This window comes from Globicephala melas, chromosome 16 (assembly GCF_963455315.2).
Source record: "Globicephala melas chromosome 16, mGloMel1.2, whole genome shotgun sequence".
Taxonomy (NCBI): domain Eukaryota; kingdom Metazoa; phylum Chordata; class Mammalia; order Artiodactyla; family Delphinidae; genus Globicephala; species Globicephala melas.
In genome coordinates this window covers 45,809,848-45,872,319 of record NC_083329.1, presented here as the reverse complement: position 1 = coordinate 45,872,319, position 62,472 = coordinate 45,809,848, and the positions used below count along the sequence as shown (strand labels likewise).

Here is a 62,472-nt window from a genome sequence, read left to right as displayed (position 1 = left end):
CTGCACCCCCCCTCCCAGTATTGGAATCCAGAGAGGCTCATGAGCCTCATTGGAACGAAGCCGGCACTCAAGTGCTTTCTGGGAGACAAAGAAATAATAAATCAAGAGCAGGTGCCCTGCCCACACACTGCCACTACCACCAACAACCTGCTTCTCCACAGAAACATGGCCATTTCCCGTCTCTGGGACCAGATGTCTCAGTGAAGCAACAAACGGCAAGGCCCTGGAATTGACCCAGTCCATGACCTTCTCAGAAAAGAGGCCATGATGGACTGATGCCTCCCTCCAAAGCAGCCCCCCTCCATACACAACTCCCCCAGGACCCCCCCAAATACACACACACACACACACACACCAGACCTCACCCAGGCACAGGTGCAAGATGGCTATCCTTCCACCCCCTCCCTCCCTAAGCTGCCACATACCGGGACTCCCCGAGTCCCCAGCAAGCTCCACTATGGCACTAGTCCGGTGTAGAAAAATTTTTTGTTTTTCTAGCAGACTAAGGTCACAACTGTAGGCAATGGATAAAATGAGAAGGAAGATTGTCAGCCAGAAATCATCAACCTGTCTCTATTCATACAAAGCAATAATAATTAAGCTCCCACTAAGTGTCAGGCATTGAGCTAGATACTTTCAAGTAAGTCATCTCATAATCTTCATTCGTCCTGGAGCAGGATAGCACGGTGGCTGAGAGCTGGATGCTGGGGCTAGCCTGCATATGAAGTCTGTCTCCACCACTTGAGAGCTCTCTGACTGTGGATGAATTTCTATACCTTGGCGTCCTTACCTGCAAAAAGGTAGTATGAAGGTTGATAAAGGATAAGTGAATTAATGTTTATAAAATGCTTAGAACGGTGCCTGGCACTTTATAAACACATCTATGTGTCTTATAAATAAGTTCCTTGCTTTACTCATTCCACTTACTAGATATGTACTCTCTAGTAATAGTTACTACATCTGGTTGAGAAAAGAGAGAAAAAATTGCTTTCATTTTCTCCAGCAGAATTGGATGGGAAGTTCCCTTTTGCCTGCGAGTTATGCTCAGATAGAGGACTCTCTGGGAAGGAATTTACCAAGAGTTCTGGTGAAGAGGAAGCCACAGGTGCAGGAAGATGGAGGGTCAGGGCCCTGGAGGGAGGCTGGTTGGCAAGTTGCAGAGCCTGTACCAGCACCCTGGACAGCTCCCTGCAGGCCAGGGCCAGAATAGAGGTTGCTCCCCTCCTGCCAAGGCTCAGCTTTTTGCTGAGGCAAGGCGTCCTGGCCTGCTGCCAACTCCTCCACCCTAGTCCTTGGGGCTGCTGATGCACAGGTGGGGGGTTGCCTTCTAAGCTGGAAGTGGGAGGGTGAGAGAATTTAGTGTCCCTGGAGCTTCCTTAAGGAGCTGGTCCTGGACCATCTTCCTTCCTCCCTTCCTTCCTTCCTGCCTGCCTGCCTGCCTGCCTGGGTGAAGTCGGGTGTGTGTGTGTGTGTGTGTGTGTGTGTGTGTGTGTGTGTGTGTGTGTGTGTGTGTGTGTGTGTGTGTGTTTTGGGGGGGATGTCCTGGTGAGTTTTGTGTGGAGGGCTGCTGCTTTGGAGGGAGGCATCCGTCCATCCTGGCCTCTTTTCCTTCCATGGATCTTCATCTGCCCCTCTCCTTGGCACTGACAGGGAGGGTGTGGTCACTTTGCACAAAGAGCAGCAGAGGCATGGTGAGGCACAAGGAATAGGGAAGCAGCATGAGGACAACAAGACTGGTCCCCATGGCCTGGGTTTAAATTTAGGCTCTACTGCTGGAATCTCAGGCAAGTGACCCAGCTTCTCCATGCCCAACTTCCTCATCAATAAGACAGGGGAAATAGCACCTACACTGAACCAGGATTCAGTGAGAATTAAATAAAGCAGCACACACAACACCTCTGGAACAGAGATGTGCTTAATAAATGAACCTGTTTCCTGCCATAGGGGAACAGAGAACTGGAGAATTAGGCATGAGCCCAGAGATAACTTGCCTTCATGCTCAGGAACAGCCATGAATTCTGTGGGCCAGAGAGCTGGAAGAAGGGATCTGCATCTTGAAGGCCCTGGGAAAGTTTCTCTTCTCTAAGATTCCACTGTTCTTTAGCCACGAGACAGAAAACTTCTGCCTTAAATTCCAACCCCCCTCTTTCAAATCAGATAAGGCAAACAACATATGCATACATGATAATTGCTCAGTAGGTGGGAAGACTGTCCCTTTAAAAGCCTCTTAATGGGAGAGTCCGAAGGGACCAGAGGTCTCTAACTCAAAAGACCAGAGAGCGAGGCAGGTGATGTAAATTTGTGCAGCCAGCTGGAGAAAGACTGCAATGAGCTGGAGAGGGTGTGTACTGACTAACGGCCTTCAAATAAAATTTAAAATCATTATCTCGCCCAACGGAGCCCTTCTACAGCACCCATTTCCTGCTGAGAGCTGCAGCGAGTTAGGAGTCCCCTAATCCCTTACTTAACAGAGACCAAGGCTGTGACTTGCCCAAGGTCACCCAGAGCCAGGCCTGTCCCCATACTGGAACTTTTTCCCTCCCTCAGACAGAGGACAGTTTGGCCACTTCAGGGCAGGTGTTGGCAACTCCTCAAGTGGAAGTTTCTTCTCCTTCCCTGAGTGGGTGGAGAGATTGGGTAATGGGTGGCAAGGCTGCTGCCTCTCACCCTGGCGTGCTGGTCTCCATCACCTCATCCGACAGCGATCTCAGGGACAGAAGCCAACTTTCCAATGCCTTCCGGGCGTCTCACCAGCCAAGACACAGCCTGGAATGATAACGCCTGCTTAACCAGCGGGGCAAGCCAGGAAGCCAGGGCACCCCTGAAACTTTTATCTGCTGTTTACCAGACCCACAGCTGTAAAATGAAGATAAAACGACACATCTTACAGATGATAATAATAACCACAGCTGCCATTTACATTGCTCTTACTGTGTGCCAGGCACCCTAAGCAGTGGGTACTATTATCCATTTTACAGATAAAGAAACTGAGGGATAGAGAGGTGAAGTGATTCCCCCCCTTCCTCCCAGGCGCCCTAACTAGTAGGTGGCAGAGCCAGGAGCCATCTCAGTCCTCTGCCTCTGAAGCCCAAGTTCTTTCCACTGTATCAGGATGCCTCCTTCGGGGTGGGGAGCACCGTAAGGTAAGAAGCGGTGTCTAATGGTAGTTTGCTTTTGAGGCCAGAAGGATGGGAAGAATCCTCTCTGACTCTGGAAGAAAGGGACAAACTGTAATCTCAACAGCACAAATCTCCCAGCCTCCACTGCCTCAGAGCCTCTCTCCGGCCAGTCCGCAGACCAGAACATGGACTCGATGTGCCATCCATGGTCAACGCTGGGGACGCATTAGGCCCAGCGCAAAGCCAGGGCGGCTCACCTTGTCTTCTGAGAACGGGGCGTCTCAGCGGGTGTGGCCCTCTTAAGGTGAGCCCCCCTTGAGCCTCTGCTGAGAGCAAAGCTGCTGGATCCTGCCCAGGAAATGGTTTCGGCGCCCACGCGGGGTCTCTTACGGCTCCAGGCGTAGACCCCGCCACATCACTCCCTGAGCCCACCCGGGACTTGGAGGCAGCTCTGGAGATTGGAGGTGGGGGTGGGGTTGGGAAGGGGGCGGGACCTCGCAGGAGCGGAGGGAGGGCTTGGTGTAGTGCGAAGACAAGACTGCCTGGGAGGAGTTAGAACGGGGAGGGCGTGAGGAGGCGGGAAGGGAGAAGAGGCGGAGCTGCCGGACCCGGACAGTTAAAACGGAAAGGGGGCGCACTGGTTAGGAGAAGGAGGTGGGGAAAGCGGTAGGGTGGGCGGGGCAGAGCTGATATTGGGGGCCCCGGGTGGGGACGAAGCGACTTCTCCCCTCAATCCCCAGATGCTCTTACTCTGGAGTTCTCTGCTGTGACATTCTCCCGAAGGGCCGGTCGGTCGGAACCCAGTCCAGCAGTATGCGCCTCCCCTCCCCGGCGTGGAAGGGGCCAGGGGGCGGGGCCAGAGAAAGGGTTGAGGGATCTGTAGTTGGCGCCCCTCCAGTCACTGCCCCACATTCCAGCTGCGAGAACAGATGGACGTAGCCGCGGCTCACCTCGGGGACGCCTTACCCGCTGCGCGCTGAGATCCAGGCTAAGGCGGAGATCTGGAGCCCCTAGCGCCCCCCTCTCCCGCGGGGCCGGGGGAAAGCGGCCGCTGTGTGCCCCTCTCCGTGGGGAGAAGAGCGGGCGCGGACCCCACGAGTCCTAGAACTGCTGGGGCGGAGAACCCGCTTGTCGCGCGGCGCACCCATCCTCAGGGGCTTGGCCAGGACTCTTTCCGCACCGAGACCCCTTTCTGGGGCTTCCAGCCTTGGCGCATCTGGGGAGAGGACCCCCTCCCGGCAGCGCCCCGCCCCCAGCCCCCGCCCCGCCGACGTCGCATTAGCATGAGCGACGCAAGTGGCCCGGGCACCACTCGGGGGCCGAGACTCGCCGCGTCACAGCCCCGAGTGTAAAAGAAAAAAAGAGTAGGCGGCGGCGGAGGAGGCAAGAGCCGACGCGAGGGGAGGGGAGAGCGGCGGGGCGAGCGAGCCGGCGGGCGGGCGGCAGCAGCATGCCCCTCGGCCTGCTCAGGCGGCCTCTCAGCGCTGCGGGGGTGGCTCCCTGCGCGCCCGAGCCTCAGAGCGCTCAGTCTCCGGCTCCGGCGCCTTGGCACGGCCGCCTTTCCTGACCGCCCCGGAGCCCAGCGGCGGCGGGTCCCGAGCTCGGTTCCGGACAGCGGCGGCGCCTCGCCGGACAGGGTCCTTGCCTTTCCCGGCGAGCAGGGTTCCCCGAAGTTCCGCGCCCTGGTCTCTGCACTGCAGGGCGCGCGCGCCCGGCCCCGGCCGAAGCGTCCTCGGAAGAGCGGCGGGGTGCGGGTGATGGAACCCGAGGCGCCGGCGGGTCAGGCCCCGGCGGCAGCCAGCAAGCTGTCGGAGGCGGTGGGCGCGGCGCTGCAAGATCCCCGGCGGCAGCGGCGCCTGGTGCTGGTCATCGTGTGCGTGGCGCTGTTGCTGGACAACATGCTGTACATGGTCATCGTGCCCATCGTGCCCTACTACGTGCACTCGGCCAGCGAGAAGCCCACCCTGACTTCCAAAGTGTGTGTGACCACCCTGCCGCCGCCCACTCCGGCCAATGCCAGTGCAGACACGGTCAACACCTCGGAGTCCTCGACGGCCGCGATGCCGGCCAGGTCTACCGCGCAGCCCCAATACCCCACCGACAACGAGGACGTGAAGATCGGGGTGCTGTTTGCCTCCAAGGCCATCCTGCAGCTGCTGGTGAACCCCCTGAGCGGGACCTTCATCGACCGCATGAGCTATGACTTGCCGCTGCTTATGGGCCTGGGCGTACTGTTCGCCTCTACAGTGATGTTTGCCTTTGCGGAGGACTACGCGACGCTCTTCGCCGCGCGCAGCCTGCAGGGTCTCGGCTCGGCCTTCGCGGACACGTCTGGCATTGCCATGATCGCCGACAAGTATCCTGAGGAGCCGGAGCGCAGTCGTGCCCTGGGCTTGGCGTTGGCCTTCATCAGCTTCGGCAGCCTAGTGGCGCCGCCCTTCGGGGGGTTCCTCCACAAGTTCGTGGGCAAGACCGCGCCCTTTCTGGTGCTCGCCATGGTTTCGCTGCTCGACGCCCTGTTGCTGCTGGTCGTGGCCAAGCCCTTCTCCGCCGCGGCGCGGGCGCGGGCCAACCTGCCAGTGGGCACGCCTATCCACCGCCTCATGCTGGACCCCTACATCGCCGTGGTGGCAGGGGCGCTCACCACCTGCAACATCCCCCTCGCCTTTCTCGAGCCTACCATCGCCACGTGGATGGAGCACACGATGGCGGCGTCCGAGTGGGACGCAGGCATAGCCTGGCTGCCGGCCTTCGTGCCGCACGTGCTAGGCGTGTACCTCACAGTGCGACTGGCAGCGCGCTACCCCCACCTGCAGTGGCTGTACGGCGCCTTCGGGCTGGCAGTGATAGGCGCCAGCTCGTGCTTGGTGCCCGCCTGCCGCTCCTTTGCACCACTAGTGGTCTCGCTCTGCGGCCTCTGCTTCGGCATTGCGCTGGTGGACACGGCGCTGCTGCCCACGCTCGCCTTTCTTGTGGACGTGCGCCACGTCTCGGTCTATGGCAGCGTCTACGCCATTGCCGACATATCCTATTGCGTGGCCTATGCGCTCGGGCCCATAGTGGCGGGCCACATCGTGCACTCGCTTGGCTTTGAGCAGCTTAGCCTTGTTATGGGCCTGGCCAACCTGCTGTATGCGCCCGTCCTGCTGCTTCTGCGCAACGTGGGCCGCCTGAAGCGCTCCCGCTCCGAGCGCGATGTGCTGCTGGACGAGCCACCGCAGGGTCTATACGATGCTGTGCGCCTGCGGGAGCGCCCTCTGTCCGACCGGGAAGGCGCGCCTCGCAGCCCGCCAGGCCCCTTTGACGCATGTGAGGACGACTACGACTACTACACCCGCAGCTAGCAGCCCCGCTTCTCCTCCAGGCCACCCGCCCACTCCCCACCCCCGGGTCAAGGTGGCTGCTCTGTGAGCACACTGGCCAGCTCAGGCTCAGGTCCCGCCTCCTGCAGCGAGTACCCCAGCCCCTCCTCTGTCTTGATTTCCCCTGCCCGAGTCCCCTCTTTATGACCCTTTCTGTGTCCTCCTCCCTTTCCTCCAATGGGGCATGGAGCACCGAGGCACATGAACTTATGTGCTCCTGGCAAAGACGAAGAGGCGCGCGGGTCGCCACCTCGGGGCTCCCCGATGTAGAGCCGTGCCTCTGTTTGTCCTTCCTTCCGTTCCTCCCAGTGCCAACTTGGCCCGCTGTGCTGCGGTGCCTCCGGGCCGAATCAATAAACTATATCTGTACGAGACCGAGTCTCTTTACTGATGGGGTGGGCGGCCGGGCAAGGGGCCAGGGCAGAATGGGAGGGTGAGCTGGGTCTAACCCAAATCCGGGTCTCAGTCCAGCGGGCATGCAGGAAGCCTGTTGCTCTTTTGCTACCTGGAAAAAGAGATACGAAAGAAGCAAACTCAACAAGGGCTCCCACCCACAAACACCCTGGTGCCTAGGCCGGCCTCAGCCCGCGACAGCCCCTCCCTCACGCAGGCCTAGCGCAGCGCCCCAGGGCGCCGCCCGGGGGAGCCTGAGGACCCTCTCCCTCCGGGTGCGCTGGTCCCGCCCCTTGAGGACACACCCTGAGTCTAAGACAGAGCTCTTAGGCGCCCAAGCTTCCCTTCCCTTCGAGCCTGGCAACCTGTCCCGTCCAGTCTCCGAAAGGGAATAGGGGTGGAACTGTTATGGGCAGCTGAAAAAAAACCGGCCGCATTCTTAAGGGCTTGATTTCTCGAGAAGCGTGTGTGTGATTGTGTGTTCGTTAGACCACTGGACTCTATCCTACGAGGAGTGGAGGAACAGTTGTCGATGTGTCCGCTGTGTTCCAGCTATACGGGCTTGAGTCAGGGCTGGAGAGAATGATAGTGTGAGAGCTGATACCAACCCCACCCTACCCGGTCCTGAGTGCAAGCAAGCGCCCAGGGCTGCCAGAGAAGTCTCCCCACCTTGAGTGGGGGTCCCCAGAGTCCCAGACCAGCGTGTGTGCACCACTCCCAGTCCTGCAACCTGCGGCCTCCTGAAGGCTGCAGAGTCCTCGGATTCCGGCATGGAGAGGTCGCCGTGTTGGGGTACGCCTGTGTATTAGACAACGTCTGTGGGGGTCTGTACTGCTGGTGTGTGCACGTCTGTTCTGACTCTGTGTGTCTGGCTGTGTGTGTGTCTGTCTGAGCAGGGTCTCTCTTTGTGAGTCTGTCTGTGTGTGCTCGTGTGTAAGGATCTATATGGGGTGGGGGGGCGGAATGCATTGTCTGGGAGGAATGTCTGCCTCTGGCTGCGTGTCTCTAAGCATCCCCAGGTCTGTATCCTGCATATTCCCTGTAGTGCCAGCCGGGATGAGTGGGAATAGAAAAGGACCTGCAGTGATCGATAAACAGGTTGTTTTATTTATTATTATTATTATTATATTGTAAGAGGAGTTGTAATAAGGTTTGAGCCTGCCCTGGACAGTGGGGAGGGCACAGATTTACCCAGACCCAACCCTCCCCCGGGTTCTGCAGAGGCAGCCACGGCTAGGATAAAGGGGTTAGGGGAGCGCAGGGACTGGGGAAGGCTGAGCTGAGGGCGATGGGCACGGGCGGGGCCACGTTCTGCACCCCCCATCTCGGGCCTGGATTCCGCTGCCTTTGCTAGAGATCGTCCGGGAAGCCGTCAGAGCACGGGATGGGGACCGGGAGGTGGGATCCCGGAAGGCAGCGGAGTGGTGAGGCGGGGTGGGGTGGGGGACAAAGGATGGAGAGGGTGAGAGGTAGGGGTGGGGCTGGGGGGAGGGAGGAAAAGGGAGAAAGGGGAGGGAGGAGGAACAGGAGGAAAGAGGGGAGGCGACTGGCGCGGCCGGCTCGCTCGCAGCCAGTCGCGAGGCCTGGGGACCCGGCGACGTCGGAGGCTCTGCCACCGACTGAGGCGGTGGCCCCCACCCCCGCACTGCTGACGCGCCCCCGAATCCCTTCCGGCTCACATTCTAGCCCCTAGTTCTGCTGGGTGCGGTGCAGCGGCGGCCGAGGCAGCAGAGACGAGGAGAGCAGGTGAGTAGGGCTGGACTGGCGGAGCACAGCGCGGGGAGCCGGGAGCGCAGGGAGGCTCCGTCCAGGGACCGCGCCGGGGCCGGGAGGCCCCAGAACCCGCGGAGTCCTCCGAGTCCCGAAGGGCAGCGGCCGTCGGGGGACGGCCAGGAGACTGCGGGATTCTGTGGCTCTGGTGTTTCTCCACCGAGGGTGGGGGCAGGGGACGGGGAGCTGGATGGTGCGAAGTTGGGGGAAAGGGCTTGGACAGGCTTGACTGTCAGCTTCGCGGCTTCACGTGTGTGTCCACACTTCTGAACCCCCATCTGCTAAGTGCCAAGGTCTGCACTTTCCGTGCCCAGTTGGAGGGTCTGCAGGTCTCACTCCAACCCCCTGAAGTGCTGGCATGCACCTGCCTCTCTCCGACTCTCTCGCGGAGGCGGGAGATGGGGTGCAGGCGTGGGCGCAAGTGGCAAGTATAAGCCGGGTGACAGGTAGCCCCTGGAGCACGCGGGCAGCCTGTGGTGCCCGGGCTGAGCTGGGCTTCGGCTTCCAGGGCAAAGCAGAGCCCCCTCCAGGCAGGCTTCAGAAGCCAGGCTGGTGGGAGTGTGGAGTGGAGGGCACCAAACTGACAAAGAAAGATAGCGACACAAATACACCCTTTAGGCGCCAGCCCAAGGGCCAGTGAGGAAGAGCAGCTGGCCGACAGGAACAAAGCCCTCCCATGTGGCACCCATGAAACCATCCTACTTCAATCTCCTGTGCCTCTCTGAGACGTGGGGTCTCTGAGGCTTGACTAGTATCTTCCCGCTATGGGCTGGCTGGGGGCCAGAGCAAGAGCAGGTATTGGCTGCATTGTCTATAGGGCCCTTACCACCTTGCCCTTGCCCTACTCACCCCCTCAAAACTCCCGTGGCTCTGGGGTCGACTCTCATCTGGACGCCGTTGCTTCTGCTTTGCAGTGGGTAGTGGCAGCCCCTGTGCTACACGGCGCTCGCCGGTCTGGGGACCACCTAGTCCCGAGTGCTGGGGGCACAGTGCCCGCAAGGACTCTCCCTTCTCTGCCCAGCGCTACCAGGCAACCCCAGGCCCCTCCACCCCTGGACCGGGATTACCTATCTTTCTGGATGCTGTGTCTTAGGGTCAGCCGTGCCTTGCACCCAGCCCCCCTCTCCCACTGTGTCTGCCTGGGGGTAGAAGGGGCTAAGTCTTAGCTTTAGGCTCTTGGGAGAGAATAGGGGATGGATGAGTGGAAAGCATGGGTGGGTGCTCATCCTTATGCAGGCTTAGGGTTAGAGGTTGGGCCCTGAGGGTAGAGGTTGGGCCCCAGTAACCTTAAAAACTGGCTTTTGCCCCTCTTGGCCTGGCTCACTTCTACTGTACCTTCAGAATTAATCCACCTCCTTACAGGCCTATTCAGGGGACCCCTAGGGGCCTGGGCTGCCTAACTTCCCTGTACCATCTCCCTCCGCATTCTCATGCCACCTACACTGGCAGCCAGCCGACCAGAGACTGCCTAAGTCACAGCGCATCCAGCAGGGTCCTCCCTGCCTTGGCCACAGGCCAGTCTCTGATAAGCCTCGAGCGTCTCCTGGAGCCCAGAGCCTTAGAGGAGCTTGTATTCATTCGTGTGCGCGTGCATTCCTTGTGCTCAGCTACCCAACACTGATTTTACTCCATGCCAGGCACAGGGCTACGGCTCAGAGGTGAAGCACTGAACACGGCAGCTGTAGTCTTGCCCTGGAGAAGCTCACAGTCTAGTGGGAAAGAGAGGTTTTAATCTGCAAAGCACATATCTATCGGGTCCCAGGCAGGAACAACGCAAGTGCTCTGCCAGTGACCCCTCATGGATCTGGAATGAGAGGACACTGTGATCAGTGTGTGGACTGGTCTGGAGGTCAGGAGTTTGGGACCAGGCCCACAAGGAGGGCTGTGAACACTACTGCCCAGCTCTGGCCTCCTCACAGGGCAGAGGCAGGGTACCAGGCTATGGGAAGTGAAGGGTCCGGTCTAGGCGGCTCTTGTATTGATGCCTCTCTGCTTCTCGGTCCCCAGGTCCACACCTCTGCTTCCCCAATCAGGAGTCACCAAGATGCCCATCCTCGAAAAAACACCCCCTAAGATGGCAGCAAAAAGTCCCAGCAGTGAGGAGGAGCCTGTAAGTGACGTTTGGATCCCTCTCTCCCCACTCACAAATTCTTGCTTCCAGAACAGTCCTGAGAGGGACTGACCCCCAACTTTTGCCTGGCCCCTAGCCCTGTGCTCTCCTGGGCAGGAGGCCCAGGCTGCAGCCCTGCCCCAAGTTTGCTGAGGAGCCCGGGGAGGCCTGGACGGGCTGGGAGTGGCGTCAGGGAATACTGAGGGAATGCTGACAGCCACACTTCCTAACCTCCAAGGCCAGGGAGAGCCCTTGACCTGAGCCGGGCACTCTTTTTTCTCTCAGGGCCTCCCCTCTCTCCAAGTTCCACCTCCAACGGCTGTGAGCCCAGTGGAACTGCCTTAGGATGAGGCCGAATTCCCTACTCTAAGCCTTGTCACATCCCAGCCCCAGGTGCTGTCAGCCCTGGAGCCTTAAACGCCGTCTTCCCCACTGGTTTGAGACAATGCCACCCTTCCCTGGGCAGGCATCCTCCTTCCCCACCACACTCAACCCACCTTCCAGAGTGATAGAGCGACACATCTGATCTTCAGGCTGTTGCACATGGCGGTTCCTGTCTTCTTGACACCTCTTTACCCCAACCCTAACCCCAGGGCTTCATTTGAAAACCTGATCAGAACTTTCTGGCTTCTCCTCATGAAGTTGCTCACCACATTGTCCAGACAAACAGCCTGACAAACACCTCTGTTGTTGCCTCTGGTCCGTGGCACGTCCCTCCCTTTGGACTGTGGCTGCCTTGAGAGCAGGCTCTGTATCTCCATTGTCCCTGAGACCAGCCCAGAAATGTGAGCCCTGGCTCACATAAATTGCCCAGACATGTTTATTGATCTAAGACCCCAGGGCCCAAAGACCCTCATTTGTACAAGTTCCTGCCTCTGTACCCAGGCAAGGCCAGAAGCCCACGAGAGTCTGGGAAGAGCCCCAAGGGGCTGAGACATCTGTGCAGAGATTTCCTGCTTCACTCCTTCTTACCCATCACTGATCCCCCATGACCCAGGCTGAGTCACTGTCAGAGCTCCAAAGAAGGGTAGCCTGTTTCTAGCAGGGGCTCTAGCCAGATCTGCTGGCACTCTTGGCCAAGCCACCAGCTGCACTGCGCTTTCTGTAGATGCTTCCCCACTCACCCACCACACAGACCCCCAAGACCCCAAGAGAAGGAAGAGGGAACTAGAGCAGCTTGGTGGGGAGGCTGGACCTGGCTCTCTGGGAGTGCGCGGAGCAACCTGGAATGCTGCGCGGACCCATCCTCAAGGGTTACCCAGGGCAGGAGCAGCCCGTAGTTGGCACTGACACCGTCCTCCCTCCCCCTAGGGCAGTGAACTCTAGAGACAGGTAGAGCCCCTTCCCTCATCAGCGCACGCGCTCCGGTTCACTCACACTTGGGGTCCTCACACTTGGGGTCTGCCTGCCCAGAGCTCCCGGGGATGCGGGTGGGGGTCCGCTTCAGTCCCTGCAGCAGCAGGAGCGGAGCACAGGTAAGCATTCAATGGACCCCCTTCACTCCACAGCCTGGCCGGGGTGGAAATTCACTGACCCCACCACCCCACAGAGGAGAGACCCCTGAAAAGAAGGCAGCCCACCATGGGCCAGCTTTGTAAAGTTTAAGTAGTAGCAAGAAGAGTCCTGGTTTCCGATTGTGACCAGCTAAGTGAGGAAGAGGGAAAAGGATGGATGGAAAAGGGAGCAAGGGAGAGAACGCCCAAGGAAGAAGGAGCAGAAGGGCTGTCGGTGGGGGTGGGTGTGGTGATGGCGGGGACTGATTTCAGGTCCTGGCTCTGCCACAGAATGGCTGGATGACTTTGGACTAGCCTCTTCACCCTCTGGTCCTCAGTTTCCTCATCTGAAAATGGGACAAAAATTCCTTCCCAGGCTAAGCCATAACACTGTTGAACGCACACAAGATCCCAGGGTGACAGAGCTCGTAAACTGAGAAGCCCAGATCAGGAGGACATGGGTGGCGAGTTCTACTTAGATTCTTGAGACACTTTGGGGGCCCCCAGGTATTACGGGTTTTCTCTTAGGAATCCATCTGGAGGGATAAGGATAGTAATATCATAACGTTTTATGATGTGCCTAATTGGGGCCAGTTGCTTCTCTTATTTAATTCTCTCTGTGCCCCTCTCACATAGGAATTGTTATTTATGTCCTAGGAATGAGGAAGCTGAGGTTTGGAGAGATTAAGAGTGGAAAAACTTCCAGTGCATTTCCCCCCTACCTGCGCCCCATACCCACAAGGAGCTAAATGCCCCTCCCTGTGCTTCATAACTGGGAGGGATTTAATAAGGAGACCAGTGCATGAGTCACCTTCCCAGGAAATATCATGCAGAATTCTGGTCATTAGGGCAAGCAGCGAACTATACCTCACACCACCTTTCAACTGTCCAGATCTCTCCATTAAAGTCACACCCTTTGGGTCCGGAGATCAACTGGATTGTGGAGCCCCAGCTGGGAACAAGTCCTAAATTAAGAGTGGCCAGCAGTCAATATCAATAACAGGACCGTTTCATCTTACACTCATTCTTTATGGTTTGTAGGCACTTTCATATTCGTGATCTCTTTGATCTTATGAGAGATAGAGGTTATTACTTCTGTTTTACAGGGTAGGAAACTGAGGCACAGAGGTAGGGGCGATTTGCTCAAGATCACACAGGTGGTCAGCAGCAGGGTTGGGGCATGAACCCATGTCTGTCTGGTGTCAGCCTCAAGGTCTTTTCCTCTGCACTTTATCCCCTCCTAGAGACCAGGATGGGGCGTGGGAGAAAGCTAACAGGAGCTTCCTAAGTTCACAATTCTGCTGAGCTGAGCCCTGGAAACAGATGAGTCCCAGGATAGGGAACAAAGATGGGGCAGATTGAAATAGACACAGGGGATCAATTTGGGGACAGGCATGGGCCACACATGAGAAGAGGAACCAAAGCCTGTGATCCTTCTCTTCCAGGGGCTGCCCAAACTCCCCGTGCCCCCGCTGCAGCAGACCCTGGCCACCTACCTGCGGTGCATGCAGCATCTGGTGCCTGAGGAGCAATTCAGGAGGAGCCAGGCCATTGTGCAGCGGTTTGGGGCTCCTGGTGGCCTCGGTGAGACCCTGCAGCAGAAGCTTCTGGAACGGCGGGAGAAGACAGCCAACTGGGTAAGAGCTGCTGGGAGGGGGCAAACAAGGAACCCATGGGTCAGGGGGCAGAAAGCAGTCATGGAGACAGAGGGATCTGGATGAGGGGCAGGTAGGTGACAAAGATGGGGCAGATGGAGGGACAGGCATGGGGGAGACAACAGAGCGATAGTGAGGAGCAAGGGTGAAGGACAGACAAGATGGGGTTGGGGACAGAGAGGGGACAGATGGGGATAAGGATGGGGGACAGACAGGGACAGAGATGGGGGCAGTTGGGGGACAGAAATGGGGGGCAGATGAGTAACAGGGATGGGAGCAGTAGAGGATAGCGTGAGGTCAGGGGAGCAGAGAGGGGTGAAAGGCAGGAATGAGACACTCATAAGAAAGGACAGGGGGCATGGATGAAGCAGTAAACAACCAGGATGAACACTGGGATGGAAGAAAGGAGATAGTGTGGGACAAAGCTGAAGGACAGGCCTGGTAGACGGGGAGCACACAGGCCCTAGCCCGTAAATGGGGCTCAGCGAATGTTTGTGGAATGAATGAATGAATGAAAAAAGTACATGATCTACTGAAGGGTCCCCATTTTCCCCTGGGGCTGCCAGGATGGGACTGGTGCGCTCCACAGGCGAGATGTGTGTGGCCATTGGGGGTAATGGCACCCTTCCCCACCCTCCCTGGCAGGTGTCTGAGTACTGGCTGAATGACATGTATCTCAATAACCGACTGGCCCTGCCTGTCAACTCCAGCCCAGCTGTGATCTTTGCCCGGCAGCACTTCCAAGATACCAGTGACCAGCTAAGGTGAGGCCCCCGTGACCCTGGGCTCACAGCTTGGCAGTCTGCCTGGAGGAGGGGGCCTGGCACCAGCACCAGGAAGGAGAGGTTGAAACTCGTGCCTCGGCTGAGCTTTCTGAGGCCGAATGGCCCTGAGACAGTGGCATCCAGGCCATGGTGTCAGAAGGGGGTTAGGCAAGTGGCACGTGGGTAACAAACACAGGGTCTTCCTCAGAATGTATCTATTTGGGGTGGGGTGGGGAGGTCACGGGCCCCCAGGTGTTCCCATGGCAGTCTGGGCCTGGTTGAGGCCCTGGGAGGAAGCCTGTAGCCTCTGATCCTGCCAGCACTTGAGGCTGGGGCTTCTTACTGGGACCCACGGCCCCAGGCTATCTCAGAGGGCCTCTGCAGCCCTGCAGCCCCCAGCTCTGGACAGAGGCTCTGAGGGAGTGGAAATGTTTCTTCCCGCCAGCCACTGCCAGAGTCTCTGCCATCTGCTGCAATTTCAGAGCTCACTGAGCCCCTGGAACAGCCTCTGGGCCCACTGATGACAACGGAGGGGCCGTTTACGCAAGGGTCGGGTCGGGAGGAAGGGTCTCTCTGCCAGAGTCTCTCAGAGCCAAACCCAGGTCTCTGGCCTCAAGACCCAAAAGTGGCACAGCATGGGGACAGTTCAGAGGGAGGAAAAAAAAAACAAGAGGCAGGGCCCACCTTGGCCTCTGAGCAGGGCTCAACTATGCTGGAAGACCCCTGCCCCCCTCCTTCTTCACCAAGACCAGCTCGGCCAACCTGCTGGCCGGGGGCCGTCTTCCCCCTTTCCCTGCAGCCAGGCCTTCCCTGGGCAGAAGGAAGTGTGTGGATGGATGAACAGCTTCCGGAAACAGTTCTCAAAATTGCATCGAAGGGGGCGTTTTCCTCCTGATGCAATTAAGCCAGGCTCATCATCCATGGGCCGTTAAGATGACAGAGTCCTTTAAGGAACCTCCATACTGTTCTCCATAGTGGCTGCACCAATTCACATTCCCACCAGCAGTGCAAGAGGGTTCCCTTAAAAAACTACAAATAGAACTACCATACGACCCAGCAATCCCACTACTGGGCATATACCCTGAGAAAACCATCATTCAAAAAGAGTCATGTACCAAGATGTTCATTGCAGCTCTATTTACAATAGCCAGGACATGGAAACAACCTAAGTGTCCATCATCAGATGAATGGATAAAGAAGATGTGGCACATATATACAATGGAATATTACTCAGCCGTAAAAAGAAACAAAATTGAGCTATTTGTAATGAGGTGGATAGACCTAGAGTCTGTCATACAGAGTGAAGTTAGAATGAGAAAGACAAATACCGTATGCTAACACATATATATGGGATTTAAGGGAAAAAAAAGTCATGAAGAACCTAGGGGTAAGACAGGAATAAAGACACAGACCTACTGGAGAATGGACTTGAGGATATGGAGAGGGGGAAGGGTGAGCTGTGACAAAGTGAGAGAGTGGCATGGACATATATACACTACCAAACGTAAAATAGATAGCTAGTGGGAAGTAGCTGCATAGCACAGGGAGATCAGCTCGGTGCTTTGTGTCCACCTAGAGGGGTGGGATAGGGACGGTGGGAGGGAGGGAGACGTAAGAGGGAAGAGATATGGGAACATATGTATATGTATAACTGATTCACTTTGTTATAAAGCAGAAACTAACACACCATTGTAAAGCAATTATACTCTAATAAAGATTAAAAAAAAAAAAGATGACAGGGGCCCGTGGTAAGGTTGTCTGGTGCCTTTTTTCCCCACGCCAGCACCCACTTTCCTTTTCATTAGCATTAAGGGGACCAAATGACTGACTTTCCCCAGGAGATTGGATTTCCCAGAACCCCAGGGTTTTGGCCCAGTCCAGCCCCAGCACAGGCCTTCACCTGGAAGAACCCCATCCCTCACCGTCCAACCCCCTCTTGCCTGCTCTGTGGCCTCTCCTGGCTTCCTCTCCCTCCTCCTCCTCCTCTTCAGTCACCTTCCAGTTTCCTCTCCTCCCCCCCAGTTCTCTTCTCAGGACCATTTTTAATCCAAAGGTTTGTGAAGGACCAACAGCATGGGGGTAGGGGCGGGGCAGCAGGAACCCCACCTGATTAGTGTACCATCAAGGCCAGACATCTGGTGGGTGGTCCATGAGTTTGGGAGAGACTGAGTGGAGGTGGGAGGGAGGGGCAGAGGGAGGTGGAGAGAGAAGTAAGAAGGAATGAAGGAAGAAGGGAGGGAGGGAGGAAGGGAGCTGAAGGATGGAGGGAGGGAGGGAGCTGAAGGATGGAGCGAGGGAGGGAGCCTGGGCCCTGGAGAGGAAATACTAAGGCCTCATCTCTCTCTGCAGGTTTGCAGCCAACCTCATCTCCGGTGTGCTCAGCTACAAGGCCCTGCTGGACAGGTAGGACAGAGCCCAGCCTGAGAAGGGTAGTACCCTGTTCTGGCACAGTCTGTTGACCCATCTGTCTCCCTACCACACTAGCCAAGGAGCTCCCAGAGGGCAGAGAACTTGCCTTTTTCCAGCTCTGTGTTCTGGGCTCCCATCACAGAGCAAACAGCCCCCTTGAACTTCCTGAGCATCAGAATGACCTTTACCCCAGCTGGCCTAGCCATTCATGGTTACTGTGCCCGGGGTAAGCACGATCCCTCCTTGATCTCTTTAAAATGCCCCCCTCCCTCCATACGTCTTATATATACACATGCCATGATTCAGCGTGTCAGGAATATAGAGAGCATATCAAAAGGTGGGGAAGGAAAAGTTGTTGGAGCGCGGTGATGGTGAGTTCAGCCTTGTTACTCACTACGTGAAAGGAATGGGCTCCCCACTCTGAGCCTGTTTCCTCAACCCTATCAAACTTGAGAAATGGGTGAGCTGACTCAGTGGACCCAAAGGTGTCCTGACAGATGGAGAGAGCTGCATAAGCACAGTGGATCATCACTGATTTTAGGAGGAAAGTCCCTTTTCCAGCCAAGCACCAGGTGCCCAGGAGCAGCAGAGGGAGTGAGAGGGCGTGGGGGACCCCATGAGAGGGTCTCAGAGTCCCCAGAGGCAGGAAATATAAGGGCATCAGATGCTGGAAAGAAAGAAGGGTCCAAAGCAATGTCCGTTGCACAGACGGGGAAGCTGAGGCTCAGAGAGGTTAAGGGTCTTGTCCGTGGTCACACAACCAGGAGGTGGCAGAGTGAGGAAGGCACAGGGGCAAACTTCACTTTCTCTTTAACTTGATCCAACTGAGTCTTACCCAGAATTGTGGGAGAGGCTTAGACCTACAGCCCCTCCAGGGTAGGGCTGTTTCCTCTGGAGAGGAGGGGGCAGGCCCCCAGACCCAAAGTGCAGAGTAGCTCAGGGCTTGGGCCTTGGGGTCAGCAGACCTGAGTCTGAATTCTGACACCCACAACACAGGACGTGTCGATCTTGGGTGAGTAATCACTCCTAGCTATATACCCCTGTCTGTCAAATGGAAATAATAATAGTAGCAGCCTCTTGGGGCTGCTGCAACTGTCCTATGAGATGATGCCTTCAAAGCTTTCAGCCCTAAGTTAGGCACACAGCAGGCTCTTCATGCATTTCTGAACCAAACGCTCCTAGACTTCTGTCTGCTCACTCCTCTCCGTACCATTCCCTCGCTGGGTCACCAGACCTTCCTGCTACTGTTACTCGTGGTGTTTTTTTGGTGTCTCTCTTCCTCGCTGGGAGAGCTCTGCCATCCCCCAGAACTCAGTGCTACTGACACTCAACTCTCTGATTTCAGAGAGCTTCATCCCTTACCTTGTCCAGCTGGACAGCAGAGGAGGAAGGGCACCACCCACGACCTTGTACCCTTCCATCGCTGACAGTCTAGACCCCAGACTCCCACGTGTGTGTGCGTGCGCTTGTGCGCATGCATGTGGGCACACTCACACAGACATGCATACCTGTACATATCCAAGTGAAGATTCCCACATCTGATCACCGTAAATGTCATAAGGCTGGAAATTTATGCCATTGCCCAAGCGCCTGTTTTAGACGCTCCATTTACTCATTTATTCATTTGCTCACTTTGCAAATTGATGTTGGGAAGGTGAAGGGAAATAAGGCCCCATTCCTGTCTTCGAAATGTTCTCAGACCGTTTGGCAAGACAGACACCTCAACAGCACAGAATACAGCTGTGTCGGTCCCCATGAGCCCCACACTCCAATATCTGACCCCCTGACATCCCCACCAGGGCACCTCCCGGTCATTGCAAGCTGAGTCATCCCCAGTGGGCCCTTGGGGTCCCTCCCCACACCCCAGCTGGACCCTTACCTTGTCCTGCCATCTCAGTAAATGCACCACACACCCCTAGTGGTGAATCCAGGACCCTAGAAATCACCTGAGGTGTCTTTCTCCCTCGCCTGCTCATCTAGTCCAAGTGCAGGTGCATCACTCTCCCTCCAGAACCCATTCCCATGCCTCCCTTCCCCTCCTCCCACCACCCTCCCCAGGCCCATCACCTTCCCAGCAGCCCACAGCCTCCTTCCTGGTTCTTCCTTTGACCCACTTCCACCCATTCTCCACACAGAACCAGGGCCATTACAGAAGCAAAACAGATCAAATCCTGCCCCTGAAAGCTCTCACCTTCTGGGGCTTTCACTGCCCCAAGAATGAAACGGTACCACCTTTCCACTGCCAAGGAGACTCACAAGTCTCCCCACCTCTTTACTCAGTTTCAATGCACTGGCTTCCTTTCACCTTGGACGAGTGTTCCTCAAATGATCTATGGTGAAGGACCAATATATTCTTTTAATTTAGTAAAGTGTTTGTAAAACACCGCAGAAATGAATTAGCAGAAAAATGGCCCAAAGGTACAAAATACGACACCATTTGTTTTATCGTTAGATTCAACACACACAAACGTCCTCTGTCAGCCTGTTACAAGTTTCTGAAAGCTTCTGGAGTCCCACACTCACCCTGTCGTGAGCTGGTTGTTACAGTTCAGTTCGACACCCACAGTCGGAGCAGCAGGGCCGTGGGACACTCCACCCAGCACACCTCCTGCCTGCTTCTTACCCTCAGGGCTCAGCTCACAGGTCTGGTCCACAGTGAGGCTGTCCCTGGTCGCTCCTTCTGCCCCAGCAGTCACTGTCTCATCACCCTGTCTCACTACCTGCTTGCTGTCTTTGCCCCACTACGTACCCCAGACCTGCGCCCCATTAGAACAGGAAACTCAGGTCTTGTTTGCAGCTATATGCCCAGATGCTGGTGCCTGGCCCCGGCGAGTGCTCAGTCACATTTGTTGGCTGAAGGGGTGGAAGGAAGGAAGGAGGAAGGAGGGAAGGAAGAAAGGAAAGAAGGAAGGAAGGGAAGGAGGGAGGAGAGAAAGAGACAGAAAGAGAGAGAAGAAAAAGGAGGAAGAGGAAGAGGAAAAGGAAGGGAAGGCAGAAGGGGGAGAGGAGGAGGAGACAGAAGGAGGGAAGACAGGGCAAGAGAGAAAGTGAGAGGGAAGGAGGAGGAGAAAAAAGGAGGGAAGAAAGTACACGAGACACGCTGAGACCACAGGAGAAAGAGAACTTTCCACCTTGAACTCAGAGGAGGTTTCTAGAAGAGGTGATGAAGGAGTAGGCTCTAAAAAGAGTAGAGGGGGGCTTCCCAGGTGGCGCAGCGGTTGAGAGTCCGCCTGCCGATGCAGGGGACGCGGGTTCGTGCCCCGGTCCGGGAAGATCCCACATGCCGCGGAGCGGCTGGGCCCGTGAGCCATGGCCACTGAGCCTGCGCGTCCGGAGCCTGTGCTCCGCAACGGGAGAGGCCACAACAGTGAGAGGCCCGTGTACCGCAAAAAAAAAAAAAAAAAAAAAGAGTAGAGGAAGTTTTCTAAATACATTAGTTGAGAGCAGGAGTGAGGGTGAAAGTGTGCCAAGCAGAGCAGCAGAAGCAAAGGCCCAGAGGGCTGAGATGGCCAGATCCGCACCTGTGCATATGCAGCATGAGGCCGGGGCAAGGCAGACTAATGGAGGCCGGAGAACACCCCGAGGGGCTCCACGGGGCACTCCACTGCTTTAGAAAGTGGCAAATCGAGCTCTTTGACAGCCATCGTCATGCAGTTCTGGTGTTTCTGCTCCACTTTGCCTAATCAGGTTAGAGTAGAATCAACTCTGATTCCCTGCCTCCCTCCCCTCCCTCCCCTCCAGCCACTCCATCCCCACTGACTGTGCCAAGGGCCAGCTGTCAGGGCAGCAGCTCTGTATGAAGCAGTACTACGGGCTCTTCTCCTCCTACCGGCTCCCTGGCCACACCCAGGACACGCTGGTGGCCCAGAAGAGCAGTGTCATGCCAGAGCCTGAGCACGTCATCGTGGCCTGCTGCGACCAGGTAGGCGGCCCCTTGCTGCTGCAGCCTCTCAGGCTTGGGGAGGGGTGCACGTGTGTTCATCCATTCCTGCTTCTCCAAGGGTGTTCCACCCCCTCCCGGAGTCACACGGTGAGCTGGGGCAGGGTGGCCCCAAAGTGGGGTGTCTTGAGTCCTGGTCAGTCCCATTTCTCTCCGCTGGTTGGATTTTAAGAACGAGGAGAGTCATCAATTGAGAATGCCTTCAGTGGGTTCCCATTTCAGTCCTGACCAGCCAGGTCAGGTTCAAAGAACCGCCTGGACGGACTGAGAGTCGTTAATGAGACCCAGCATGTCCTTAGCCCTTCCACATGCAGTCACCCAGGCTGTGGCCTTCCTGGAGACCACATACAGACAGACAGACAGCTTACAGACTGACTGTCAGGACTTCCATGTCCAGACCATAGGCTTGGCACTTCCGTTCATCCCATCTGATACTATGATGGCCCTGCAGAGGGGACCTTGGAATCTCCATTTGACAGATGAGGAAACGAGACTTAGGTTAAGTGGCTTGTCCAAGGGTGAGAAGTCCTCCTAGGTCTGCCAGTGTCACAAGCCCACAAGGTCCTCAGACTGGGTTCCAGGGAACAAAAAAGAGTCCATGGGGGCCCAGGGGACAGGGCGAGCACGAGGACTTCTGACAACAGACAGTATATTCTATATATTGAGGCTCCACATAAATATTCCATCTGACTAAAAGCTGTTTTGTTTTCTGTCAAAACCCAAGTGTGACACCCACCCTGGGGACTCCCCTGGTATGTTCTACAGTGTTTTCTTCTTGGGCTTATCTGACATTTTCAGTCTAAGCCGGGAGCCCTAAAGTCTGCCATCGGAGGATGGCCGTTCCCAGGTTCGAAGCCCACCTGACGCCTGGCCGGCCACAAAACGAGGACCTTTCTCCATCTTCGTTCAAAAGTCAAACCCAGAATTTCCCAGCGCCCACGCACCCTAGCGTCCACCCCTTCCAGAAACGCTCTCAGGCTCCCACCCTGAGCCAGGCCACCTGTATGCTGTCCAGCGTGTGGGACCAGGCACTCACGTCAACCAGCTAACAAGCGTTCTTGACCTGGGGCTGGGAATAAAACCCTTTACAATGCCCGAGGCTCTAGCTTCAAAACTGCTGAACCACAGCTCACAAGACTTACACACAGAGCACACGCAGGTGCACATGTATCTGTGTACACGTACGCGTAGAGCATTTTGTGTGTTGTGTCTCCATTTTAACCTTCCTCTGCATATTATTCGCTGACTTGCTTTTTTCTCCACTCACCAGTGTGTTTGAGATCTATCCCCGTAGCTGTACCTAGAGCTAGTTCGTTCCCTTTAACTGCTGGATAGTCATGCACTGGATGAGTACACCACAATTTACTTAACCATTCCCCTGCTGGAGGACATTTGGGCTCTCTGTACCGCTTTCCTGTTGCAAACAGGCTGATATGCACATTCCTTTATATGTCTTTCCGGGCACAAGAGTATACGTTTCTCTAAGCCTTAGGCTAGAGTATGTATTTATAAGAACAACTGCTGGATTATAGGGCATGCACATTTTCAGTTTTGATTGACACAGCCCTCCAACAGCAGTTGTATCCGTTTCTACTCAATTCCCCACAAACATAATGGTTTTATGTAATCTAGGAACTACAGAAACAAGCTTTCTTCAGTAAGTTTAATCTGACCTTCTTTGATTTGGGGCAGTTTGGAGTCCAGCACAGTCAGCAGTGTTGGGCTGGTCCCCACATTATGACTCTTCAGAACCATCACATACCTTGGGAACCAGGGGCCCGAGCATCCCCGCCCTGCCCCCACGCGGAGGCTCAGGGAGGGCCCGACGCCTTGGGCTGACCGCCCTGAGTGACGTCTTTGACCTGTTTCCCCCACAGTTCTTTGTCTTGGATGTTGTGATTAATTTCCGCCGTCTCAGTGAGGGGGATCTGTTCACTCAGTTGAGAAAGATAGTCAGAATGGCTTCCAACGAGGATGAACGCTTACCTCCAATCGGCCTGCTGACGTCAGACGGGAGGAGCGAGTGGGCTGAGGCCAGGACGGTCCTCGTGAAAGGTTAGCAGCAGTGCCCAGTGCGTCTCCACGCTCATCTCATCCTCACACCCATCGGCTCCCCTCCCTCCAGGGTCGGGCGCCATGCCTCATCCTCATTTACCATAGCACGGGGAGCTCAGGCCTCCCTCCAGCCCAGGACCGATGGCATGTCCTACTGCCAGCCGAGGTGCCTTGAAACTGAAGGCACATTTTGTGCCCTTGTGATTCATCTGACAGCGTGCTAGCTTTCTGGGTGAGGCTGACTAGCCCTGGAATCTGAGGATGTCCAGGAATATTGAGGGAGGGAAGGTTATGAGCTGGATGAAGGCCAGCTGCAATGAAGCAGTTGTGTTTTACTGGTGGGCAGGGATGGTACTCATTTCAAGAGTCTGAGTCACTGGGAGAGCTGTCAGGTGGGGATCTGGGATGGAGCCCACCTCTGGGAGGGTGGTTGGCTGCCTCCTTCCTGTGATTTCACGGTCCCGGAACTCTTCACCTTCAAGCTGACCTTATCCTTCAGGCTGCTGCTCTTATGAAAGTTTCTGAGCGTTCCCATCAGAAATCCAGGAAGAGCCTTAAAATTTTCAGATCATCCTTCTGGAAACGACTTTTCAAACCCAAAGCGAGCCCTATTCCCAGAAACCGGATGGAGAGCCTTCCTTTCTTGTCTACGTTAGAGAGTCCCAGATGAGGGGTGACGCTTCTGTGAGCCTCTGTCTGCCCCTCAGGTTTTGATGCGGCCAGGTGACCATTCGGACTCCCTGAGTGTCTGTAAGCTGAGGACCTGGGATAGGCCTAGGGAGTGCAAGGGACAGAAAGGATGAACCCCTGGCCCTGAGCAGCCCCTTCGAGAGGAATCGGGGAAGGGATGACAGATGAGGGAGCAGATATAAGTACATAGTAACGCAGTGTCTACCCATGTAAGGCAGTAGAGCCAGCAGGTGCCCAGTAAATGCTCCAGGACCTCAGAGAGGGGAGGGAGCCCTTCTAATTGGGAGGCTTTTGAAGGACTTTGTAGGAAGAGGTGGGAATTGAGCAAAGCCCTTGACATGAGTGAGAGGGGCAGGAGGAAGGGACAGTGTCCAGGCAAGTACACCAACTGCAGGCAAAGTCGACCGCCCAGCAGGGCCATGTCTGACCTGCCAGTACCATGAGGAGAGCAGTCTGGCTGGCAAAGGTGGCCATGCTAAATGTACTGAGAGAATGAGAAAGTGGTGGGGCTTGGATGTATGGCCACAGGCACCTCCCTCTCCCTAGAAAGTTCTTCCCCCAGGGCTGGCTGGCTCCTTGCACCATCCCAAACTCAGCTCAGGTGCCCCACCCTAGCTCCTCCTTGAGTATCCCCCAGCTCTCCCCAGCTCACTCTGTCCCCTTGTCCTGTTTTCTCATCTTGATTGCATTTCTCACCCTCTGAAGTCAGCTTTTCATTTGTTTGATTCGTGCTGATTATCTGTCCTGCCCCACCCCCCAAGTCTATAAGGTCCAGGAGAACAGGGGCCTTACCTGGTTTAACTGCTGAATCTGCTGTCCCAAACACAGCTGGTCCCCAGTTATATTTGTTAAATAAAAGAATGAAGGACTGGGCTTCCATGGTGGCGCAGTGGTTGAGAGTCGCCTGCCGATGCAGGGGACATGGGTTTGTGCCCCTCTCCGGGAGGATCCCACATGCCGCGGAGCGGCTGGGCCCGTGAGCCATGGCCGTTGCGCCTGCGCATCCGGAGCCTGTGCTCCGCAACGGGAGAGGCCACAGTAGTGAGAGGCCCGCGTACCGCAAAATAACAAAAACAAAAACAAAAAGAATGAAGGACTACTAAGGATACTGGGCCCCAGACTTATTTCCCACTTACCAATGAATTTTTCTTTCATTCGATTCTTGGGCACTTTAAAGTGTTTGGTCTTAGATCGGAGGCTGCATGGGTCACAGGGAGGTGTAAGAGTTGACCCTGTTCTCACCGAACTCACTGCCAAGTGGGGGAATTAATAACTTATGATTTGAAAGTGAGTTGATTCCCTCAGCAGACCATGGTGTAATCAAATCCCACTCTTCTCCCCTCCAGGGAAAGAGACAGGCATCAAAAGAATCGCCTCTGCTTCCAGTACGGTTCCCACTTTATTAGCAGGCCAGGCCCAAGCCATCTCTCTGCAGAACTGCCCGGGACTGCCTTGGGCTTTGAGTGCTTGGGTGCGCTAATCGGAATTAATTTGTTAATGGCACTTGATCTGGCTTTCTGGATGGAAGTGCTGTTTCTAAAGGAAGCACCGCAGAAAGGAGGGGGCGCAAACACGCCTTCCCTTTGGAAATCTAATTAATCCAGTTAGCACTGACTGTGTCATCTGCACAGCGGGAGGCCAATCTTTCACAGAACTCTCCTCTCTGGAGCGCCCCTTCCCATGGAAGGAAAACAGGGAAACCACTTGGATACAATTTTGGTGTAAAAATGAAAGATTAAGGCAGCTTGGGCTTGAGTGGAGAGTGAAGATGGAAAGACACAGATGGGGTCTAGATATGTTTCAAACTAGAAGTGACAATAAGGAAAAGAGGAATGAGCAAGTGTCCTAGGTTTTTGATGTGAGCAACTGAGTAGATGGTGGTACCATTCACTGAGATGAGAACCAGGTGAGGGAAGTGGCAACAGAATGGAGAAGTCCTTTCCAAGTATGTTTGGGCTGAGACGCCTTGAGTCAAGTTGGATCTATGTGTCTGGTGCTCAAGGGAGAGGTCGGTACAGAGATATAAATTTGAGAGCCATCAGCACAGAAGTGATATTTAAAGTCACGGACTTGGATGAGATCATCTGGAAACAGAAGAATGGGGCCTTGGAGGTCAGGTAGAGAAAGATGCAAAGGGGATTGCAAAAGAGCAGCCTGTGAAGTCAAGAGGAAACCAGGAGATGAGTCACGAAAATCCAAGAGGGAAGGAGAGAGCCGCTGACCACGTGGGATGCTGCTGAGAGCTCACGGAAGAGCAAGACAGAGAGGAAACCCTGGGCTTAGCAACCCTAAGTCATCCGTGACCTTCACCAAAGTCAGACTAGAGTGCTAGGAAGGGTGAATTGTTGTATGCTGATGGAAGCCATCCAATAGCAGGAGGGAATTGTTGATGAGACGGTCACTGAGTAGTATCTTGAAGGGTGGGTGGTTCTTTTCAGACACTTTGGTACTAGAAGGAGCAGGAAAATGGGAGTGGTGAGAAGAGGATGGGGCTCAAGGGCAGTGTTTTTAGTAGGAGAGGCAAGTGCATGGAAGTAATCCAGGAAGTGAAATTGTTAATGAGGAGAGAGGAGACAAACAGAGGGGTGGAATTCTTGCAAAGGCAAAAGGAAATGGAACCCAGAGAATCAGAGGCCTTTGATTGGTACAGGGAAAACAGGAGCTGGGTCCGAGGTCCATGGGGATGTGGCTGTGGTGGCAGGAATAAGAGGAGGTTCCTCACTAGAGGCGTCTGGCTTCAGATCCGCAGAGCCACGGCTATGCACCAAGAGAGGCGAGGGTGGGACCCTGGAGGCAGAAGAGAATACATGGAATAGCCTCTTGCAAAGTGGAAAAGACAGCCTACTCAGGAAACTTGCTAAGATTCATGGACTATGTCGAGCTGTATTTGAGGGCTTGGGGTCATACATTTTAGAAGAAATTAATTAGCATTGTTTTGCATTCCCCCCCCATAGTGCTCAGGTCCTGAGGTTCAGGAGAGGAGAAAGTGGGTTGCTGGGTTCATCCAAGGTTGGTGAGCATAACGGAGGGAGTGGGGGGCAGGTGTGGCAGGGGAATGACTATAATGTTGGAATCTGAACTGAGTAAGGAGATTCGTTAGTCTGCTCAGGCTGCCATAACAGCGTACGACACACTGGGGGGCTTAGACAACAGCCATTTATCTTCCCCCACTTCAGGAGGCTAGAAGTCCAAGATCAAGATGTCAACAGAGTTGGTTTCTTCTGAGGCCTCTCTCCTTGGCTCATGGATGGCCATCTTCTCCCTGTGTCTTCACATCGTCTTCCCTCTGTGTGTGTGGATGTCTGTGTTCTCATCTCCTCTTCTTATAAGGACACCAGTCATGTTGGACTAGGGCCCCACCCCGGTGACCTCATTTTAATTTAATTACCTCTGTAAAGATCCCCATCTCCAAATACGGTCCCATTCTGAGGTAGAGGGGGTTAGGACTTCAACTTGGGAATTTTGGGGGGACATAGTTCAGCCCATCACAGGATGGAAGTGAAAGACAGGGGTGGGTGGTGGATTGAAATAGACAGTGGGGCCCAAGAGTTTTGGGGGTGTCAGAGAGGTGAGACATGTTTCAGTGGGAGGTAAGAGAGTGTGAAGCAGGAGTCAAGAGTGTAGTCAGGGTGCGGCATGCTTGAACTAGGCTTCAGAGGGGGTTGGCTCCTGGTAGAGGTACATCCCCAGATGTGATGGTGGGAGTGGGTACTGAGGTTAGACTGTCAAAAGTGAGAAGTCAAGGGGCTGAGAGAGGAGTATGCCAGCCAGGTCACACACACGGGGACGTCCAAGCTACCGGAAGGACAGCCAGAGTGCTGATGGGGAGGAAGAAGCTGAGCCAGGAGCCCAGGTCATCATGGCCGGGCACTGTGAAGAAGTCAGTGGAGCCCAGCAGCAAGGAGGAGGGTGTGATGGGAGGGGTGAACGCCCAACAGCTGCAGCTCCAAAGGGAAAGGGAGGAGGAGTCATTTAGGAGCAGGAACAGAGAAGGGGAAGCCCCCTACCAACCTGGCCCCCTGATGAGTGTGAGGGGACACAACAGTCTCTTAGGAGGGGGTTCAGGGAGGTGGGCCCTCGGGGGGCCACCCTCCAGTTGAGGCAGAAGGTGAATAGAACACTTTCAGAAGAGGTTAACAACACAGGGAATAGCCAATCAGTCACCGTGAAGAGTCCAGGAAGGAGGAGAGGGGGAGGGGGGAGGGCTGTGTCCACACAGGGGACACTGGAACAGCAGGGGATGGTGGTCATTGTTGCAAATGATGCTCCCAAAACCCTAACCTCGGGGAAGCCTCTCTCCTGGTTCCAGGAGCAGCTGCTGGCTGTGGTTGTGAGGCTTGGGGGTCTTTCTGGCTCACAGTAAAACCACAGTTAATTCTGTGAAATGGGTTGAGCTTTCCGGGGTATCTCAGCTGAAGTCCCAAGGGCTCCACCTCCCTTCCTGGGACCCAGGCAGAGACCCAGTCCGTGGGCACTGGGCCCAGGCTGGCACTGTCCAGCAGGAGGCTTTAGCCATGCTGAGCTCCGCTCGTCCTGATGGAGGCCTGGACCAAGGAGCCTGAACTCAGACAAAATCCACCCCTGAATTCTCACAGGGTCCGCTGAGACCCAGAGGGGCAGTTGATTTCATCAACCCACTCTCTTTCCAGAGATGGTTCCTTGATCCCCCAACCAGGATGGCTGCCTCTGTGAACCCGCAGGCTGCCCAGCCCCTGACCCTCTGCCATGACATCAAGAGGGTGGAGCTCATGGAGGTCCAGTAACTGCCAGTGGGGCACAGCCCACATGGAGTGCCCTCCGGGGAGGCCAAGGGCTACAAGACCTGCTGGTACCGTTACTGCCCCTGAGGCCTACCAACTTGCTGGGGAGACCAGAATAAGCAGAATCGTGGGGGCAAGAGTGGACAGGATAAAACCAAATGAGGGTCTCCATCAGGAGTCCTGCGGGCGTCTGGAGGCCTCACCCCTCTGCATGTCAGAGCCCAGGAGGCTTTCCTGTGTCAAGTGGGACTAGAGGTAAACCCAGGTGGGTTGAGGTGGGTGGGACTGGGGCTAGCTGACAGTATCAGGATCATCTAGAGAGCTCCTAAAAAGAACCCCGAAAACCCAGATTCCTGGGTGCTGGTGATTTTCCAGTGGGACTGGAGTGAGGCCAAGGGATTTGTACTCTTAAAGCACCCTCAGGTGTAGCGCAGGTTGGGACCCACTTATTCGGATATCAGCGGCTACTGTGCATGGAGGTTCCCCTTGGTGCTGAGCCCTGTCCTGGGCGCTTTCTGTCCCTTGTTGCCATCAGTCTTCATAATAGCCTATGAGGCGAGAGTTTCATCCCCACAGAGTAGAGGAGGCTGTCTCCCACAGTTTGAGGGAGTCCCCACCCTTACAGGTGGTGGGCGGTGGAGCCAGGACTGAATAAGGAACATCTGTCTCCCCAGCACATTCTCTCAGTACCTCCCACCCCGCCCAACGCGAAGCTATGGCCTTCCCGAAGCCAGGAGGAGCCAACACCGTTATCCTGGTCTGGAAATTTAATTAGACATCCAGCCCTGAGTCTGCAAGACTACAGTGCTTGTCAATTTGTAGGAAAAGGATAGCCAGCTGGAGACACCTCCACCCCACTCACCCACCGCAGCCCGCTGGCTTGCCTGGGTGCTGCCGTGGAGAACCTGCAAGCAGACTCCGGAGGCATATGCCGCCATTTACGCAGTCCCGTAAATATTTATCCCCAGCAGCCAATTAGAGCTGAGCCACTGCTTTCAAGGAGGGAGCTGACAGAAGGTAGCTGTGTCTGCAGAAGGCCTCCTCGGTCGTGGTTTACAAGAACCGCTCAGGATGGGGCATTTCGCTCTTTAAATATTGTCATCCAGAGATAGGCAAGTCTGCTGATTTGAAAAACAATTGCACATTAGCAATCACAGCATGTCTGATTTAACTGGCCCAGAAATACCTCCTGGTCTCTTGAGGCTGAATGCTGTTTCTTGGGGCCAACCCCTCCCTCCCACAGTGGAAGCATGAAGGCTTTTATGGATGAGAGCATCCAGGCAAGAGGCCTGAGCTTGACCTGTGCCTCACTGCTGTCCCCTGGAGCCTGGCTTCCTAGGCCAGGATGCGGAAATAGCAACCCCACCCGTGGATAGGACCAAGGGGATGCAAAGCTGGTGGCCTGGTGCCTGGCACACAGGGTGATCGCTAAGGGATAACTCTTATTAGATTGGGGGAAACACTCTGGGGATGTTTTACCCAAGCCCACAGCCTCTCCGGAAAAATCCGGTGAACTGAAAATGGACACCTGTTGATGGGCACTGCCCTTGCAGTCAGTGACAGTGGCCCACGGCCTCAGACTGAATGGCCTATAGGCCTTGTGTGGAGCCCTAACCCTTATTGACTCTGGGGTGCTCTTTTGCCTCCCCCAGGCTCCCCACATACCACATGCTCTGTGTGCACACACTCCAGACACCTGTCCTCTTTCATTTCTCGCTGGGCGCCATCTCTCTGGCCCTCACCGTCCATTTCATGACCAGCACTATGATATTTGGTTACAAAGCAGCTAAGAGGTTTTGGGGGCTTTTTGTATCTCCTGACCTTCTCCACTCACCACCTCTCCCCTATATTCTGGAAGTATGATAGCTCTTTAAATCTGCCTTTGTGGGAAAGGTGGCTAGAACCCAGAGGAAAGAAATTCTTGGCTCCTGACTTTAAAAAAAAAATTAAATTAAACTTATTTGGAGATAATTGCACATGCAGTTGTAAGAAATAAACTCGCCTGTACCATTTTCCCCCCGAATGGTAACATCTTGCAAATCTTACAATATCACAACCAGGACATTGACATTGATACAGTCAAGATACAGAACATGTCCATCCCCACAAGGATCCCTCTGTTCCCTTTATAGCCATACCCACCTCCCTTCCAGCCCCATCCCTCCTTAACCCCTAGCAACCACTAATCTATCCTTCATTTCTATGATGTTGTTTCAAGAATGTCATATAAATGGAGTCATGCAGTATGTAACCTTCGGAGATTGGCTTTTTCACTCAGTATAATTCTCTGGAGATTCATCCAAGTTATTGCATGTGTGAATAGTTCATATTGCATTCCACAGTATGGATATATCACAATGGGTGATATAACCATTGAAGGATATCTGAGTTGTTTCTACTTTTTGGCTATTACAAATAAAGCTACTGTGAACATATATGTATAGGTTTTTGTGTGATCATAAGTTTTCATTTCAGAAAAAAATGTTCAGGAATGAAATTGCTAGGTCATATGATATTTGCATGCTTAATTTTTCAAGAAACTGCTAAAATGTTCTTCAGCATGACTGTACCATTTTACATTCCCATCAGCAACGTATAAGTGATCCAGTTTCTCTGCATCCTTACCAGCATTTGGGATTGTCACTATTTTTTTTTTTAACCCTTCTGATAGGTGTAGTGATCTTACTATAGTTATAATTTACATTTTTCTTATGACTAATGATGTTGAATGTCTTTTCATGGCTAATTTCCCTCTAGAGCTCATCTTTTGGGAAATATCATTTCATGTCTTCTGCTCATTTTCTAATTGGATTGTTTGGGGTTCAGGTTTGGGGTTTGGGGGTTTTCTTTTTACTGTGAGTTCTAAGAATTGTTTCTATATTCTTTGCTAGCCTTTTATTGGATATGTGGCTTTATATTTTCTCCCAATATGTAGCTTATCTTTTCATCTTCTTAACAGGGTGTTTCACTAAGGAAATGTTTTTAGTTTTGATGAAATCCAATTTATCAATTTTTTCTTTTATGGATCATACATTTGACATCAACTCTAAGAATTCTTTGCCTAGCCTGAAATCCCAAAGATGAATTTCTCCTATTTTTTTCTAAAAGTTTTATAATATTACATTTAAGTTGACTATCCATTTTGTATTAATTTTTTTATAAGATATGAGATTAAAAAATATTTTTTTTATTTGGGTATAGTTATTTTACAGTGCTGTGCTAGTTTCTCCTATACAGCGAAGTAGAGTTCCCTGTGCTGTACAGCAGGTTCTTATTAGTTATCTATTTCATACATATTAGTGTATGTATGTCAATCCCAATCTCCCAGTTTATCCCCCCCGCCCTGCTTTCCCCCCTTGGTGTCCACACGTTTGTTCACTACATCTGTGTCTCTATGTCTGCCTTGCAAACCAGTTCATCTGTACCATTTTTCTAGATTCCACACATATGCATTAATATATGAGATTTTTATCCAAGCTTTTTTGAGGAGGGGTGCCTATGAGTGTCCAATTACTCCAATAATATTTGTTGAAAAGGCCATTCTTCCTACACTGAATTACTTTTGCACCTTGGTCAAAATCAAATGGACATATTTGTGTTAGTCTATTTTGGGGTTTTCTGTTTGCTTCCATTGATCTATGTGTTCATCTCTCTGCCAATACCGCACATTCTTGGCTATGTAACTATGTGGTAAGTCTTTAAATTGGATACACTGACTCCTCCAACTTTATTGTTTTTTAAAATTGTTTTAGCTATTCTAGTTCCTTTGCCTTTTCACATAGATTTTAGAATAATCTTGTCTATATCTACAAAAAGTCTTCTGAGATTTTGATGGGAGCTGTGTTAAGCTTGTATATCAATTTGGGAGAATTGGCATCTTCACCCTGTTGAGTGTTCCAATGTGTGAATACGGTATGTCTCTCCATTTACTTAGATCTTTGAAGTTTTGCATTAGTGTTTTGTAGTTTCAGTATACAAGTCCTGTATGGTTTTGTTAGATTTACACTGGAGTACTTCATTTGTTTTGCATGATTTAAATCACATTGTATTTTTAATTTTGGTGTTCCTGCCTTGTCACTGGTATGCAGAAATACAATTGATTTTTGTATGTTTATCTTGTTCCTTGTGAACTTCTAACTCACTTATTAGTTCTACGTGGGTTTTTTTTTTGTAGATTCCTTATAATTTTCTACATAGACAAATCATGTAGTATGAAAATAGGCAGTTGTTTTTTCTTTCTTGTATGTTTCTTTTTTATTCCCTTTTCTTGCCTTTTTGTGCTGGCCAGAACTTCCAGTACTATGTTGAATAGCAGTGGTAAGAATGGGTATTCTTTCTTGTTCCTCATCGTAGGGGCAAAGCATGCAGTCTTTTCACCCTTAAGTATGATGTTAGCTATAGGCTTTTTTTGTAGATGCTGTTTATGAAGTTAAGGAAATTACCTTCTATTCCTAGTTTTCTGAGATTTTATCATGACAAGATGTTGAATTTTGTCACTTACACTTCATCAATTGATATGATCATGTGATTTTTCTGTAGTCTGTTAATAAAGTGGATTACATCAATTGATTTTCAAATATTGAACCAGGTTTGCATCCCTGGAATAAGCCCCACTTAGTCACAGTGTATAATTCTTTTTATATGTTGCTTAATTCTATTTGCTGATATATCGTTAACTATCTTTGTATCTATACTCATGAGGGTTATTTGTCTTGTAGTTGGTTGTTTTTTTTCATGTGTTTGGGGGTGGTGGCAGTGGTGTACTGTTTTATCTGGTTTTGGTGTCAGGGTAACATTGGGAAGTGTTCCCGCCTTTTATATTATCTGGAAGAAATTGTGTAGATTGAAGTTAATTCTTCCCTAACTGTTTGGTAGACTTCTCTAGAACCATCTGGGCTTGGAGATTTTGGTGGGGAGGGGAAATTTTAAACATACAAATTCAATTTCCTTAATAATTACAGGGTCTCCAAATTGTCTGTTTCAGATTTGGTGCATTGTGGTAGTTTATACTTTTTAAGGGATTTGTCCATTTCATCTAAGTTGTCAAATTTATTTCTGTAGAATTGTTCATAGTATTTCTGAAAAGTTGTCTTTTTGATATCTGCAAGATCCATAGTGATGTGCCTGTTTAATCCCTGATATTATGTCTTTTATCTCTTTTGTTTTTCTTCATTAGTCTTGCTAGAGATTTGATTGATTTTTGAAAAGAAACAGCTTTCTTTTCATTGATTTTCTTTCTTTTTTCCCCTGTTTTCAATATCATTGATTTCTGCTCTTTGTTATTTCTTTCCTCCTCCTTGTTTTGGATTTATTTTGCTTTTTTTCCCTAAGTTTTTGAGTTGAGAGCTTATATTATTCATTTGAGACTTTTCCTCTTTTCTGATGTCAGCATTTGTGCTATACATTTCCCTCTCAACAAAGCTTTAGCTGTGTCTCACAAATTTTGATATGGTGTATTTTTATTTTCATTTATTTCTATGTTTTTTTTTTTTAATTTCCTTTAAGATTTCCTCTTTGACCCATGGATTATTTGGAAGAGTGTTGTTTAGTTTCCAAATGTTTGGAACATTTATTTTTCTGCTGTTTTTAAAAATCTTGATTCCAGTGGTCAGAGAACACATTTTGTATGATTTCAATTCTTTTCAATTAGTTGAGGGTGTTTTATGGCCTAGGATATGGTCTACTGTGGCATATATATTCCAAGGGCACTTGAAGAGAATGTGCATTCTGCTGTTGTTGGGTGAAGTGTTCTATCAATAGATCCTGTTGATCGATGGTGTTGTTAATTTCTTTTATATCCTTGCTGACTTTCTGTAGCTGTTCTGTCAAGTAGCACGAGAGGGGTGTTGAAGTCTCCACCCCTGTGGATTTGTCATTTTTTCCTTCAGTTCTGTTAGCTTTTGCTTCACATATTTTGAGGTATGTTTGGTAGATACACATTTAGGATTGCTATGTCTTCTTGGTAGATTGGCCTTTTTTTTTTATGTAATATCCCTCGACATCTCTTGTAATTTTCTTTGCTCTGAAGTTTACTTAATCTGATATTAATATAGCCACTCCTGCTTTCTTTTCATTAATATTTGCTGGATATGTCCTCTTCCATCTCCTTTCACCCAACCTATATCATCATATTTGATGTGAGTTTCTTGTAGATAGAATATAGCTTGGACATACTTTTTGTTGGCCTCCTCATAGCCTCTAGGGGCTGGGAGTATAAAGATCACCCCATAAGCCATAGAGTAGAGAAGAATTTGAGAGGTGTGATGGCAGACTTCCCTCCCAAAAGGAGCTATGATTCCTTTATCTGCGGAGGACAGATGCTCAGATGTGATTGACAAATATTTAGAAGCTCTAAGTGTCTGAGAAGGAACCCAGTGCCTCCATCTCCCAGACTATCTATTCCCAGGGAATAGATCCCAGAGGGCTGTGTGTCTATCTGTGTGTGTGCGTGTGCACAGGTGAATGTGTTGGGGAGCAACACCTGAGGGGTCTGCAGCCCTCTAAAGGCAGAGGTGCTGTGTTCATTTTATCTTTGCTCACCTTAGTCACAGTCTGGATGCTTTCAACCTCTAACAGAAGCTCCAGGGCCCTCCAAGGCCGCATGGCCTCTGGAATTTCTGCATCGCGGAAGCTGTCAACCCCCCAGGCGTGGGTGGCAGCTCCTCCTATTACTCAACTCCGACTTCTACCTATTAAGCAGGGGCTCCTTGAGGAAGATTGATTTACCACATTAAACGAGCCTCCATGTGCTCGATGAGGATGTCACAAGACAAATGGCTCCTGCCGTGTGCCTCCAGCCCACTGCCCCGTGTTTCCATTACGTTTGGGCCAGAGTCATGGTGAATGAGTTTGGGTGTAGTTCATTTTCTGCCTTACACGATAAACTTGTCAGCATTTGACCGATCAGCTGCTTGTATGCAGGGAGTTCATTTGCAAGGCGACCTGGCATCCCAGCTCTGCTGTCCTGCTCCCATTTCACTCTGTCTAATGAGCTAGGACCAGTTCCCGTTGGTTGGTGCTGCGCTCCGGGGCCCTGCTCAACCTGCACGCAGTGGTGATAGTTCAGCCCCTCCTCAGGGGTCCCTCTCTCCTGCCTGGAGGTGGCTGGGGCACTGATGCCTTTTTTGCTGCCAGCCTCAAGTCACCCGGCTGAGAAGGAGAGTGCCAAACTCCCACTCTTCTGCATAGAGGCGGCATCAGACCTGCTCCCCAGCCTCTGAGATGGACAGGCCTGCCGTGGACTTCCTGGGGAGTTGCAGCCTGCCCACTCCACACTGGCCTTGGGGCTGTTTCATAGGCAAATACCAAGCCTGGGCTCTCAGAGCTCACTGAGACATGGACCAACGTGTGTAACATCGGGGTTGCCCATGGTCCCCAGGCCCAGGCCCTCCCCAAGTGGCTAGGCATCACTGACAAGCTCCACCCACAAGCCTGGGTGTCTACTGCCTAGCCTCAGAGCCTTTTCCAGCACTGTTATCTCCCTTCCTCTCCGCCTATTTGAATCAGACCCAGGCCTAGCCAAGGCCTCCCATGCTTTGAAGCCCCCAGCCACCCTGATCCCAAAGGACCCCCAGAATAGCACACAGTGCAGGGCCAGGCACCATGGCCATTGGCAGGGACTCCTATAGGAGCAGAGAGGGGCAGGGTGGGAAGCTTTGCAGAGAGTGAGGAATCCCTTTCCTGTCTCCATCTCTCCCCCATCCCTTCCATCCCATGAAGCTCCATGCCCCAAAGGTAGTGGTTTCCTGACTTTCAAGGGGCTGGCTGGGCTCCTCTGAGCTCCCTCTCTGAGCTGTGCCCACAGATCTCAGCCTCACCTATCCATGCACACTCAAGTCCATTGCCAGCCACAGACACTTTCCTGTGCCCACCTGGGCTGGGGACCCAGGCCCTGCTCTCTGTGAGCTCAAAGGCGTGGGAAGAGGGGGCCAGATCAGGGCTCCTGGAGCTGGACTGTCGGTGACAGGGTTTTGGGGCGTGACAGGGTCACGCACTGTAGGGTCATGCACAGAGCGCTAGGAGGTGGTGGTTACATGGAGCGAGCAGAGGGTCCTCATCTGCCCTGAGCACGCAGCCGAGCCGGCTTGTTCCCGGTGTGAGGCGTCCTGGAGGGCAGGAGCTCTCTGGGCTGCTCCCACCCACGCTGGGCGCAGGGTCGGTACCATGAGAGGGTTAGGGAACTTGGGAGGATTTGACCAGTAGGGCTTTGCTAGGCAGAGAAGGAGAAGGGCCCCCATACAGGAGGCAGCCTGCGCGATGGTGAGGGGATGAATGTGCACAGGCGACTGGGAGTGACAGGAGGCTCCTGTGAGGTCCATGCAGGGATTCAGGGCAGGCGACCTGGAGGGGCAGCAGACGCGAGCAGTGGAGCCCAGGAGCCACGCTGAGAAGTTTGGATCCTTCCTTGTGGGCCGTAGAAGTTGTTTCAGGTCGAAGAGGGTGATGTGGTGACTGTATCACACTTAAGGAAGGGCGGAGGGGAGTTCTCCACCCCCCAGCCCACCCCCAGCACAATGGTGTCTCGTTTGCCGTTCAGTCCCCAGGTCATGGCCCAAAACCTTGATGTGGATCAGATGAGGCAGGAAAGTCCAAGAGGCCATGTGGAAGGTGATGAGTCATCCTGGACCCACAGGAGTCAAGAGGGATCCTGAACTCCCAGGGCTCCCCAAATCCATATTCTAGACAGGAAGTGGGGAAGGGAGAGCCGAGGGTGGGCTGGCTTGCTGGTTAGCCTCGTTCGCAGACTAGAAGGTCTCCTCTGAGAGACATCTCCTTCCCCCAGGATTTGCAAGAGGAGGGAGGAAAGGGATAATGGGGACTGCAGACGCCTTTCACTCGAGGACGTCTGTGGACCCGTCTCACGAACCTGGAGAAATCGCCCTGGCGTGGCGGGGACTGCACAGGTGACCTTAGCATCTGTGTGCCCAGTAGGTGTTGAGGAGACCCAGGGGAGGGTCTCAGGGATTGCCTCACTCGAGGCTGCCTATGCCAGGAAGGAAAGCAGCCCCGAGAGCCTGGGGTGAGGCCAAGAGGAAGGAGGAGCAGACAGGACTTTCTCTATGGCCGTTCCAGGCCCCTAACTGGACAGAGGAAAGGATGGGCCGAGTCCGGCTGTGGTCCTCACTGGCAGCGTCAGCTGTGTACTCAGCCTCCCACTGACCGGGGAAGGTGCTGCTGTGCCTAGCGCAACCCATGGGCAGGACCTGGCTGGTGAACAGCACAGGGAGACCTGAGCCTGAGGGTGTGGAAGCCGTACCTGCTCCCACACATTCCTTGGACTTCAGGAAGGCAGATTCCAGACGACTATGACACACGATGGGTATATTTCTTGGCTTCAGGCTCTGGAAGGAAAGAAAGCTCCAGAGCTGGGGGCTGGGGTGGGGGTGAGAGCTCTGAAAAGAGAAGTTCTGATTCAGCAGTCCCTGGGGTTCCAGTGGGAGGGGCAGGAGGGGAGAGGAGTTGTGGCTGCAGAAGCAGAGGGCTGCGTGTCCAGGCTCAGAATCGAGGGGCACAGAGCTGACTGCAGGAAAGAGCAGAGCCAGCACCCAGGACCAGGGCTGCCCAAGGGTCTGCATTAATGCTGAGACAGGAGGGCGCTGGGAGGGGGCTCGACTGCCTTCTTGGAGGGATCTTCAGCCCCCAGAGTGTTTCTCTCTGACACAGAGAATAGCATTCTGGACAGGGATCTTGTACTTAAATAACTGCAGGGACAAGAGGGTTAAATAAATGAGAGAGGACTGGGACAAACCAAGGGCGCAGCTTCTCAGCTCCAGCTAATTCCTGCAGTGTGAAGATGTGAATCCAGTGTAACCAGACTGTATAAGTTAGTATTAGATTTGGCCACATGTGACTGAAAACCCAAAATAATAGTGGCTTAAAAAAAATAGAGATTTCTCTCTCTTCCTCTCTCTCTCACATATACGAGAACTGAGCCCTCCAGAGCTGATAGGTGGCTAGGATTCTTCCATCTCACCCCAAGGGTGTGGCCCACAGCCTCCTGGCCCAAAACGGAGGCTAGAGCTCTGGCCATCACACCTGTGTTCCAGGCAGCAGGATGGAGGAAGGTGGAAAGAAGGGCAAAGAGCATGTGCTAGTTGTATTTAAGGAGGTTTCTTGGAAGCTGTCATATAGTGTTTCTAGATTTTGTTGGCAGAATTGAATACAGGATTTCCCCCAACTGTAAGAGGAGCCAGGAAATGTAGCTGTAGTGCTGCTCGTCCCTGTGCCAAGCTAAAAACCAGGAGTTCGATGACTAAAGGGGTTATGGATATTGGAATACGCCACGTAATGCCCCTTTGCTTCCAAATAACAGGCACCCTATCTTCTCATGCATAGAACACACTGGGGCTGGAGGAGGACTGTAACCCTGCACCTCATCCAGCCCAGAGGTCAGGAGGTCTGGGTGATGTTCATCCCTCGCCATCGGGTCCTGATGCCCGCACACCCTGTGTGGGATGGTGGAAAAAGAGTACTGTCACCACAGTAAAGACTCCTGACTGGGAGAAGGGATACACAGCAGCACACAGTCAGGTCCCACTGGGCAGCCTTTGCGAATCTTCCTGTGCTTATTGGAGGAAGCTGCCTGGGGCAGCCCATCTGGCTGGCCCAGCTCTATTCCTGGAGGAACTCCATACCCAGTGTCCCCCATGGAGGAGTCAGGCTCCCTTGGTGACGTGTCTCCTGCACAACTCAGTGGCTTTTAGATGAGTTCTACGTGTCTGAAACTGCCCCAATGATCTCATCTGGATATAGGTTAAGGGGCAACCTGGCCCTTCCACTTACCCTCTGCGTGGAAACAACAGCTGGGGTGATGGTGGTGGGAGGGGTCTGGGAGAACAACACCCTCACTCCCTTACTTCCGATTTTCATGTGAAATTGACTAATTAAAATATTTTGGCAACTAATGTTTGAAAATTATAGTTCAGGACAAATGAACTTGCCTATGTGCCAGATATGGCCCTCGGGTGTGAGTGGAGGGTACCGCTGGATGGGGGAATTGGAGCTCCTTCTCTGGCACAGGCTGGCCCGAGAGTCTAACATTTACGGGGAAGGTCCCACACCACCCCTTCTCATCCTGGCAGGCAGGACCAGTGACCTCACATCTGGGGTCAGAACTGGCTACAGCTGAAGGGCAGGACTCTTGCAGGGACCCTGACAGTGAGCTGGCCCCTGGGGTTAGCATAGAAGCTCAGGACAGTCAGACTGACTTCCCGGCCCAACCCCTGGGGTGGTGGGGGACTCAGGACTGGCTCAAGATCTGGGTGTCCATACGTGTGTTCTCCTGTGGCATGTGGGGCTCTGCAGAGGGGACCCCGGGCCCGGGGCAGGGCAGGTGCTAAGTAAGGCCGTGCTTGCCTTCCCTGCAGACTCCACCAACAGGGACTCTCTGGATATGATCGAGCGCTGCATCTGCCTGGTGTGCCTGGATGCCCCGGGAGGCGTGGAGCTCAGCGACACCAACAGGGCGCTCCAGCTCCTCCACGGCGGAGGCTGCAGCAAGAATGGGGCCAACCGCTGGTACGACAAGTCCCTGCAGGTAAGCCTCCCCCTGGCAGGGCCAGTGGCCGGAGCTGCCTCGTGCTTACATCCAGCAGGCTCTCTTGCTGGCTTCTGCTGCCTGGGAGGTTGCATCTGGGGCTGAGGGAGCGGAGGACATGTGCCATTGGTGTCAGGTCCTGGACTGGCCAGAACTCTTCTCAGGAGCAAGAGGCCAAACCCAGCTCCAACCCCCCTAACCTTCCTGCAGCCCAGCCTAAGGGGCCTCTGGGTCAGGCCTGGGGCTCATTCCCCATCTTCCATCACACACTGTAAGGTGGGGGCATACCAGGGGCTCCCATCAAACAAATCCTCAACACATTCAGCAAGAAGGCACATGAAAAGATGCTCAATATCACCAATTATTAGAGAAATGCAAATCAATACTACAACAAGGTATCACCTCACACCAGTCAGAATGGCCGTCATCAAAAAATCTACAAACAATAAATGCTGGAGAGGGTGTGGAGAAAAGGGGACCCTCTTGCACTGTTGGTGGGAATGTAAATTGATACAGCCACTATGGAGAACAGTATGGAGGTTCCTTAAAAGACTAAAAATAGGGCTTCCCTGGTGGCGCAGTGGTTGAGAGTCTGCCTGCCAATGCAGGGGACACGGGTTCGTGCCCCGGTCTGGGAAGATCCCACATGCCGCGGAGCGGCTGGGCCCGTGAGCCATGGCCGCTGAGCCTGCGCATCCGGAGCCTGTGCTCCGCAACGGGAGAGGCCACAACAGTGAGAGGTCCGTGTACCGCAAAACAATAAATAAATAAATAAAACTAAAAATAGAACTACCTTATGATCCAGCAATCCCACTACTGGGCATATACCCTGAGAAAACCATAATTCAAAAAGACACATGTACCCCAATGTTCACTGCAGCACTATTTACAATAGCCAGAACATGGAAGCAACCTAAATGTCTATCAACAGATGAATGGATAAAGAAGATGTGGCACATATATCATCTAGGGTGTTGGGCCATGGACCCGTGTCAGGCTGCGGCCTGTTAAGAATCGAGCTGCACAGCAGGAGGCGAGCGGCGGGGGAGCTAGCAAAGCTTCATCTGTGGCTCCCCCTCGCTCCCATTACCGCCTGAACCATCCCCCTCTCCCCCCAGTCCATGGAAAAAATGTCTTCCACGAAACCAGTCCCAAGAAGGTTGGGGACCGCTGATATATACAATGAAATATTACTCAGCCGTAAAAAGAAACAAAGTTGGGTCATTTGTAGAGACGTGGATAGACCTAGAGACTGTCGTACAAAGTGAAGTAGGTCAGAAAGAAAAAAACAAATATCGTATATTAATGCATATATGTGGAATCTAGAAAAATGGTACAGATGAACCTATCTGCAAAGCAGAAATAGAGACCCAGACGTAGAGAACAAACATATGGACACCAAGGGAGGGAAAGGGAGGGTGGGATGAATTGGGAGATTGGGATTGACATATATACACTACTATGTATAAAACAGATAACTAGGGCTTCCCTGGTGGCACAGTGGTTGGGAGTCCGCCTGCTGATGCAGGGGACACGGGTTCGTGCCCCGGACCGGGAAGATCCCACATGCCGCGGAGCGGCTGGGCCCGTGAGCCATGGCCACTGAGCCTGCGCGTCCGGAGCCTGTGCTCCGCAATGGGAGAGGCCACAACAGTGAGAGGCCCGCGTACCACAAAAAAAAACCAACAACAACAGATAACTAATGAAAACCCACCATACAGCACAGGAAACTCTACTCAGTGCTCTGTGGTGACCTAAATGGGAAGGAAATCCAAAAAAGAGGGGCTATCAGTATACATGTAGCTGATTCACTTCTCTGTACAGCAGGAACTAACAAAATATTGTAAAGCAACTATACTTCAATTTAAAAAAAAAAAGAATCATGTCTGATGCCTGAAGATGTCAGGCACCCTGACATCTTGTCCGTCACCCTGACCTGGCCATGTCGATATACCTCCCTTCATCCCTGAGGAGTAGGGTAGCCCAGCATCTCCACAGAAGAGAAGTCATAAAATGAAACAAAACCATTCATATATATATACTTTTTAAATTTATTTTTATTTTTGGCTGTGTTGGGTCTTCGTTGCTGCACGGGGGCTTTCTCTAGTTGTGGCGAGCAGGGGGTACTCTTCGTTGCGGTGCGTGGGCTTCTCATTGCGGTGGCTTCACTTGTTGCACAGCATGGGCTGTAGGCGCACGGGCTTCAGTAGCTGTGGCTCGTGGGCTCTAGAGCGCAGGCTCTGTAGTTGTGGCGCATGGGCTTAGTTGTTCCGCGGCATGTGGGATCTTCCCGGACCAGGGCTCGAACCCGTTTCCCCTACATCGGCAGGCAGATTCTTAACCACTGCACCACCAGGGAAGTCCCTGTTTATATATTTTTCATTCACGTGACATCAGCCCAGAAACAAGACATTCACTTTGGCCTGGAGAAAAATACTCACACAGATGACGATGAAGATTGGGCGATTCATTCCCGTCCCCCATTCTTTTACCCCAGCACGCCAATCCTGTATCTAACCTTATTTGTAAAGCCCCCGCACTTTCACAATGACCATATTAAGTAGCACGCGGCCATCTTTATGTTTTGATTTAGCATCACTCACGCTGGTAAGCATTTCTAGGCCGCCTCTCGTTGTTCTCCCTCTCTGTACCCTACATTCTGCAGGTTAGCCTTTTTATTGGTTTGCATATTGATTCTGCTATTTCTGCTGAGTTCTCTCCCTGCTGCGCTGGCTACTTAGCCTCCACCAGTGGTGCTAATGGCTTGTAATCTTTCATGGAGCAGCTGTGGGATTGAAATGATATAATGGATGTACAGGACCTGAAATATAGTAAGCTTTGGTAGTGGTTTTTAAAAGATACCGTTTTCCTCCCTTTCTTTTAGCGACAGGGACAGAAAAGCACTAATGTGTGAGTGGGCACAGCCCTCCCCTCCTGCCTCACGTGGATGACCATGCCCACCTCTGGGCTCTTTTTGCAGACAGGACAGATTATCAGGGGAGCCGGAAAAGCCAAACAGGCTCCATGAATGTGAACTGTAAGGTTCAAGAGTGAGTCTCAGGACAGAAAGGCAGGGGACACAAAGGGAGAGAGCAAAGAGCCTACAAGGGATGAATCTTGAGAGAAACTCTGTGGGAAGTGTGTTTGCTTGAAGAATGGGAGAAAAGGTTCGGGCAGCTATGAGATTGGAGGAGACAGGGAGACAGCTCAGAGGTGTGCTGTGCCACGGTTCCCTGGAAGGTCTCATAAAGATTTCAGTAGCTTGTTGGTTTGTTTTGCTTATGGATGACAGGCTAGTACCTCTTGAGTGTGATGCTGTGCTGAGGTGGACCTCAAGGCAGCCCCACTTTATTCGCGTTATGCTTTAAGAATCAGATCTCATTCTTCTTGTTATTTTCTCCTAGTCCTTTTGTACATACTGAGTATGTCCCTTTTCCAAGTCAACTAAATCCAGCCTTTGTACAGTCATAAAAATCATAAGTAATCTTCACAGTTCCCGTGGGCCTTTCATATGCTTTCTCTAATCCTCACATCGATCTGGTGAACTGGGCCTTATTGGATCCATTTTAAATGAGAGCAAACTGAAGCCAGAGAGTTGAAATGTCTTGTCAAAGCTCTCCCAGCTGGCAGGCGGCAGCCACAGAGCTGGAATCAGGGTCCCTGACTTGAAGCCCAGGCGGCAGTTAATGGGGCATCCTCCGTTCACCTTTCTTTCGCTCCCATCAAGGGATATTTTATTTCTCCCTAGGAATCTGCACACCATCCAAAATGGATCATCATCGTTCATTACTCATTTAACAAAATTATGAAGCACCTACTATGGGGCGATCCTGGGAATAATATCAGGGGTGGCCAAACACACAGCGTCCATCAGACACATAATCACACAAAGCAGACCAGGATGGTGGCCCTTATGTGCACCGTGAAGGGGAAACAGGGCTAACAGGAGACTAAGGAGCTTGCCCAGCACCCGAGGAGAGTGTGTACAGCCTCGGCGTGAGCTCTTAGGAATCGCTGGGCTGCTTGAGCCAGGGAGCTCTGGGCTCCACCTTCACTGCCTGGGGCATTTCTGGGAAGGAGGTCACACAGTTTAGAGCTGTCTTGAGGCTCCCATACTCTCAGGCCGTGGCAATGGCATGCAGCGTTCTTTTCAGGAAATGATGTGCTTTGGTGTCCCTAGAGGAGAGTTTCCCCCTGAGAGGTGGGGGCAGAGGGAGAATGCGGGGTTCCTGACCTGGGGCCAAGGTGCTGGTTTGAAATATTGACTGTCCCAGAGGTCCACTCACTTCTCTTTCCTATTGCAGTTTGTGGTGGGACGAGACGGCACCTGTGGCGTGGTGTGCGAACACTCCCCTTTCGACGGCATCGTCCTGGTGCAATGCACAGAGCACCTGCTCAAGCACATGTGAGTCTGGGAGCAGCGCCCCTCCCGAGCAGCCAGAGGAGGCAAAGCCAGACTGCCAAGCAGCCTCCAAGCTAGGCCAAGGAAACTGTGGGCGGCCGCTGGGGGGCCGCACTAGTCGGGAAAGTGTCTTAGCAAAAGGTGAATCTGAAAACCAACCTGAGCAAGGCGTCATAGGCTCTATCGGTCATGGACAGAAGGGGCAGACTGAGCGACAGGTTAGGGGCAGACTGAGCGACAGGTTAGGGGCAGACTGAGCGACAGGTTAGGGGCAGACTGAGCGACAGGTTAGGGGCAGTTAGGGCAAGGCTTGGCCAAGAATTCTCAGCTTTAAAGGAACATCTGCTTTGGTCCAGGGAAGTCCAGGTCGATGTCTTGCTTGTCCAGAGTCAGGGCTGGGCCTGCTGTTGACCCAGCACAGAGGGGAGGTCTCTGAGCTGCGCCTCTTTCCTTTCCCTTGGGCTGGGTCTCTCTCTCCAACTCCCATCCTGCACAGACTGAGTACTTCTGTGTCCCTTAAACACACCATGTTCCTTCCTCCGTTCACAGTTTTGCTCATCCCTCCTTCTAGGATCTTCTCCCTGAATCTATAAGTTCTTCCATGATTCAGGAACTCTTCAGGATCACTGAAAACCCAAACCCGCCCTCGTAAACAGAACAACACAATTTGCTTGCTCCATTTGCCCCCGAGTGTTTTTTAAGAGTTAGTGGTGTAGCGTGGTCAAATGGAAAACGTGAAAAGGAATACTGGGCTTTGGAGTCAGGTGGAACCGGATGGAATCCTAGCTCTGCCACTCACTAATTTAGGTGGCCTCTCTCAGCTTCAGTCTGTTCATCTGTTTCATGGTTTGGGGGGCAAATCAGACTCCAACAGCTAAGATGACTGCAGCACAAAGAAACAAGTTGCCCGCAGCCCCCCAGCTTGCAGGCCACAGGAGGTCACCACTTTGTCCTGCAGGGTGAAGACCAGCAAGAGAATGGTCCGAGCCGACTCGGTCAGAGAGCTCCCAGCACCCAGGAGACTGAGGTGGAAATGTTCTCCGGAAATTCAAGGCCTCTTAGCCTCCTCGGCAGAAAAACTTCAACAGTAAGGAGAATCCCAGGTCTTTGGGGGTGATGCTCCGGGGGTCACCCTACAACGCCCCCGCCCCTCCAGCTGCCAAGGCACCCTGGAAGCTTCCAAAGACCCCAGCCACTCTGCCTCCTCTCACCTGCCTCCGCCCACCCCCTCATGGAAATGTAGTCAAACAGAAGGGGAGTTATAACTCTTGGGGAAATAACCTTGCTGAAGTATCCATCATTTCCATAAAATGCAAACGTGGAGCTATTTTTTTCCGCAGGTTTCACCTGACTGAGCAGAGTCAAGGCGGGGAAATCATCCTCTGCTTTCGGGGGAGTCATAAACAATTGGTTTGAATAAGTCATTTGAATCCAAGCTATTTCAATTTGCTTGAATTTACACTGCAACTTGACAAGGGGCCTTTTTTCCCAAGAGCCATGCTGGCCCTAATGGGACCTAGGCAGGAGGGTCAGGGATGGATGTGAGCCCTCGCTGACAGTGGCAAGGTGTGCTGGGAGCCACGGGCTGGACTTTGGTTGTTCATTCCCTCATTCAATAAATGAGCATGAGTACATTGATTCATTCTTACATTCATTCATTCATCAAACACGTGTAGAGCTCTGGTGTGTGCCAGGCCTCTGGTAGGGCTCTGGGGACACAGAGATCAATGTGCCACGGGGCCTGCCCTCCATGCTTTAGTGGAGGAAGTGGACCCCCAACACAAAAATATCAGATGCAATGAGCACCAAAACCAGAGAGAGGCATTCGAACCTGAACACACAGAGGACACGGGAGCTGGGTTCTGCCAGGATGCTGAGGGAGGGCTTTACAGAGTTGGGCCTTGAAAGATGACTAGGAGTTCGTGGTACAAGCAGCTGGGGGAGAGATAGGTTCATAAGAGATCAGGCTGGTTTGGAGGCCAGCAAGTGAGAGAATGGCCAGAGTTGGGGCAATAAAGGGAAGTCAGGGTCACATTGTGAAGAACTTCATGTCCTTGTTACGGGCACTGGAAGCTGTCCTGTAGCACTGAGGAGCCCCTGGAGGATTTTGTGCATGGGTTTCGGGGAGCCAGTGAGGAGACCGTGGGAATAGCACAGGTGAGCAGGACAGAACGTGGCCGGGCTCAGAGGCCGAGGGATGGCGAGGATGAGCCCACAGTGAGCTGCTGGGGAGGTTGAATGGCTTTCCACGGGGAGGAGGAGAGGCCTCAGGTGTTCATCTGTAAAGCTGTGCTCGTATCTCAACCCTACGGGGCTATTCTTGGGACACACAGGCTGTTAGGAGAGTGAACTGGTGGGCTGGTGAACCCTGGGCCGGGGAAGGAGCCCCTTTACTTTCAGGGATTCAAGCAGGAGTCACGCGGTCCCGAGACCCCCAGCTTCCCTTTCTGGAGGACCAGAAAAGCCAAGAGAGGCCTGTGGGTGGGGAAGCAGCAGGAGCTGAGGGGGGTCTTCAGCTGCCATGGAAGGCAGGTAGGGTCTGATGGCCAGGGCTTGGACAAGAGGTGCCCAGGTGTCTGTGGTGACTGTAAGCTCAGCCTGTTGGGGGACGGTGGGAAACAGGCCCAACTGAGCAGTGAGTTCCCATGAGCACTGGGCCCTCTCCGAGTCCTGATGGGTCCCCGGAGCCTGGCATGGCCCGCCGAGAGCTGAGCTCACATGGCTGGAGGGATAATTCAAGGCAAAGCAGGCAGGGAACAGAAAATCCTGAGGGAGTGTGGGAGGAGGGTCAGAGCTGCCCACCTAGGGCTCTGCGCGCGCGCACACACGCGCGGCTGGTGGACGGGCGGCGAGGACCTTGCTGGATGTCGCTTCAGGCAGCAGTCAGCCCGGACCCCAGACTCATTATGAAGGAGGAGACTGGTCAATATGTGAGGGTGGGCGTTGGGGGAGACCGGCGCTGGAAGGTCTCAGTGTGGACTCAGGGACTCTTCCTGCTGCTCTGACAATGATTCGTGAGCAGCAAAGACCTACGCACGTCAGGGGAGGCTCAGCAGCCCTTTCTGGGTAAAATGGGTTTTCAGTCACCAGCAAAGCCCAGATGAGCAGCTCTTGCTGTGGTGACCGTGACCAGCGGCCAGGCTCCAGGCCTTTCTTCCATAGCACGACAGGGACGAGTCTCAGTGAGGAGATGCTGCTTGCAGCCATCAGAGAAATGGGCTTTTCCCTGGACATAGGGGATTTGCAGGTCTGGCAGGATGGCCGGGACGCCTAGAGTCCATGGGGATGCCAGGCACACCTTCCCAAACAGATCGAACGCATGGCCTCTTTCAGGCCTTCTTCTGTGGGCAATTTAGGACTTTGTTTGTGGGCAGTGTTCTCCCTGCCCATGCAAATGTCCCTCGTGCTTCCACGTCCTTCCCTGCAGCCAGGCCCACCTCCCCTACCCCCAGAGCAGGGCCACTACCCAGCCAAGCCTCACCTTTAGCTCAGAGTCACCCTGCTTGGCATGCCTTCTGCACTTCCAAACCTCAAGGCCTGTCTCTGACAGTGCACTGGATATCTAGCGTGCTGGGATGTAGACCAGGATCGAGAAACTTCTTTAGACCCTGTGGTGAGTGCATTCTATCTTGCATGCGATGAATGCATCTTTTCTTTTTCTTCCACAGAATAGTAAAGAATCTCGACTTCACCGTTTATAAATTTGATGACTATGGGAAAACATTCATTAAGCAGCAGAAATGCAGCCCCGATGCCTTTATTCAGGTGGCCCTCCAGCTGGCCTTCTATAGGTAAGTACAGCCTGCTAAGGTGGGCTGACTGACAAGCTACTCTAGAGTCTAAAATCATCTTGGAGGGAGAGATGACTTTCTGTGGGCCTAGAGGATGGGGGTATGATCAGGGCAGGCTGCATGGAAGGAGGTGTCACCTAACTGGGTTTCAAAGTGTGAGTCCAACCTCAGAAATGAAAAGAAGGATATTGCAGTCAAGGAGCTGGCGAGCGATGGCCCAGGGGCACAGAGCTCACGGGGAAGGAACGCAGAACTCACAAGGGCCAGGCAGGTGATGAGGACCTCAGGTAGGGAGGCTGCTTCTCCTGCTGATCTCACCCAGCCCACCTGGGTCCCTGTATAATTGTGACCTGTTCCTCTCCACCTTTCCTGGCCTTGATAAGGAAACAGAACTAGCATCCCCACCCTGCCCACCCCGGAAAGGGGGTCAAGTCAAAGATTTGGGGCTTGATTTTTCTCTGTCTCTCATTCCCCTCATTCCCATGTCAATTCTCCTCCAAATGTCTACCCTCCATCCTCTTCCCTTCACCTCCACTGCCATCGGCCCCTCCGAAGCCCCCATCATCTAGTGCTTGGTCAACTGTAGCATGCCCCGGGGGGTCTCTGCTTCCACTCTTGTCCCCTCTAATCCTGTCTTCATGAAGCATGAACTTTGAAATATGCAAGTCAGTCTTTATCACCTACCATGTTTCCCTTCACGCTTAGAACAAAGTCCAGTTCCCTGAAGGGCTCCCTGTGAACCAGCCTTCCCTGGGGCCCTGCCCCCAAGCTCTCTTCCGCCTGCAGATCTTTGCTCTGGCTCTGCCTCTGCCCACCCACCCATCACCACTGCTCTTCACGTACCAGCTCCTTCCCACCGCTCAGGTCTCAGCCCAGGTGTCAGCCCTCAGAGGCCACCTCAGGGCTCCTTGCCCCCCAGTTCTCTGTCACAGCACATTGTGCTTTTTCCTTCATGGCAGTCGTTATTCATGTGGACTCCCTTATTCATTGATTTGCTGACTTTGTTTTCTAGACTGTCTCCCCCAGGCATGATGTTCTGGGTATCTTGCACACCTGGGACAGAGTAGGCATCAGGGACTGTCACAGACATGAGAAGGAGTTTTAGCCCAGGGTGGCACAGTGAGGTGTGTGGTTTAGAAAAATCTCTATAATGGTAGCTGTGTGTTGGGGAAGGGATGCAGCGTAGGGAGGTAAGGGTTGAAGGCAGGGTTGGGAGCCTAACTGGTCTTTTATAGGAGGCGAAAAGTAAAATGCAAAATAGATCTTCCTCAAGACAGGGCTGGCCCCTGTTGGTGTCAGCGTTCCAGAAGCTATAGCTCATAAACTGGCACAGGCAGTAAATAGCACTATGCCCCCACCAGAACCTGCCTTCGGTTTGCAGCCGGGGAGGCATAAAGCGACCTTGGAGAAAGCCGGGGCAAGGAGGTGTCACTAACGAGCAGGCGGCATCCCAGAGCCCAGTGTCCCATGCAGGGGGCTGTGACTCATGGGGAAGGGAGTGCAGCCACTCTGTCATCTGTCAGGCTGACGCCACCCCACACAAGGACTGTGCTCGTCACCAGGACATGGAGACCTCACCGGCAGGACCTGGCCTCTGGAACTGCAATCAATGCCGTTCTGACACTCAGATGGTATGTGGCTAAAATGGGCCACGAGGTCAGTGTTCTGCTGGTGCCATAACTGGGGACACTGCTGCACTGGTGCCCCCCTGGCAAGCACTTCAGAGCTTCAGATCCAAAGCCCAGAGGGGCTGGTGGACACTGCATAGAGCCTCCCAACTCCACCCTCCAGGGATCTTTGCTGTCACTGGACATGGCCAGGAATAGATGTGGCCAGAGGCTCCCGGGCTCATTGAACAGGCAAAATACGACCTGCTGCCCGTGGAATGCATTCTTCAGAGTTTCAGCTGTAACAAAACAGACAGTTTTTAATCTGCTCCTACATTCAGCAGAAACCTGGAAGCTACCTAAATTGGGGTTGATCAGCGACCAGCCAGTGATGGCGTCTACTTTTGTGCTCGGCATGGCATTTGCCCCCAGGGGCTAGAGAGATACAGGAAGTGAGCTCCCTGCCAGAGTCTTGGGGAAATGAGACATAAGTGTACAGAAAGTGTCATTCGCTTGGCAAGCCATACAGTGCCAAGCACTGTGCCAAACCAGACTCTGCCTTCCCTCCTCCTGGAGCTCACCCAGGGTGGGAGAGACGTGCCCTGAGAAGGCCAAGATACAGGGCCCCAGCTTGCTGTGTGACTTCGGGGTGTCACTGCCCCTCTCTGAGTTCTGTGTCTTTCCCCTCCCTGACCCCAACACCAACAACTTTCCTGACTGGTGAGAAGGGCATGTGCCAGCCTGGTGTGCAAGGGGAAGAGACTTGCTCTGGCTGGTCGGGACAGCGGCCACTGCTCTTCTGGTCACAGACGTGAGGGAGGAGAGGCACAGCCCTTGTCCCCATGGGTCTGTTTGGAAGCCCTGCTGCCCCTGGACGGTGAGCCTCTGCAGCAGCTGACACCCACGGCCACTAAGGCCCCCTCCCTGCCTCCATCCATAGATCATGCTTGAATTGTTTCTAAATAAAACAGGATTCCCTCAAGAGTGCGAATGATGAATTAGTCCATGCTGTGCTATTAATCAAACACTAATTGGATCTCGCAGAAAACTCTAGGTTTCCCACCAGACTGGGACTTTAAAAAAACTACCAGTCACGTCTTCCTTATTTTATATCCACACAATATCACCCACGCAGGAAAGTGTGCTCAGCTCTTCGTATCCGAGGCTCCCCGACATTCATCTTTGGGGAATCTCCTCCAGAATTCTATTAGCGTTAAAATGAAATACCGTGCAGAGAGAAGGCAGGATTGTAAAAGTAAGGGCAGCCAAGGCTATTTCAGCATTTATGACTCCCTGAGAAGGCAGCACCGTCTGCCATTCCTCCTTCATCCTGTGCAGGCTCCACAGGAGACTCGCGCCCACCTACGAGAGCGCGTCCATCCGTCGGTTCCGCGAGGGACGGGTGGACAACATTCGATCAGCCACTCTGGAGGTGCTGCGTTTCGTGAAAACCATGACTGACCACACGGCCACCGTGCCGGTAAGTCCTGCTGCCCGAGGAGTCTCAGGGGGACTGCCTGTCCTCTCGGCCCCGAGACAACCAGCTCCTTTAGCTTGTCTGCCACTGAGCACCCTCTTAAAGCCCCATGCGCTCTGTCTCTGGTCCATTTACAGGATTCAGAGAAGCTACTGCTCCTGAAGGATGCCATCCGAGCCCAGACCGAGTACACAGTCATGGTGAGTGACCTCGCTTCAGCTCAGGACTGTGGGCTGTGCCCAGTGCTGGGGCCTCGGCATGGGCTCTGGGTGACAGCCAGGCCACCACCTGTGCAGCGACTTGGTGAGAGCACCTCACCTCTCAGAGCCTCCTCTTCCTTATTTTTAGAACCTGGGTAACACACCACTCCTGGTTTTTACACAGATTTTACAAGAATACAATGAATGGTCTTTGAAACAACAACAATAATAATAACACCAACATGTATAGCACTTTACAATTTATACAAGAGAGTCAGATGTGTGGTGGTTTGCACACTTGGCACAATCTCAGGTGAGGTGGTATTTATTCCCACTCAGGACTGGTTTTGTCTTCTTATTCTCCATGTATTTATTTATACTGCCTGTGAATTAAAAAAATATATTTGCTGAAAGTTAACGGTGAAATCGAAATTGTAAGGGAAATGTTTCCCTAGTTTAGGGAAATAATATATTTTCTAGCACTGCAAAGCCCTCATTTGCATACAAACAGAGAATAAGCTACTACTTGGACTGGTGATCCATGTATTAATTGCAAATCATTCTGATACAGTCTCTGAAGGATCATATAATCTCTGAAAAGGAGTTGACTGATTTCACTCTATATACTTGAAAGCAAGCACAACACATATCTGGGTTTTAGAACTAGCCAATGTAGGCTTTTCTGTAATTCAGTTGCTAGGTCCCTGATTCATCGGAATAGTTAAGTGTTTGTTCTGTTTGGGGAAAATCAAGCTCGCTGTCGTGTGTTCAGTGGGTAGCCTTTGTTTTCCCACTTTATGCCAGGCAAGGCCCTGGGTACTAGGAAATAAAAAATGAAGCCCTATGCTTGGGGAGTGTACCGTGTAGTTGGGAGAAGAGGTCTTACATGCTTCAGGAAGTAGCAGAGAACATGGAGTAGCAAGCTCCTTCTCCTGCTTGGGAAAGCCAGGAAGACGTTTCAGAGGAAGTGGTGCTTAATATGAGACTTGAAGCATGAAGAAGTGCTTGTCAGGTGGGTATAGAAGGGAAGGATGGCCCCAGAAGGGAACAGCATGTGCAATGGCAAAGAGTCTTGAGAGAATAAGACATATTGGAGGGAAAGTAAGTAGTTCCATATGTGCAGCTTGCAAAGGACAGAAAAGCAGGAAAGCTCGTGATGCTGGATTTCCCTGTCACAAAGCTTACCCTGGTGACCAGGTAGAAGGACTGGTTGGAGCGTAGGTGGTCTGCCAAGAGACAGAATTAGGGACCTAGATAATGTTTAGGGAGAGCTGGTAAAAGGACTGATGTAGAGCAGGGGCGGGGGGTGTTGAAGAGGAAGACACAAACTTCTGATCAAACACGGTGAACTGAACACAAGGGTTTACTGTCACTCCCTCTAAGACCCTCAAAAACATCAGCAAAGGGGTTTTTCTAAGCCATAAATACACTAGAGCAAAGAGAATGGGAAAGGAGGTGACAACAAAGTTTCAGAGCTGGAAAGCAGAACAGATGGCATCTGATTTAGCAGACCAGAGAAAGCTAAAACCCAAGCAGACAGTGAGGGAGACCCAGGAGCCCAGTGAAGTGCACTGCAGAACCTCAGAACGGCTCAGGTGTTGGAGGCTCCACCAAAAGTAGGAGTGCATGTGGGACTGAAAAGAAGAGGATTCGCTGATGATCTATGTGAGAAGCAGTTAGCCCCTCAATTCCTCCTTTGAACTTAGTGTTGTCCAATTTCCTTGGTATGAAAAAAAAAAGTCTGAGAGGAAAAAAATCAAATACAAAGATCAGGAATAAAAACATAATTGGGCTTAACATCACTGGAAGGTGGAAGATACTGAAACAATACCTTCAAATTCTGAGGGAAAATGATTTTTAATGCATATTCTATACCCAGCTAAAGTATCAAATTTGAAGCTAGAATAAAGACATTTTATACAGATAAGGTCTTAAAATTTTTACTTATTAAGCTCTCTTTCTTGTAAAACTATTGAAGGATATAGACCACTAATGTAAGAGAATAAAGCACGAAAAGGAAAGTCATAAGCTCAAACATCAGAAGATTCAACACAAGAAAGAGGTAGAGAAAGAGGATGAGAGTAAAGGGAGATCCCATGTTGACAGCTGTTCATCAGACCCAGAGAACAGATGGTCCACAGAGAAGCAAGAAGTGAAAGGAGAAATTAAATTGATAAATTATCTGATACATTTTAATGTACTAAGGGAAGTTTTACACTTCGAGCTAAGGGTTTAGGAATCAATTAGTTACAGATACATAGAAAGGTAAGCAAGTGGGAAAATCATAGTTTAATTATTTACAAATTGTCATTTCTAGGGAAAACAAAAAACTGAATAAGAAAGGAAATCTGATTCTAATACACTACAGGACTCAGCTGTGAGTACCTGTATAATTATAACCATGTAAACACTGAATATTGATCAAGCAACAAGGAGTTCAAATGTAACTCTATTTGGGAGCATAGGAGAGTGGAAGTGTATTTGGGGAGTGGGGATATAAAAGAACCAAAGCTTCATCTTCTATAATAAGAAAACTGAAAAATGCAGTAACGGCAATCTAAGCATGTTGTTTAGAACTAAGAAAGTCAGTCGCTAAAAGGGTTCCAAGTGATTGCTTCTGTGGAGTGAGACTCAGTGCTGGCAAAGTGACATAAGCCTTTGGCTTACTTGGGTTTTTTTTTTTTTAACTATAAATACACAACTTTGATAATAATTTAAATTTTTATGAAAAATTTAGAAAAATATCTTCCAAAGCATTGCCATAGGCTTCTGTTGTTTAACTATTTTAAGTTGGTGAAAACGACAAAGTAAAAGAGACGAGGGATGGGAAGAGGAGAGCTATAAAGATGCTTTGTAGGTAAATCTGGTACCTGGTTGGCCGTGCAGGGTAAGGGACAGAGGAAGGAAGCCAGGAGACCTCCAGATATCTGGCAAGTATATTTGGTAGTCGTAGTGGAGAAAGGAAACTCCAGGGAAAGGAGCAAAAGTGATCCAGACTCGCTATCACATACTCTCACAGCACCTTATGCTTTTCCTTCCTGGCATTTACTCGATTTATGATCACAAGCTTATTTGTATGGTTGGTTAACATCTGTCTCCCATCACACTCAGCCTCCGTGAGGCTGAGTCTGTGACTGCTTTGTTCTCTAGCAGCTGCTCAGGCACATAGTAGGTGCTCAATTAAGATCCCTTGAATGAAACGAAAGACTGAATGCTGAGTCATTTTACTCATTACTACTCATGGCTCTGATCCAAACAACCTGTTAAATCAACCCCAATTGCTACAGTGACTTCAGAGATGGTGAAAACAGGGGTGGATTGGCTGCTGCACAGAATAGCTGCTTTGATAGATCTACACAAATCAGTCATTAAACAGAGGCAACCAGAGAAATTGAAAGTGCATCTACTTCATAGCTGGTCTGTCTCACAGTTCTTCCCCTCTGTCCTAAGGGGGCACGTCTAAAATGAGCGGTGGTTGTATAACATGTCTTTTCAGCCCATAATTAGGGGCATTTGGAGAGACTGGGGCCTCTGAGTCATCTTTATGCATTCATTGTCAACTGAAAGAAAACAGCTGTCAAATTCCAAAACGTGACTTGTAAACCTGAACAAAGTTCATTGTGATGGGAGGTTTCCTCCTACGTGGGGCGTTAACAGCTAAGTGGCCATCTTACGTAACCGTGAAACCCCCAAGAGTTACTCACGATTACCCTGTTGTTGATCCAGAGGTTAATACGAGAGACCAGATGTGGCCCCCATGTCTCCATCAGCCCCCCGAATTGCCCCAAATAAGCATGTAATCCAAGCAAAACCCATGTGCGTGCTACACATGCAGCCTCCAGCTGGGAGTATGAAGAATGAGTGCCCTGGCCTCACTGCCACACTTCCAGCCACACCACCACCACCCCTGGGCTCCTCCTACACAGAAATTCTCTTACCACTGCTTCCACTGCTATTCTCTCACCCGCCCTTTTTTTACAAGATTTTTTTGATATGGACTATTTTTAGTCTTTATTGAATTAGTTACAATATTGCTTCTGTTTTATGTTTTGGTTTTTTGGCCACGAGGCATGTGGGATCTTAGCTCCCCGACCAGGGATTGAACCCACACCCCCTGCATTGGAAGGCAAAGTCTTAACCACTGGACCACCATGAAAGTCCCTCTCTTATCCTTTGATAAGAGTTCAAATACCTGTGACAAAAAGGAAAACCCTTTCTTCATCCAAAAACCCTTGAAAATGTGAACTGAGCCTCTGCTAAGCTGTCTAGTTCCTGTCTCAAAATTATTCTTAGATTACGAACCCAGTTTAGTTGAATTGATTCTGAGCCTACGAAACAGCAGCCAAGACTCAGGAACAGACCTCAGTGCTCTCTACCCCTCTTTCCTTGGGCTCCTGCTGGAGTATGAAGTGTTGGTTGTGGTGAGAGTCTGTCCAGTGATAGCCCGGGGCACCCCTCCCCATGCTTGGATGGGGCCCAGCACCCGTGCTCCTGCCCGGTTTCCTGCCCTACCTGAGAAGGCACTGGGGATAGCCCAGCCGACCCCACTCTTTCCACTTAGAGCACGGAGTAGTTATACACAGTGTACGCCAGCAGGGACCATGCTGTTGGGAGGACTCAGACTCGCTGACTTTTAAAGGAGGCATCCTCGTGTTAGAACCCAACCTGCTCTGGCTCATCCTGTGTACGGAGAAATGCACAAGGGCCCAAGGAGCAGAGACCGTGTAGTACAGTGGTCGGTCCTGGGCGGTCACCCACACACGTGGTCTGCAGCAAGTACTGGGTAGGCAAGAGCAGTTAGAGTCCCCTTAACACTGCGGACTAGAGAGGAGGGGAGGAGGGGGAGCCCATGTCTCATGTCCTGTTCTTTGTCCCCAACTACCCAGGCCATAACGGGGATGGCCATTGACAACCACCTGCTGGGGCTGCAGGAGCTGGCTCGGGAAGTGTGCAAGGAACTGCCCGAGATGTTCACGGATGAAACATACCTGATGAGCAACCGGTTTATCCTCTCCACCAGCCAGGTACAGCCCTAGCACGGCCGTCACCCAAGAAGCCACTTAGTGGAAGCAGTGGGCTCTCTAAAGAACTCGGTGTCTACAGCCCACTGCTTAGAGTCAGGCAAGTCCTGGCTCTGCTCCCAGTGAGCTGCGTGGCCTTCAACGGAAGGACCTGAATGCTCAGAGTACAGGTCTCCCCACCTTCTAAATGGGCATAATCATGAATGCCACCTTAGCAGAGGTGGGCAGGATGGGAGAACACCCATTCTGGTGTCCTAACCATTAGGCTTACTCCTTCCAATGTTGCCTGAGACGTGGTGTTCCACCAGGGTGACCACAGGCTCTGAAGCCCGACAGGCCCACAGCAAGGTCCTGGCTCAACCAGATGTGACAATATCAGTGGAAAGCCCAGCCTAGCGGCTGGCACAGACAGGGTCCTCCAAACAGGTCACAGCCGTTATTCTAAGGGGCCACTGCTGGCCCAGCATCTCCTAACCAGTGCTACAGGCTTGTTCTGTTGGAGGACCACTGACACAAAAACAGAATGCAATCCATTAGAGAGAGGCAGCCATTTAGGGGAGAAATTACCTATTCCCCCCACCCCCGCCCCCGCGAATGTCAATTTACTAAAACTCCACCTCATCTGCGAAAAGCTGGACGCGGGCAATAAAAAGGGCTGATAAAGTTGTGTTTGAGGATAAAAGCACACTCAGTAATTTCATTTTGGCATTATGGCAGTGAGCTTGCAGACGTGAATAAACGAGGGCAGAACACAGCAACATAAATTCTTCAGGAAACCATCCATGGGCAAAAAGTGCTTGGGAACGGCTTTATGGCCTTCGGCTGTTACACGGCAAATTTATCTGACAATGAGGTGACTCTATTAGCAAGACTAATGGTTGGTTCTGCCCCATTAAAATGGCCAGTGTCATTTCTGAAGGCTCGAGCACACAGAGCCTGTGGGTTTAAAGCAAACCCCACCCTGCACCTGCTCAAGAATGTGCTCTATTTTCCCTCTACAGCCAGCTAATAAAATTAATTTAGGGTGTGGTGACTCATTTTTCCAACTGGAATGAACATGTATGGCTTGAATGCCTTCAGAAACACTTCCTTGGTTTGTGATCCAAATTACAAAATCTCTGCCCTCTGAATTCAAAACATGTCAGGTACATAACTAACACTCCAGTCGGTGGCCAGCTCTGAAACGCCCAGTGCCGGGTAATTGTGCGTGGCCAGGCTGTGGGGAGAAAATCAGACCAGCCAGGCAATACTGACAGTAATTAAGGATGTGGGAAAAATCGACAGAGAAGACGAGCCAGATTTCCTCCAGTTCATAAATTACTCCCTCTGGGAAGCCATCTAACTGTTGGGTGCCACCAGGGTACCATTTAGTAAATTGCTCTGATTGCCTCGGTGATTCAAACAGCCCCCAGGTGAAGGAGAGACTCGGCTGAGACCCAGCACCAGGTCACTCTGGGAGCTTCTGACTTCACAAGTAGAGCAGATTTCACACCAGGGAGGACCTTACGGCCCTTCTTCTTCTGATTTCATGCAGTTAGATGGGTTTGTTTTGACGACTCTGGCTGTGGCCATCCATGATGAAGCAATCAGTTGATGGGGTTAATTCAGTCAAACACCCAGGTGGAAAATAGTCAAAAAGAAGCAAATATCCCATCGAGGCCCCCGGGTTGTTGGAACGCCATGCTTTATAGCAGACTTTCAGAACAAGCAGCTTCTGACCTGTCCTCTCCTCCAGGTGCCCACCACCATGGAGATGTTTTGCTGCTATGGTCCTGTGGTACCTAATGGCTACGGCGCCTGCTACAACCCCCAGCCAGAGAGCATCCTTTTCTGCATCTCCAGCTTCCATGGCTGCAAAGAGACCTCTTCAACCAAGTTTGCAAAAGCTGTGGAAGAAAGCCTCATTGAAATGAGAGGCCTCTGCAGTCGGCCACCGTGTGCCACAGGCAAGCCACTGGTGACAAAGGAAAAAGTAACAAGGCCCAGCCAGGGGCACCAACCTTAACTGCTGCCACTAGGTTTCACCTCCTCAAACCCAGCATTCTGCAGCTGCCAGACCCTGCCGAACCCCTGTCCCAACCCTTACCCCAGCTTTCTGTAGCTCCCCTGTAACTATGGACCCAACACACAGCCCATACTGAGGCATCACACAAAGCTGGAGTGTTAGGAGGAAAGCGTCCCTCATGATGCATGGGAATCGTCATCATTGATCAAGGTGCCCTCAGGCCTGCGCACTGGGATATAAAGCCAGCCTGGCCCAGAGGTGGCCTGGGCGAGATGGGGAAGGCACCACTGACTTCCCTCCATGGCCATGGAAGCTTAATATTGGTTTGCTGCCCAGCAGGACCTAGCGTGTCCAGGTGATGTTTCTGCCCAACGAAAGAGTCACCTTATTATGTGCAATGCACCCAAATGAACCACAAAGGAAGAGGCTAACTCCAGGTCATTACCTTGTGTCTTTTTGGGAGGAGTAGGGGGCTTTGTTTTCAGATTCAAAGCAGTCTGATCACGGCATTCAGAATGACCTGCCCCGAGACACACAGGCCTGTAAGCACTAACCCACCCCCCGACATACACACATACACACACACACACACACACACACACACACACAGAGCACAAGTTAATTTAAAATATAATGATCTGGGCCTGCAGACACATTTCTCCTTTTGCCTCCCGGAAGCAGCCTTCCATTGAGTTCAGAAAATCTGGTCCAGCTAGTCTAAAAGGGAAAAGAAATGGTCTACCGTTGCCCTGGAGTAGCTGCTGCTCCCTGCTTTCCCCGGGGACGTGGCAGGGACCACTTCCCCAGGGATCCTGCCACTTGCATTTTTTCTGGTTGCATTCCCACCCGCCTTCACAAGAAACATGCCCTGATAGGTGATCTGTCTCTTAGAGGAGAGAGGGATGCTTCGGGGGTTTTCTGCTGCTGTTGTTTATTTGTTTTGTTCTGTTCATTCTTAAGAGAGGCTTTTAAGAAAACCACTGTGACGTTAATTTCAGATCTCAGCGGCCTAAGCAGGGCACCCTTGGACAGCTGGGCTCCTTTATGTGGAGGATGTTATCTAGGGATTCTGCCTAAAAACTCATGTGGAGGAGCCCAGAGCAGGGCTCTCCACTGGCCTGGGGGCTGAGGGCACAGCTGGCAGAGAGAGGGGTTGGGAGAAGGGAATGGCCACATGAAGAGCCAGCCCTGACAGAGGGGCAGACAGTCCACAGAGCCGAGGTGAGATTGTCTGGGGAGGCTGTGATCGTGGAGGAGATGTGAGAGGCACTTTCTGCTGGGGCATACTTTTATGGGAAAGCAACCAGAAAAATCAAAACTGCAAAAAGCTGAGGCAGCCTGCCTCTGTCCAGAGGAGGTGCAGAACTGGGCTCCCATCACACTGAGTTCTGCCAGGCTCCCTGCGGGGTTTTCTGGAAAAGCCTCCCTGCCCCTGCCCATCCTGCTCTGTATCACTCTGAGCCCTCCACACTGGCCCAGGGACCCCGCACGTGTCCCTTCTTCAGACCACTGCACCACCTCTCTGCACTTTGACCTGTATGGAAGCCGGCAGGGCTGAGATGGGATGGGCATTTTAACTTTTACTGGGCTCTTTGTAACACAAACAGCCCAATGTAGTGAATTCCTTAAACCCCTGGTTTTAGATTGCAGATTTCTATTGGATGATCTGGGAGATTCTGGCACTGCCCTTCAGAATTATTGGTCTACAGGTCCATGCTCCTTCCCTCACACGTCCACCTTCCTGCTCCCCCTGGAAAGGTGCAGCCCAAGAGTTCTGGGAATGTTTGGGGAACTGCTGTCCACCTGCTGTAGGTTGACCCAAAGCCACTTATCTGTTCTCATCAAATGACCACGGTGAAGATCCGAGTTCTCTTCTGGTTTCTCTCCATGGATTTCTGGGCAGGCAGAGAACTCTGGTTTGGGGGATCAGGCAGACCCACTGACCTTGGCCAAGAAACTTAAAAGCCCAGAGACTCAATTGCCTCCAACATCAAATGGGGAAAAGAGTGTCCCGGCCTTGTGAGGTTGTCAGGATTGTATAGCACGTGTGTAAAGGGCTTTCCACAAGCAGGTGGGCACTGGTGCCTGCTGTCAGGATGATGTTACCCCAGCAGGTATTGTTCAAGTGATGTTTGTTTCAACCTTTCTACACTGATTTGACAGAACCAAACTCATATCTGCCGTTCTCTAAGCATAGGGAAAGGAACCTGTCTCTGTATATTCGGATATCAACCATGTGTGGATGGCAGACATTTGGCTGGAGGGAACACCTCCTCCCTCTGAGGAAGGGGCTGGAAGCTGGTCTTCCCCCTCCAAGAACTGGTGGGTGCACTGAGCCTTATGTAAAGGCAATGCTGAGCCATGGCCATGGGCATCTCTGTGGGGACCCTGGTAAAGGAGACTGTTCCAAGTGTCCCCAAAGGGATGGAAAATGAAACTTGGAGACAGACATTTGGGGGACAGTGATGCATAATAAAAATGTATGTGACCACCTTACAATATTGCTAAGTTTCAAAATATATAAAGTTGATATTTGAGTTCTATTTTTATAAAATAGTTCTAGATTTATGGCGATATGTACATGTGTATTTATAGCCTTTCAATTTTAGGTTACAGTTTTGTGCTCTAAAGAAATATATGTATGACTAAAGAACTGTATATTGAAAGCACTATATTCAAATAATTTAAAGACTGTAAGTCTGTATTCAATAAAATGTAATGCCAAGAAAGATGGTGTTGGCTATTGTTTCTACCCAGAAATGCTATAAAAATCCTGTAGTAAATTCTGTGAGCTGGGTCAACAATTCATTCGCCTCTGAGGTCTGACAGCAGCAGTGGCAGCTGTCTAAAAGACAGGGGTTGGGAGAGAAAAGGGGGGAAGGAACTTAGTCTCTCCTAGTGTGTGGCATGCCACCATGGGGTGGGGGTGAGGGTCAGAGAGGCTTCATGGGATGTTTGTGATCAGGTTGACAGAAACCTGGGTGTAGAGATGGGTGTTTCCACTCAAGCCTGCACGAACACGCATAAGCAGAATGAAGTGGAGGGAAAAGCATCAAGCTCAGAGGTGGGATGCCTAAACTGGAGCCCCAGGTCTGTCTCTAGCTTGCTGTTAGAGACAGAGTGACTTTGGGGATGTCACTTTCACCTCTCTAGCCCTCAGTTCCCTCACCTGTAAAATGGGGATGTTGATATCAGCACTACCCATTTCCAGGGTTGTAGCAAGATGACAGAAGATGGTCACTGTTCGAAAACTTCAAAGTGATGTAAAAACTTAACAGCCTTCCTGCAGGCTCACAGGTACATGTGCACAGAGGTTCCTGCACCCTGCACAGGTATATTCCCAGCTGCAACATCCCCTCCACAGCCCCAAGGATCCACAGAACCAGAACTGAGCTTCCTTCAAATAGAAGCCCAAATCGAACCTTAAAGTGTATGAATTTGTGTGACTGGGATGCAGAAAAGCATTATCCAAAAAGACAATGGCTAAGAATATTCCGGGAGCAATGGGGGGGGGGATAGGAAGGAACAGGAGGAAAGTAATGTGAGTTTGTTCTTATTGATCACATATATCACACGTGGCCCCAAAATAACAAGATATAGGTGACAGAGAAGAGTACCAACAGGCAAGCCAACCCCCAACATGCAAAATAATGCCACCCCCTCCTTGTTGTCTCTGAAGGTCCTGAGAGGTAGCCATTGGTACATTCAGGTAAAAATGTAAGGAGGAGTCCTTCCTAGGTTCACAAGAGCAGCCATGAGTTTCCAAATTACTCCTAAGCAGTTCTTCTTGCGGGTAGAGAGAAAACCAGTACCTTGGTTTCCCTTTATAAATTCAGGCAGTCTCCCTGCTTTTATGTTTCTCTGAGTTTTCTTTCCAAAGAGGCCTCTTGAGTCTGCAGGATGAATAGTATGG

General features: G+C 52.0%; 2 protein-coding genes across 2 annotated transcripts; both read left to right on the top strand.

Moving 5' to 3' along the window:
• Positions 1-4,876: 4,876 nt before the first annotated feature.
• On the top strand, positions 4,877-6,463 carry SLC18A3 (solute carrier family 18 member A3). The gene has a single exon (XM_030847636.1). The coding sequence runs from the start codon at positions 4,877-4,879 to the stop codon at positions 6,461-6,463; it is 1,587 nt and encodes a 528-aa protein (XP_030703496.1).
• A 4,225-nt stretch (positions 6,464-10,688) lies between these two features.
• On the top strand, positions 10,689-58,559 carry CHAT (choline O-acetyltransferase). Its single transcript, XM_030847645.2, has 14 exons — positions 10,689-10,754; positions 13,693-13,884; positions 14,548-14,666; positions 17,016-17,069; positions 20,817-20,997; positions 22,893-23,070; positions 39,887-40,056; positions 44,361-44,461; positions 45,417-45,545; positions 48,127-48,249; positions 51,195-51,336; positions 51,471-51,533; positions 56,420-56,557; positions 58,290-58,559. The coding sequence occupies exons 1-14, from the start codon at positions 10,689-10,691 to the stop codon at positions 58,557-58,559; spliced, it is 1,926 nt and encodes a 641-aa protein (XP_030703505.1).
• Positions 58,560-62,472: the final 3,913 nt, after the last annotated feature.

What these genes read in the sequence shown, in the direction of transcription:
- SLC18A3 (XM_030847636.1), top strand. Translation starts at nt 4,877, where the DNA reads ATGGAACCCGAGGCGCCGGCGGGTCAGGCCCCGGCGGCAGCCAGCAAG.
- CHAT (XM_030847645.2), top strand. Translation starts at nt 10,689, where the DNA reads ATGCCCATCCTCGAAAAAACACCCCCTAAGATGGCAGCAAAAAGTCCC. An exon ending in ACCACACGGCCACCGTGCCG is followed by an intron (nt 51,337 to 51,470) that starts GTAAGTCCTGCT and finishes GTCCATTTACAG; the next exon opens with GATTCAGAGAAGCTACTGCT. An exon ending in AGACCGAGTACACAGTCATG is followed by an intron (nt 51,534 to 56,419) that starts GTGAGTGACCTC and finishes CCAACTACCCAG; the next exon opens with GCCATAACGGGGATGGCCAT.